This window comes from Benincasa hispida, chromosome 4 (genome assembly GCF_027475165.1).
Source record: "Benincasa hispida cultivar pf3 chromosome 4, pf3_genome.v1.1, whole genome shotgun sequence".
NCBI lineage: Eukaryota > Viridiplantae > Streptophyta > Magnoliopsida > Cucurbitales > Cucurbitaceae > Benincasa > Benincasa hispida.
Window position 1 is genome coordinate 40,918,239 of NC_143481.1, and position 72,089 is coordinate 40,990,327.

A 72,089-nucleotide genomic window follows, 5' to 3' on the forward strand; every position below is an offset into this window, starting at 1 on the left:
ACTATGATTGGAACTGACGAAATCCTCAAGCTGCGTACTAAGATCAAAGCCAATAAGGGCGGATATTAGAGCCGTTAGAGCACTGAGTTGGAAACCGACGGAATGCTCGAGTCAAAGACTGGGACTAGGATTGACGGAATCCTCAGGTCGCGTACTAAGAATGAAGCCAATAAGGGGCGAAGATCAGAGCCGTTAGAGCACTGAGTTATAGATCGACAGAATGCTCAAGTCAAAGATTGAGGTTGAGACCGACAGAATCCTCAGGCCGCATATTAAGATCGAAGCTAATAGGGGGTGGAGATTAGAGCCATTAAAGTACTGAGTTAGAAACTGACGGAATGCTCAAGTCAAAGACTGAGGCTGGGTCTAAATGAGACCTTAGGCCACGTACTAAGATCGAAGCCAATAAGGGCAAAGATCGGAGTCGTTAGAGCACCGAGTTGGAAACCGATGGAATGCCAAAGTCAAAGACGATTGGGACCGATGAAATTCTCAGACCGCATACTAAGATCGAAGCCAATAGGGGGCAAAGATCAGAGCTGTTAGAGTACTGAGTTGGAAACCAATGGAATGCTCAAGTCAAAGACTAAACCAAGTCGATGGAATCCTCAAGTTGCATACTAAGATTGAAGCCAATAAAGTGTCGAGATCCTCAAGGACCTAAAACAGCATCTTCAAGTCACGAACTAAGATCGGGCTTGTGACTCCTTGAGCCACTTCCTGTTCTATTCATAGCTGCAAAAAAAAAAAAAAAAAAAAAAAAAAAGTGGGCAAGTTAGTAAATTAAAAAAATTATATATTTAAAAAATAAAAAAGGAGGGTGATAGAAATTTTAAAGAGATTTGTTAAAATAAATCACATCAAATGGAAGTTAGAAAAAAAAAGAAGAAAGGAAAAAGAAAATTAAAAAAAAGGGGGAAAAAGAGAAAACAAAACAAAAGGGGAAAAAGAAAACAAAAAGGAAAAAAAAAAAAGAGAGAAAGAAGAGGAAAAGAAGAGAAAGGAAAGTTAATATGAGGGGATGAGGATAATGCAAAAGTTTGAGGTACTGTTTATAAAGCTTCATTAGGTTCCTAACAAATTAGGAAATCCAAATCAAATAAAGATTCAATTTAAAATATTAGATTTTTATTAGATTTCCTAATTTGATTCTATCCCAATTTTAAAATAATTTTTTAAAAATTAATAAATTTTCTATTTAATTTGATTTTATTAGAATTTGTTCTCAAAATTATTTTCAACTAACCTTTGGACATATTTTAAATTTTATTCAAAATATAATTTAAATTGTGAATAAAATCTCAAATTAAAATTTGGTCATATTCCAAATTTTATTCAAAATCAAATTATTGAACTTTGAGATTAAATTATAGATAAAATCTCAAATTAAAATTTGGGCATCTTTTAAATTTTATATCAAATCCATCCAAATTTATGTTCTTATCCCTATTTCCAAATCGAATTATGGAAAAGATCTAAAATTCATCCCATGACCATATTTCAAATTTTATTCCAAATACAAATTATCGAAGTTGAGTTTTTATCTTCAATCAAAATAAATTGAGGATAAAAAAATTCAATTAATCTCTCATTAAAATTTGGGCATATTCCAAATTTTATTTCAAATTCAAATCATCCAAATTTAACCTTCTATCCTCAAAGTCAAATTAAATTTGGGACAAAGTCTCAAGTATCTTAAATTAAAAATTTAGTCATATTCCAAATTTCATACTAAATTCAAATTTCTAAATTCTTATCTCCAAATCAAATTAAATTGGGGATAAAACTTGAAATTTTTTTTAAATTAAAAATTTGGCCATATTCTAAATTTCTTTTTTAAAATGCAAAATTTAAGTTTTTATTTCTAAATAAAATTAAATTAGGGATAGAACTTGAAATTTTTCTTAAATTAAAAATTTGGCAATAGTCTAAATTTCATTTTAAATTCAAATTTTTTTTAATAGTTTTATCTCCAAATCAAATTAAATTAGGGACAAAACTTGAATTTTTTCTTAAATTAAACTTTGGTCATATTCCAAATTTCTAAATTTAAATTTTTAAGTTTTTGTCTCCAAATCAGAATAAATTGGGGATGAAAACTTGAACCTTTTCTTAAAGTTTGGCCAGGTCCCAAACTTTATCATAAATTTTAATCAAACTTATGTATTAAATTCATAGTTTGATTATTTGAACATATCGAAGTCAAGAATGAATTTCTTGTATCTCGATTCTAACTTTATATTTGGCAAAGTCTGATGATGCCACATGTTTCCTTCCTAACTGCCAGATTGAATAAAATTAATTTGGTCTAGTTTGATAATATTATTTGGGCTAAAAGTCCAATTGAGCAAAAAAAAAAAAAAGCTTAATTTGACCGGAATGTCGAATAAGGCTCAAATCAAATTAGTTGGGCCCAAGGGTTAAGCCCATGGACTGACCAAGCTCAAGCCCATGAAATCCGGTAGAGAAGAGCCCTCCTCATTTGTGGGGGTCAGCAATTTTAGATTCCAGAGAGCCCAGAGACACTTCACCAGCAAGCAAAAGACTCCTAGATTCCTGAAGCCGCATACTCCTTGAAGACCTGTTTCCTTTGTTGGTTTTTGTTTTAGGTTTCATATTGGCTTTCCATTTATTTGTTCCCAAACAGTGTATTTGGATGAATACGGGGGTTAATTAGATTTTTTGGATAGAATTTTATTTTAATTAGGTAAAATGGGGTATTTTCAACTTATTTAGGTAAAAGGGTGTCTTTTCGTCTTTATCCGAATGCTCTCTGGATTATTTTATTATTTTTCTTTCAATTCATTAAAAAAAACGTCGGAATGCATCTGTTCAATAGACGCATTATGACCCGATTTTTATCTTCTTCCTGTTGTCTTCTTTCCCTTCATTTCCAACTTAAAACCCTAAACAAACTTCATTTCCTCATCTTCTTCCTTTATAAACAACAAACACCCGAATCTTATTTTCTTCCCTTCATTTCTTCACCTTCTTCCTTTATTTTCAAATATTGATCATCTTCTGTCTTCATTTTCAAACACCCAAGAATCAAATTTTCATCTTCATATTTTCTCCCCATATTTTCTTCCCATTTCAAATTTAACAGCCATCGCAATTTCCACCTTCATATTATTAATTTATTTCGGTGTAGTATTTTATTTGGTAAGTTTATTTTTGTTATTTAACAAAATGTTAAGTTTTTGATAATCTTTACTGATTTTTCTAATGTTTATTTTGTTTACAGTGGATATTATATTGAAGAAAAGTTCTACAAACCATCATTCAAAGTTTTTTTTTTTTTTTGGTAAGGTGCAATATTTTTCTTTTAATAAGTTGATATATTTTTTTTATAATAGGTTAATTTCTTTTGTATTGATTCTCATAATTTTTTTTATATTGGTTTAATTTCATAGATTTTCGTAAGGAAAAATTACATGTGATTAACATTGTGTTATATATGTTTGGGTTAACTATTAAAAATAGGTTATTCGGCTTCTAAATGATTCTAGATTTTTTTTATAAAAAAAATTCACTAAGTCAATGACCTAATAAATTCAAAATCAAATGTACTAACGGGTTAATTGGAAAAATAAGATACTTTACAAAGATAATTAGACAGAACAACACTTTTAAAATTATTTAGATAAATATGGTATTGTTTTTGTTCATATTAAAATGATTAGCTTTGAAGGAGAAAAATTTTACATTTGAAATCATTAATAATTTATTTTTTCTCTTATTTTGGAGAATCTCATGTAAGAGAAAAATAATAAAAATCACATTTTCCATATCTTTTAGCATCACATGTAAAATGAGATATTTTTTTACAAGAAAAAAAATCACATTTTCTCCAAACTTTTAGTAAAAATAATCTAACTCAAATTTTTAGAAATAAAAATTTATCTTTAATTCACGTTCAAAGAAAAAAATCTAATGTTATCTAAAAATAATACCTATCTATATCTATCACACGTAAAAGAAAAAAGTTTACAATTAGGAGCATAATCAAACATCTTTTTTCATTTTGCCAAAAATTTATTAGTAGTTTTAAATGTAAAATTAAGAATATGCTCCTAATGGAAAAAAATAGTGATATTACATTATTTTGTGGAGAAAAGAAAAAAAAACTAAAATAAATTAAAGAAAGACAATGAAATTTAAAAATAGGTATTTAAATAAGAATTTAAAGTTAATAGTGGTATTGGTGTAAATTACATCTCTTATTCGTTTACGTGATGAGTAATTGTTTATATCTTATAACTATTATTCAAAGTAATGTAATAAATCAAGCATTAAATTCTACACAAACCTATGCTATTAAATGAATGGTGTATTCTTTTACTTATTTATCTATTGACTTCTTGTAACTTTTTTTGTAACTGGTAACAATGAATGGTGTATTCTTTATTAATTGTCACTGTAATTATTGATTATAATCACATTTATTTTTAATAAATATTTAAGTTAAATTTAATATTTTTTTATGGGATCAGATGGACGGGGATGTTACCACAGGGCCATACAACGACTTGGTTTTGTACTTACAGTGCAACCATAGATCCGAAGCTGTTTGGGAAGACGAGCATATTGATGCTATGCATTGTCAGCAACGAGAGGCTATTACTCGAAGGCAAGACAAACCTAGACCCTCGTATATTGAATTATCTACGAGCTGCAAGATTCTACGGAGTCTCTTGTATCAAATTTATACAACTAGACTGGCATTTGATAACGACATTAGTGGAACGATGGCGGCAGGAGGCACACACTTTCCACATGTTGCATGGAGAGTGTACGATTACACTTCAAGATGCAGCTATCCAATTTGGACTCCCGATTAATGGAAGACCATTTATCTGGTCACTAAATTATGACTAGGAACAACTTTGTGCCCTTCTTTTAGGCGTAACCACGAATGACGCCGTTCTTAAGGGAGGTCGTCTTAACCTGCCATGGTTAGCTGATCAATTCAACAACTTTTCCCATCTACCAAATAATGCAGATAAAGAGGAACTGCAATGATATGCTTGAGCATATATTCTCACGTGGATTGAAGGATTGGTATTTCCCAACAAATCCAACAGTAGAGTGTACCTAATGTATCTTCCTTTCTTAGTAGATTTTTATGTTGTCGAGACTTACAGTTAGGGGGTTGGATGTCTTGCATGGTTATATAGGCAACTATGCAAAGGTGCAGTTATAGATGACAAAGACATTGCAGGCCCATTTTATTGTTGCAGATTTGGGCATGGGATCGATTTCCTCTTTTAACGCCTCGTCGACTCCATCGATATGAGAACAACTTAGGTGACAGACCACTTGCAGTATGGTAAGCATACTTACCTCATTATTGTTATGTTCATTATGAAATACTAATAGCTAAAATTCAACTTGTGATTGTTGTAGATGGAATGATAACTATTCTGTAATTAGAGCACCGACACATGTTCTAGTACAGTATAGGTACATACTAGATATGCATATGCCTAACCAAGTAATATTTTATTCATTCATATATCATATATTGATAATGTTTCAATCTTCTGATTCATTCATATTTTGACACATATGCATGCAAATTATTTGGAGTCATACAATCATCTCATCCAACTATTGCCGCCATATTGCCTCGATGGTAATGAGATATGGACATCCAGATGTCCACTCATATGCTTTTTCGTTGTGGAGTGACATCACCCAGATCGTGTGTTGCATCAATTTGGGATGTTGCAACAAATTCCTCAACCTTGGAATACAGACGCCCAACTCCATTCACACGACCTAAGGGGTAGGCGTGAACGAGACTGAATTGCATATTTGGCTCCTTAAATTTCAATCTGGGAAAATCGTCAAAGTTTGATTGTTAATGGACCTCCTATTAACAGCGGTGTAGATACTGAGCCTGGATTTATTGAATGGTATTCCACTATGAGTAGGCGATACATAACGAAAGTATGAGCATCCTATCACTTGTTGGTATGAGTTTATTGTTTACTAGGATTGTTTGATTTTATTTCTTCATTGCACACCAAAATAAATTTTAAAGTCACTAACTTGTTATTCAATTCTTTTTCAGGCCGAGCTTCCAAATTTGACATTATCGGCTAAAAGAGCCTTGCGTAGACTCACCTCTATATATCGAGTGCGATATTTCGATGGTGATGTTCTAATGGAAGAACAAGGTGATCCAGCAAGACATCAAGATGTTCCTATTCGACCTAATGTTCAGAATGAATATCCAACAACCCCACTCAAACATTTTACACATACTTCCATGATGTCCTCTCCCTCAACATTTAAATTTTTCCAACAACCCTCAGTACACTAAATATGGAAGAAGGACAAACTTCACATGTCCAACCAGATGTCCATGACCAATATGTGACATACCGACATCGTGGTGAGGGTATACACTTTACAGAGGAAAGCCAACCATCAAGTGTAAAAGGTCGTGACGATCGTGGACACTATGTGACTCAATATGATCGATCTAGGCGTAATAGAGGATCTTCTTCTAGTCGTGAATAAAGAAAATTGTACATATAATTAAATTTATTAATGAAATTCAAACACGAAAATGCACTTGCAGTCTACAACACATCCTAAAGAACCTTGAATATTATTTACAATAATTGAAAGTTAATATCTATAGTTTTGCATAAGTTTCTAACAACTTTAAACAACAACAATAATTTGAAATTAAAAATTAATATTGAGTATATCAAATCAATCATAGAAATTTCTTAATCTCAAAATATTACTATTAAAATTAAAAAAAAAACGAGATTAGTGAGTTAGTTGATTTTAGGTAACAATGATTTAGAATTAAACAAATGGAATATTATTAACGGTAAAAAAACATAAGTAATGAAATAGTTGATTTTAGGGTTGTTAAAAGAATGAAAAAAAATAAAAGCAAAAATATTTTTCTTTTTTTTATTATTATTTATGAATGCGTCTCTTGAAGAGACGTATTCTTATTCTTTTTTTTCTTTTTTTCTTTTTTAAGAATGTGTCTCTTCAAAAGACGCATTCTTATTTTATTTTTTGTTTTTTTAATTAATCTATCTCTTCAAGAGACGCATTCATGCGCGAAAAAAACAATAAAATAATCTAGAATGCGTCTCTTCAAGAGACACATTCGGATAAAGACAAAAAAATACCCACTTTTACCTAAATAAGTTGAAAACACCCCTTTTATCTAATTAAAATAAAATTCCACCCCAAAAATCTAATTAACCCTGAATACGGTGTAGGAACAACTTTTTTATTCCTACTATTTTTTTTCCCTTTTGTTTTTGTATCATTTGGTTTTCTATTTAATATTTCTTCTATTCCAAATTTTTGAATTATTAGATTGGATTCTAATTCCTACATTTACAGTATTTTGAAATTTTAATTTTAAATATGGTTAGTTATGCTGATCTGTAGGGAGGTTATATATGTCAATACTTAAAAATAATTAGTGTATATACATTTATTTTTAAATGTCTAGACATTTCTGTGATATAAACTTTGTTGACATTTTTAAAAATTCTACTTACAAATTAGACATTCATCCAGTCAACCCAATGATGTTTTTTAGTAGTCGACCTGTCAATTCCTTGGATTAAACAAGGAATGGAGTTCACAAACCCCTACTTACCTACTTTACTCCTACTTAACTACTCCACTCGTACTTCCCAACTCCTATGGGCCAAACACACTCCAAAAGATTCAAAACTATCCTCAAACTTTCAAAAACATGTCAAAAGTACCCTTATCATTAGTGTAGGATAGAAACTGTTAATGTTTAAAAAATAACATTGAACTTTCAAAAGTTTCAAAAATACCCTTCTAAAATAATAATAATAATAAAAAGTATAAGTATATGAACATACAAGTTCTAAGGTCTTCTTGGTGCTTCCATTATTCATTTTCTTCTTTGTTATAATCTATAAGATCATTTGATTTTAGGTTTTATAAATGCCTCATAAAAAAAGATGTACGGGAATAACATGCCTAAGAATAAGATTTCTGAGAATAAACAATTATTGTGTTTGATTGTACATAGAAATGTTATCCAGATTTGAAGGTAAAAAATTATATTTCTATTTATTTTATGACATTCATTCTAGTAATCTTATAAAATTTTTAATAGGTTGATTAATTAATAATGAAAGAGTCATAGTAATTTGATAATTAATTACAAGTACTATTAAAAAATAAATATGTATACTAAGTTAAAATGATTGATACTAAAATTATTTTTTTTCTACTAAGTTAAAATAAATAATACTAAAATCATTTTTATTTGAAAATAATACCAACATTAGTTAATTATTATTTTAAAATAAATATCATCAATTACATTAATTTAGTATATTTTTATCAATAAAAATAAATTAAATTAGTATATAGTTATTTATTATTACAGTCCGTTATTAAACTTTAGTTAAGTATAGTTCACTAGTATTAAGTATAAATTTTATTTGCATCAATTAAATTTAATTAACTAACGTAAATAAATATATTGAACGTTATTCAAAAATTAATGTAAGAAAAAAGGAACCAATATGATACGTGAATGAGAAATTTTAGACCAATCACAAGTTGCCACGTCATTTACTAAATTAATGATGAAATTCCAAATAATTAAATTTGGGCTCTATTAGGAGTTGACATATGTCCTGAACTGAAGTTGAAGACAAATTTCGATGACGCCACGTGGTTTTATCATGACCGTTGAATCAGATAAGATTAATTTTACCCAATTTGATATTATTATTTAGGTCAAAGTCCAACTAAGTCTAAAAATAGGCTAAATTTGACCCAAATGTCAAATCAGGCATTAATTGGGCCCAAAGATCAACCTCATGGACTAACCAAGCCCAAGTCCAACTAATTGGGCTAGACCCATGGATCAACCAAGCTCAAGTCCACCTTTGAACTCTATAAATAGATAAGCTCTCCTCATTTGGAGAGGTCAGCAATTCTATACTCCTGAAACTGATCACACCTGAAGACTAAAGTCCTTTGAAGATACAAACATTCTGAAGACTGAAGTCCTTTGAAGATGCAAGCATTCTAAAGACTGAAGTCCTTTGAAGATACAAGCATTCTGAAGACTGAAGTCCTTTGAAGATACAAGCATTTTCTACATTTAGAGAGTCCAGAGAATTCATCAACAAGCAGACGACTCCACTCTTAGAAGACGGAAGACCCTTGAAGACACAAAGAAGACTCTTCCAAGACTTCTACTTCAAGAACGTTTGATGTTTTTCTTCTTCAAGTCAAGCACATTCACCCAACTGAGAGAGAATCAGAGGATCAAGTATTAGATATCGAACCACATCGCATCAAATCAACTACAATATCAATACCAACTCAAGTTCAACTCCACGAAACAAGTTTCTCCGGAAGCCTCATGTGAACAATACGTTAATAATCAAAGTTAATAAGAGATATCAAAAAAAGTTTTAAAGTAATGATCATATGTCAATAATAAACTCAAGTTCAACTCCACGAAACAAGTTTCTCCAAAAGCCTCATGTGAACAATACGTTAATAATCAAAGTTAATAAGAGATATCAAAAAAAATTTTAAAGTAATGATCATATGTCAATAATAAAGAATTAAATTAAAATTAATCTCAATAAACAATCGTTTAATTAAAAAAAAAAAAACAATAAGTAGTCGACTATAATTATTGAAAAATGAATTTTGTATTAAATATATTTAATATATTGTTCAGCTTATTAATTAATAATTTATATAGATCAGTTATTGCATTCCATTTGCAAAAAAATTAAGTAAATAATTAATATATTATTATTGGTATATTAAAAAATAATTATATTAATTTTTTTAAATTTGAAGGAACGAAATTCACCACAAAACGTGTAATAATCGTACAATTCGAAATCAATTTATGTATAGTAAAATATTAAGAAAACATGTTAAAAAAAATGCAGGATAAACATTCAAGGAACATAAGCATATGATCTACAAAATGTTTAGAGGATAGGATACTAACCCTTCAAGTTTCACTTCTTTACGAAAATCATTTTCGATCTGAACAACACACCTCCTTACTCGAGCAATAAAAACCTTTCCAAAACACGTACACAGTTAGGATGAACACCACCATTTGGACACTACCAAACAATAATCTTGTTATCCTATGGGAACAATGAATTGGATGTATGGGCTCCTTGATTTTGTTTTTGCCCGAATAAATTTTATAGGGGGAAGGTTGATGTGAGAGAGAGAGCTTATGGTTTTTCAGGCAAAAAAAAAAAAAAGTGTGTTAGTGTTTTCCTTAAACAAAGTATAAAAAAGAGTGCGAGTGGGAGGAAGTTACATTAACTCCCTCTCGCGTTCTGTAAATGTAATTTCCCTGACATGGGGAGTTATAATTGTATTATTAAATTAATAATAATGCAATATGTATATTATATGATTAATTATATAATTAACAAACTATATAATATGCATTATATTCATATTAATGCAATTTTTTCTCAAACTTATAGTTTTAATATGAATTATATTCACAGTAAATTTTAACCTATAGTTTTTATACAAATCTCATTTATATAAATAATATTTGAATCTCATTCAAATATTTTTCTCTCACATATTATATAGTTTTAATTATGAATCATATTTCATAATTAACTATGTATTATAATGTATCAATATACATTATATCAATAGTATTAATATAATTAATTAAAATTCTCATAAATAATTTGTACAATTCAAATTATTCCAAAAATAATTATTCCTTGTGTTTTATCCTTAATGAGCTAACACCGGGACCTTATGGACCTACAGATTAGAAACTCCAATGATAAAAGATTAATTAATTAAACTCTTTAATCAAATTAATCAACATTCATTAATTGCCGATCACTCCACTAAAGATCAATATTTGCACTCTTCCCATTGTAGATATATTTTTGTATCCACGGATATAACCAATCAACAGTAAGTTGACCTTTCACAAATTGCTCATAATTACAGTTGGTCAACTTACCGTTTTACCCCTATAGTTACATCTAACTTTTTAAATGCCACAAATTTCTCTAATGAACAACTAGTCCATAGTCCAACTATAAACTAACCTCTCTCGGCTAGTAAGGGTTCATTGTTCAAGACCCAGAATCAACAATTAAAGGAGCAATTTATGTACTTTCTCTAACTACGGGAAAGAGTAAATTCCATCTTGTATAGTTGTGTTTCCATCTCTCTACTCGGACAAATCTTCAAAATTGTAGGCATATTAAGGTTTATGAAAATCCTAGACGGAAGCGAGATCGTTTCCCATTTTCAAATTTACACAGAAGAAATAAAATTCAGAACCTTATTATGCAATATACAAAGAAAATTTACAGCATGCTTCATAAATTAATATAGAGAATAAATTTTTGTTTGATTTACTAACCTCTTGAAGAACCAATTCTTCACTCCTGGATCAGTCATGAGCCCTCCTTGGAACACAAACTCCAAAGCACAATAGCATCCAAGTATAACGACGAACACCACCACAAAAGAACCTTCTGTATTCTTCTTAGGGTTGAACGATGAACCCCACCACAAAAGAACCTTCTATATTCTTCTTAGGGTTGAGAATATGTAAGAGGGGTGGGCTTTGCTTCAATTTTGGCAGAGGTTAGAAGATGAGATGAATTTTTTTTGGGAATTGTGCATTGGGGAATTCACTAACGTTCTATGAATATTATTTAAGGAAGAAGACAAAAAAGATTAACTTTCTCCAACTCCCCTCTCACGAAATATTGTAGAGAGAATTAAGGGGGAGGGAGTTACTGTTGATTTTAGTAAACTAACAACGAAAGAATTCAGGATTATTAAGCACTCTAGTTCATTAATTTTAGCAACAAATTAAGCATTTTTATACAATATGAAGAGAGTTTCAGAAATACCTTTGAAGAACTCCTTTGATCTTCAAATTCAGCTCCAATTTCCTCAGCTACTAAGTGTGGACTACCAGAAGATCTTCCCTACTATTCTCTAGGACCTTAGATTGAGTTGTGGGACTCAAAATGAATTGAGATTAGAGGGAATTTTGGAGAAGACACACTATTTTGACAGAAGTTGAAGAACTCCTTCTTCAACCAAGAAATCCAGCAAAATTAGTTTTGCATGCCACATTCAGCTCAAATTTTTGTGTGTTAATCCTTTTCGATCTGAACAACAACATCTCTTTGCTCGAACAACAAAAACCTTTCCGAAACACGTGTACAGTAGGGATGAATACCACCATTTGGATACTACCAAATAATAACCTTGTTATCCTCTAGGAACAAGGAACTGGATGTGTGAGCTCCTTGATTTTGTTTTTTTTATAGAGGGAAGGTTGTATGTGAGAGAGAGCTTATGGTTTTATCAGGCAAAAAAAAAAAAAAAAAATTATGTGGTAGTATTTTCCTAAAACAAGGTATAAGAAAAGAGTGAGGGAGAATGAGTTAACATTCTATAAATATAACTCCCTTGACATAAGGATTTATAATTGTATTATGAAATTAATAATAATACAATATATATATTATAGGAATTTCTCTATATATATATATTATATGGCTAGTTATATAATTAACAAGCCATATAATATGCATTATAATCATATTAATGCATCCCTTTTTATAACCTCTAGTTTTAATATGAATCAAATTCACATTAAATTTTAATCTATAATTTTTATACAAATCTTATTTATATAAATAATATTTGAATCTCATTCAAATATTTCCTCTCACATGTTATATAGTTTTAATTATAAATCATATTTATAACTAACTATATATTATAATATATCAATATACATTATATATTATATCAATCATATTAATATAATTAATTACTTAAATTCCCATAAATAATTTAAACAATTCAAATTATTCCAAAAACAATTATTCCTTGTTTTTATCCTTAGTGAGTTAATAAAGGGGTCGTATAGACCTACAAATTAGAAGTTCCAATGATACAAGATCAATCAATTAAACTCTTTAATTAGACTAATTGACATTCATTAACCGCCGGTCACTTCATTAAGGATCGACAGTTACACTCTTCGTACTGTAGATATATTTATGTACCCATGAATATAACCAATGAACAGTAAGTTGACTCTTCACAAATTGCTTATAACTACAGTTTGGTCAAATTATCGTTTTACCTCTATAATTACTCTAACTTTTTAAGTGTCACTGATTCCTCTAATGAATAACTAGTCCATAGTCTAACTATAAACTAACCCCTCTCGAAAAAATGAGAGGATGAGACCTTATTGTTCAAGACCTAGAATTAGCTATTAAGTGAGCAATTTCTCTACTTTTCCTAACAATAGGAAGGAGTGAATTTCATATTGTGTAGTTGTGTTCCCAACTCTCTAAACGGACAAATCCCTGAGATGATAAGCATATTGAGTCGACGAAACTGGCTACTCTCACCCATACAGATCAAAGGATTTCCCTCATAAACAGAAGTTCGCAACTCACTCAAGATTAAGGTCAAGTCACCTATGGTCATCCTATTGAAATGTTAGTTTCTTCCGTTGGGGTTGATGCCCTAAAGTCTCGTGTCCTGTAGTTTGTAAACAGTATATACGAACACCTGTGTTGTTAATATATGATATTTACTTCGCACCTTGTTTTTTGCTCGGTTATTTGTTTTATTTGCTTTACCACAAACCAATAAACATAAAATCCCTGGTTATCTGTATGTGACTCAAGCATGTAAGTGGTGACATACAAGTTGATCATGTCTTGAGTGATAACCAAAATGGTCTGTAGTAAATGGATAAAAGAGGGAAAGCTTATCCTGGTAACGCTACGGACGCGATCCGCTTTATGGAATGGTCACAAGTGTTGTGACTTGTTCCAAATGGTCTGGTCCTGATTATTCGTGTTGGGGACATGCGGACGGGGGCGTCCTATACAAAGAATTTGTATAAAACCTGACCACGAAGTGTTAACATCTCGTTATATAACATCGTTCATGACAGAGACTTCACTTCACTAGGATGACCATAGGTAACATGACCTCAATCCTGAGTGAGTTGAAAACTCCTGCCATTGAGGGCGGTCCTTTGATTTGTATGGGTGCGAGTGGCCAGGTCGCCGATTCAAACCTACCATTTTGAGGATTTGTCTGATTTGGGAGCTGGGAACTCAGCTACACAAGATGGAATTCACTCCTTCCCTGAGGCAGGGGCAAGTAGATAGATGGCTCCCTTAAGGGCTGATTTCAGAGCTTGAACGATGTGGCGCCACACACCTTCTCTTGGCTCGAGAGGTGTTCAGACATAGTTGAACTATGTTGTATTGTTCATTAGAGGAATCAGTGGTACTTAAGGAGTGAGATGTAACTATAGGGGCAAAATGGTAAATTGGCCCAGGTGTACTTACGAGCATCTGTGAAGGGTCATCGTACTCATGATTGGTTATATCCGATGGAAACAGAAATATATCTGTGGTAAGAAGAGTTCAGTCGTTGGTCTTTAGTGGAATCACTAACAGTTAACGGATGGTGGATCTCTTGGCTAAAGAGTTTGGTTAGCTATTCACGTATCGTTGGAGCTTCGAGCCACAGGTCCATTAGGTCAACATGGTAGCTTGGATAAAGTCGAGAACCAGTGTTTGGGTTAATTTGAAATGTTCAAATTGACAAGAGGAAGTTTAATTATATATGATATAATTGGACTGGTTAATTATATTTGATATAATTGGCTAAATGTATGAGATACATTATTTTGGAGGAAATTAGATATAAATATGATTTATATCGAGTAGAGAAGAAAATATTATAGTAGATATATGATATCAAACTATAGGATATAAATATAATATGATTATATTTATTAATTAAATTAATTGATTAATTATTTGATAATTAACGGATTTATCCACGTTCCGACATGGGAAGTGGGATGCAATGGTTATGGTAACCGGTGGATTAAAACAATGAAAATCGTTTTCATTTTGATCATTCGTGCATTCGTATTATCGCACGCCCAAAAGAATCTGTGAAAGCGATCGCGATAGCCTATCGATAGAAGCTCGTCTATCTAAACAATCGTTTTCCTCACGTTTTTTCTAAACGATCGCTCAGTCTTTCATACACGATCCTGTAGCTCTACTATATGATAAGCATTTCCGTTATACGATAACAGAGTTTCATCTCCCACTTACTTATCATCTACACGACGCCTTCTCCTCCGTCCTCTACCAAACTCACAAAATCCCACTCTTTAGGTTTTTGACGTCGAGGATACCTGGGTTTCTCTTGTGGTGGGGTCATCCCCGCTGCATTGTTCGTGTACATTCTAATCGTGTTGTTGCAGTCGACATACTCGTCGGGTGCTGGTAGAATGGTGGGAGGTTTTCCGCTGCTTAGGGTTCGACATTCGAAGAGAATCTTCATCTGGTATGAACTCTTTCCTTATTAATTATTGTATTCTGAGCATGTCGATAATGAGGTTTATATGCATAACTGTATGTGTTGAATGTATGTCGTTTGTGTTTCGATCACTATGAAATCGGAGCAATCTAAACCCGCTCATGGAACTCTCCGTATGAGATCCTTCAATTGGTATCAGAGACAGATTTCTGATACTCTAATTTCATCTGTTGTAACGAAATAATGTTTACATTCATGGTGGGTGCATTTTTACTCTGTTTTAAACGTTAATTCTGTTGTGGATGTGACTGATTAATGGATGTTTTCAGGATGAATTGCCTCGGTTTTTTTAATTCCTTTTACATTTGCGGTTGTTTGTAAAGGCCCCTGCGTTTTTTGGCATAAATAATCGTAATCGAGTCTGTATTAAAAAATGTTTGAAGTCTTGAGTCGTTCGTCGAAGTTCTGGGCAAAGGTTGCAGCTCTTCGAGGAAGGAGATGATCTAGGGTTGATCGCATCGTGCAGAAGAGGTTCTATGCGATCGCTGTCCATCGCATCGTGAAGATGAAGAAGTATGCGATCGCGGTTAAACGCATCGGTTAAATGATGGGGTATGCGATCAAGAGTTGGTTGTATCTGGTTGACGATCGGGCACGCGATCGCTGAGTATCGTTTAATGCGCACGCTAAACGATCGTTTAGGTCAGCAAGCTTCATCATTTAGTAACTGACTAAACGATCGCTTAGCATCACAAGGTAAATCGTTTACCAAGTTGCACACATCGGTTAGACGATGAGACACTCGTGTATCGTTTAAAGCGCGCTAGACGATCGTTTAAGTTAGCAAGCTTCATCGCTTAATAACTGACTAAATGATCCCTTAGTAACTCAAGGTAAATCGTTTACCTGTCATCGCGCTACACGATCGCTTGGACGATCAGGCTTCGCAGCCTCGTCGTCATCTACACGATGGCAGGAGTTTTCAAGACCCAATTCGCCTGTGAACCGGTTTGCTCGATGAAAAGTGTAATAGATAGGATTTTCATTCCAATTTTTTGGTTTAAAGGCTCATCCCGGTCCATTAATCTCTTTGTTTAATACATGTGACGTATGTTTTATATGTCATATGGTATACACATATTGTAAATCCCACCTTAGGTTATGCAATGACCATGCATCATCTCTTTATTGTAATTGTTATAATTTAGATAAGCATGATTTTTAATTATGTAAGTGCATGCTCATGCATCATATAATATAAGAGTTATATTTATTCATGCATAAAAAGCATTGACATGCATCATCTTTATATTATAATTGTTATAGTATAAAGGTGAATGATAACATGTTTGCTTGGTTATTACGCGTAATATAAAGTTATATAGTAATGACTGGACATTACATGAAGCATGACACATAGGTTACTTTATAAATGTTATAAATGCCTCATTATGCACAATGTTTTTTAATTGTTTCTTTTTAAGAGTTAAAGAGAAATTAGAACTAAAAGAAATAAGAAAAATATGCATGCTCACTTAGGTTTAATTCATGATTTTAAAATATTTAAAACTTAGATCACATAGACGTAAGATCACGGTTCTAATATGATTAGCAACCCTAAGGCTTTAATCTTTTAATCAGTTTAATAGGATTAAATTGGCTAATAAAAGGTTAAAGTGTAGCAAATCTATCTATAAGGGACCTTTTGTCTAAGGCGGGTTCTGTCTAGGCTGGGGTATTTAAGTTGACGGAAACGTAACACCCCTACTTGGGAACTTACCTGGAAAGATGAATTAGATAGATTTGATGCATGCATGCAAGTTAAGGACAGTCCATTAAAATGTTTAAATGTGACTACTTAAACTTGTTTATATTTCATAAACAAACGTTGTTTATGAGCAGGCTTTAAAAAGACCACTTAGACTAAAATTAGTAGCCAGATTGTCTAGGTTAATGAATCCCTAGGTAGAACATTCAGTGGGAGGTACTTGGGGCATAAGATGCTTCACTTAAACCTTTCACTTTTCTCCTAAAATCCACACCATGAGATCTATCCTCGGCCTCACGACACCTTTAGCGTGTCCCCCCAACGGATGGTGCTTGGGTAGGTCAATATCAAGGTGGATGGAGAGTATGTTCATAGTAAGTGGGAGCGGGAAGTACGACAGGATATCCCTTGGTCTCCCTTGTTAGGTTGAATAAAGTTTCTGCGCATCGCCTCGAGGCACCCTGGGAGTATCCCCCTAAAGGATGGCAATTTTGCGCGTTTCTTTATTTGATCTCCTGTAAGAGGATAAGGTAACTTAGTCTCTTGTCCTAATCCGTCTTTTCCCTACGATAAACGCATTAGGGCGGGACTCTAGCACCGACAACGAGAGGTTACACTTACACGGAATAGTTAAAAGTTAACGATTCTGGACCAAAAAATGGTGGTTGTTAGGTTCAATTCCAAGATTTGGTTCTGCCTAATGGTTGAGAATGTCTCATCCCAGTGAAGAGGCAACTGATCACCCCACCGGTGACGTTTGTTCTGACTCACTGGGGCATCATTACAAAATAGAAGTCTATAATTTAGGGTACTTGAAACTGTTTTGCAAAACAAATTGGTTTAAAAGTGGTTTAGCAAAATCTAATAAAGATTTGTTCGTATTTTCAGCAACTTTTTCAAATAGCTACAGCCACCTTATCGTTGTTAAGTGCCGAAAAATTAACTGGCGACAATTTTTCAATGTGAAAACACATGATCACGACGATCCTAATCATCGAGGATCTCATTTTGGGGTTTCGCAGTGGAGATTACGGTGTACATACTCAACTGTGTTCCCTCCAAGAGTGTTGCAAGAACACCTTTGGAGTTGTGGAACGGGCGTAAAGCTAGTTTACGTCATTTTCGCATTTGGGGTTTCCCTGCACATGTGCTTGAGGCTAATCCCAAGAAATTGGAACCACGGTCAAGGTTATGCCTCTTTGTAGGCTACCTCAAAGGTACACGAGGGGGTTATTTTTATGAACCAACGGAAAATAGGGTGTTTGTTTCAACAAACGCTACTTTCCTTGAGGAGGATCATATAAGGGAGCACAATCCACGAAGCAAAGTCGTGTTGCGTGAGCTTTCCAATGAAACTACTGAAACTTCAACAGGAGTTGTTGAAGAGCCTGCTACATCAACAAGAGTTGTTGATGGGAGTTCATCCAGTAGGTCGGTTCCACCTCAAGATTTGAGGGAACCTTGACGTAGTGGGAGGGTTGCGAACCCACCCGTTCGCTATCTGGGTTTCACGAAAATCCATGCTATGGTTGTAGATGGTGACGTTGAGGATCCATTGTCTTATAAGAAGGCAATGAAGGATGTTGACCGGGATGAATGGGTCAAGGCCATGGATCTCGAGATGGAGTCGATGTACTTCAACTCAGTATGGGATCTTGTAGATCTGCCTGATGGGGTTTGCCCTATAGGTTGTAAATGGATCTACAAGCGCAATCAGAGTGCTGATGGGAAAGTACAGACCTTCAAGGCTCGACTTGTGGCAAAGGGTTATACCCAGGTAGAAAGAGTCGACTATAAGGAGACTTTCTCGCCTGTTGCCCTGTTAAAGTCGATCCGCATCCTCCTGTCCATTGCAACTTATTATAATTATGAGATCTGAAAAATTGACGTCAAGACGGCCTTTCTGAATGGCAATCTTGAGGAGGCTATTTATATGGTGCAGCCCGAGGGATTCATAGCTTAAGGTCAAGAGCAAAAGGTTTGCAAACTGAATCAGTCCATTTATGGACTGAAACAGGCGTTTCGATCTTGGAACATACGATTTGATGTTGCGATCAAGCCGTATGGCTTTGACCAAAACATTGATAAACCTTGTGTATACAAGAAGGTCATCAACGTTTCAGTAGTCTTCTTAGTGTTGTATGTAGACGATATCCTACTCATTGAGAATGATGTAGGTCGACTGACTACGGTTAAGAACTGGCTAGCGACCCAATTTCAAATGAAATATTTGGGAGAGGCTCAGTTTGTTCTAGGTATACAGATCTTTCGGGATCGCAAGAACAAAGTGCTAGCACTGTCTCAGGCATCGTACATTGATAAGATGTTGCTCAAGTACTCGATGCAGGACTCCAAGAGGGGCCTACTGCCGTTCCGACATGGAGTCACTTTGTCTAAGGAAATATGTCCTAAGACGCCTCAAGAAGTTGAGGAGATGAGACGAGTCCCATATGCGTCTGCCGTTGGCAGTTTGATGTACTTGATGCTTTGTACTCGTCCAGACATCTGCTACGCTGTGGGCATAGTTAGTAGGTATCAGTCTAACCCAGGCCAGGGTCACTGGACCGCAGTGAAGAACATCCCCAAGTATCTTCAGAGAACGAGGGACTACATGCTCGTGTATGGTTCGAGGGATTTGATCCTTACAGGATACATGGATTCTGACTTTCAGACTGATAAGGACTCTCGCAAGTCCACATCAGGGTCAGTCTTTACTCTTAATGGAGGAGTTGTAGTGTGGCGAAGCACTAAGCAGGGGTGCATCGCCGACTCCACTATAGAGGCGGAGTACGTAGTGGCTTGCGAAGTTGCTAAGAAGGTCGTCTGGCTCAGGAAGGTCTTGACAGACCTGGAAGTTGTTCCAGATATATCTAGGCCCATTACCCTCAATTGTGATAATAGTGAGGCAGTGGCGAACTCCAAGAAGCCAAGGAGTCACCGGCGCGGTAAACACATAGAGCGGAAGTATCATCTGATCCATGAGATAGTGCATCGAGGGGACATGATCGTCACGCAGATCGCTTCAGAGCATAATGTTGCTGACCTTTTTAAGAAGGCTCTCACGGCTACAGTGTTTGAGGGTCACCTACGGAGCATGGGTCTACAGGATTGCCCGCGGCTGGACTAGGGCAAGTGGGACATTTTATTATACTAGGTTTTTATGTGCCCTAGTTTATTATTTTGTACTAAGTTTTTGTACACCCTACTTCGCTTTAGGACAAGTGGGAGATTGTTGGGGTTGATGCTCTAAAGTCTCGTGTCCTGTAGTTTGTAAATAGTATATACGAACACATGTGTTGTTAATATATGATATTTACTTCACATCTTGTTTTTTGCTCGGTTATTTGTTTTATTTGCTTTACCACAAACCAATAAACATAAAATATCTGGTTATCTGTATGTGACTCAAGCATGTATGTGGTGACATACAAGTGGATCATGTCTTGAGTAATAACCAAAATGGTCTGTAGTAAATGGATAAAGGAGGGAAAGCTTATCCTAGTAACGCTACGGACGCGACCCACTTTGTGGAATGGTCACAAGTGTTGTGACTTGTCACAGATGGTCTAGTCCTGATCATTCGTGTTGGGGACATGCGAGCGAGGGCATCCTATACAAAGAGTTTGTATAAGACCTGACCACGAAGTGTTAATATCTCATTATATAACACCGTTCATGACAGAGACTTCATTTCACTAGGATGACCATAGGTAACATGACCTCAATCCTGAGTGAGTTGAGAATTCCTGCCATTGAGGGTGGTCCTTGATCTGTATGGGTGCGAGTGGCCAGGTCGCCGATTCAAACCTACCATTTTGGGGATTTGTCTGATTTGGGAGCTGGGAACTCAGCTACACAAGATGGAATTCACTCCTTCCCCGAGGTAGAGGTAAGCAGATAGATGGCTCCCTTAAGGGCTGACTTCGGGGCTTGAACGATGTGGCGCCACATCTCTTGGCTAAAGAGTTTGGTCAGCTATTCACGTACCATTGGAGCTTTGAGCCACAGGTCCATTAGGTCACCTAGGTAGCTTGGATAAAGTCGAGAACCAGTGTTTGGGTTAATTTGAAATGTTCAAATTGACAAGAGGAAGTTCAATTATATATGATATAATTGGACTAGTTAATTATATATGATATAATTGGTTAAATTTATGAGATACATTATTTTGGAGGAAATTAGATATAAATATGATTTATATCGAGTAGAGGAGAAAATATTATAGTAGATATATGATATCAAACTATAGGATATAAATATAATATGATTATATTTATTAATTAAATTAATTAATTAATTATTTGATAATTAACGAATTTATCCATGTTTGGACGTGGGAAGTGGGCTGCGATGGTTATGGTAACCGACGGATTAAAACAATGAAAATCGTTTTCATTTTGATCATTTGTGCATTCGTATTATCGCGCGCTCAAAAGAATCCGTGAAAGCGATCGCGAGAGCCTATACGATAGAAGCTCGTCTGTCTAAACGATCGTTTGCCTCACGTTTTCTCTAAACGATCATATACGTTTTTTCTAAATGATCGTTCAATCTTCCATACACGATCGTGTAGCTCTACTATACGATAAGCATTTCCGCTATACGATAGTAGAGTTTCATCACTCACTTGTTGTCTACACGATGTCTTCTCCTTCGTCCTCTACCAAACTCACGAAAGCCCACTTATTAGGTTTTTGACGTCGAGGATACCCGGGTTTCTCTTGTGGTGGTATCATCCCCGCTGTATTGTTTGTGTACGTTCTGATCATGTTGTTGCAGTCGACATACTCGTCGGGTGCTGGTAGATCGGTGGGAGGTTTTCCGCTACTTAGGGTTCAGACATTCGAAGAGAGTCTTCATCTGATATGAACCCTTTCCTTGTTAATTATTGCATTCTGAGCATGCCGATAATGAGGTTTATATGCATAACTGTATGTGTTGAATGTATGTCGTTCGTGTTTCGGTCACTGTGAAATCGGAGTGATCTAAACCCACTTATGGAACTCTCGATATGAGATCCTTCATCTTCAAGTAACTGTGCTATACAGAGAGACCAATCATTTTGTAGTTCGGTCTTATATAAACTCTTTATACAGGATACCTGCACTCACATATCTTCACATGTACAATATAGATCATATCGTCTATAAAACTTACAACTCATGTAACAGTTACATAACACGGGTCGTATCCGCAGTGTCACCAGGATAAGACATCTAACCTTAACCATGTACTGCAGACCTTTTAGGTTATTACTTGAACATGATCCACTTGTATGTCTACCACATATTGTTCAAGTTACCTTAAACAATCTTGGATCTTAGGTTATTGGATCGAGTTAAGGCTATCTAAATGTCAAATAAAATACTTATTATTTTATTAAATAAATAATTTGTATTACATATTATAAACTACATGATCCACGAGATTTAGGACGCTAGATTAACATAATTGATATTAATTAATTATATTCAAAATGAATTTTTACATAAAATGTAATACAGAGGAAGAGTAGGAAAAGGGAAAACCCTCATCTTTAGAAGGAAAAATAAATCTCTAGTCTACGAGAAAATAAAATGAGTTGGAATAGTTTATTATCGAATAGGGTGTTGAAAATTGTGTAACAAACATGGATTTTACATGCTTGTGTCAATTCTCATCCACAAAACCCATTAACCAAACAACCCCTATATACCTTAACCGAAGGGGAAAACATTTTTTAAAATGAAATAAACGAAGGTCAAACAGTTAACAAGTTAACAAAAAGGAGAGTAAGAAGGGAGGAAAAAAAGGAAATAAAATAGAGAAGTGTTAGGTCATAGATTGAAGTAGGAGAGAAAGAAGGAACGGAAAAGGGAGGTAATGGGTGTAGACAACATTAAAAAGAATTTTTTTTGTTTAAAAAAATAAGGTTACTAATACAACTTTTTGAAAGCTTAAAAGTAACTTTGCAGCGATGTATAAACAATTTATGTTCATATACTAAAAGTAATGGTATTTTTTTAACTTTTCTTTAATTTTAAGGGTATTTTTTAAACTTTTGAAAGTTTATTAGTATTTTTGAAACAAAACAGTAATGGTTTCTATTCAACACTAATAGTAAAAATATTTTTGATTTTTTTTTAAAGTTTAAAGATACTTTTGAAACTTTTAAAAGTTCAAGAATATTTTTGTCACGAAGTGTAAAGATTAAGGACGTTTTTTTTTATAATTTAGCCTAAACTTACTAACATCCTAGCAATTGAGTTATATTCAAAACCACCACAATAACTCAATTATATGTAACCATAGTTTAAAATTTCGGTCGAAATCTTGATAGACTTGAAATTTTAGTAAGGAAAAATTCGATTTTCCCCCAATTTCTCAAAATTTCCATCAATATTTTGATATTTTCATTAAAATTTTGAGATTCTTTTATAACAATTTCTATCCAACGGAAGTTTTTTTTTCTCTTTTACCATAAAAAATTATTTTCAAGGAACCACATATTTTCATCAATATCTTTTCCATTGTATTTTTACATTATTTCACCTCAAACTTGAATTGGTACGAGTCCTCTAATATTCATCTCATTATTCTCTCAAGTTCTATCTACTTCTAGATTTTTTCTTCTTCTTTCTTTTTCATTATGTTGTGTTTTGTTTAATATTATGTTTTTTACATCCCTCTTATGTTTAATTTTATGATTTTTCTATCTTTAATATGTTATGTTATGTTAGTTTAATGCTATAATTTATCATTTAGTATCCACTTCATTTTATAATAAACAATTTACAATTATTCTATATGCAAATATTTCATATTATTTAATTTTATAATTAATCTTCAATATTTGATATTATTTTATAACTATCTTTCCATTTTTTTTAAAATTTCTGTTCTATTTACACAAATATTTTACAATATACATCAGAACGTTATCTTACTTTATCGAAATGATGATTAAAAATGATCAATTATAATATAATTTAGTCACACAATCAAATTTCATTAACTAATTATAACAACCTCCATAAAGTTTTTGGAAAATTTATCTCGATATTTCTATCGACATCTATATTTCAAACATTGCATGTATCGACGTGTTTTTTTTCTTTTTTGTAAAAGCAAATAACAAACATCCCGTTTAATAAATATTGCAATCATATCATTGTGTTAGTTCATCTTCCATTAAAAAAAAAGGACAGACATGACCACTCAACTCAATCTTCCTCTCTCTCCTAAAAAAACCCTTTAGGAGTCATCAGATGATCTGCAACGTAGTGGGGAGCTCGTCGGGGTTGAACGCCGTTCGCCGAACTGGTTCACTAGTGGTGGAAAACTGTTGTTCGCTAGGAGTCAAGTGCCACACAAGGGGTTCGTCGGAGGTCGGATCGCTAATCCGTTGGTGTTCATCGGAATCTTACGCAAGACGTCCTTCGGATCTCTAATTACAAGGGCTGCTGCTACTCGCCAGATTCGATTCACTCTAGGTGAAGAGCTGCACACTGTGAGAAGGTTTTTCAGGAGAGAGAGAGAGGAAGGTTGACTGAATGGACCTGTTTGCGCTTTTCTAATAGAACATCCACTGATATAAGGACATGATTGAAATACTTGATAAACTACGAGGGGTTAATTGATGAATTTAAAAATTTATATGGGTGTGATTGCAACAAATCTTATAGTTCAGGAGTAATTTGCGTGATTTTCTCTAAAATTTAATATTAATTATCTACCTATACTATATATAAAAAGTGGGCTATGTGAGACTAGAAGAATCTTTACATCACTATTTTATCTTTATATTTTTTTCATAATTTCTGTTTTGTCTTTTATTACAATTATTGGGATTGAGGTGGTTACATTCGAATATCTGGCGTGATTTAGACCATGAATATGAAACATTACGGTCTGACAATGATGATATGTTTGAATGGATGATCATGTCATCTTTTTCGTTATAATTACACAAGTTGAAGTGGTTACATGACAAAGTGGAAAATCTTTTCGTGTATGAGTATAATATAAACTATAGATGTGAAAAAAATCCCGATCTAAGATTGAGATATGTTTGTACAGATAGTACTTTACCCCATTACAACTACTCAAGTCAAGGTGATACACAATGAAGTGGTGTATCATTTCATGTATGGGTGTGATTTAGAGTTAAGATATAAAACCTCGCGATTTAGCCGTGAAGATATGTTTGAACGAATCATGCATTTTACCTTTTAAAATTTATTAAATTCATATTTTATCTTTATTTTCAAATAATTACAACTATTCGGATCAAGTGTTAGCTATGTAAAAGAAACCATTTGTTATATCGATTATGGAAAAATTCTTATAAATAGAAAAAACTAAAAAATATTTACACTTTATAGCAAAAAATTTTAAAAAAATGTTTGGTACTTTTAGAGATTTTTGCTATAAAATGTCAATATTTTTAAATATATTTTTTTAATATTTAAAAGGCCCTTAATTATAATCTTTTAAAATCCTTTTTTATGTACTAAAATAAAAGTATAATAAAACTATGAGTTCACGCACATCACACATATTATGGACCAGGATATTATATCTTATAAAAAAACCAACGTTATTTTTTTTTCCAAAAAATAGAAAGGGCAATTTTTTCCTTTTTAATGATTGAACTTAAAAAAAAAAAAAAAAAAAAGTTTGTTTTTAAAGATAAAAAATGAGCTAACTTATTTATAAATATAACAAAATATCATTGTCTGTCAATATTAGACAATGATAAATATTGATAGACACTAATTAACAGTGGCGGAGCCAAGATATTATACAAGAGGGGTACAAGTTCAACTAAACGTAATTTTAGATGCATCTACATAATATTCAACTCATATAATATCGTCAAAGCGATCATAACTAAATAATAAACAGACAATGGTAGATCAAGAATTACATGTTAGGGGGCATAACTTTATATAAAATTAAAATTTTAGCTCATTAACGTCTACATTTGTGCCATATATAGCTCTCGAACTTTAAAAAATATATACTAGACTGCTAACATCTCAATAAATGCATATAATATATAGTATCAGACATTTTTTCTGATAAAAAATAATGTAACTATAGGCTACAAAATTGAAATTGAGAGGTTTAATCAGAAACAAAAAAAAAAAAAGTTATCTAATAATGGTTAATTTTTAAGCATTTTAAATATTTTATGAGATTTTTATACACTAAATTTAAAATTTATATATCTATTAGACATTTTTAAGGGACTTATTAAAGTTAAATTAAAAGTTTAGATACTTACTAGTCATAATTTTAAACACTAAAAATTAAATTTGAACCTAATTTAATGTGATTTAAAAATAATGGTAAAGTAAATAACAAAGCAAAAAAAATTATGTAAAATTGGTGCTATATGTCTTAATTTTCAAAAACTAAAAATAAATAATCAAATAGTTATCAAATGAATCTAAAATTTTAAAAATATTTGTATAAAACATATATTTAAATATATATATATATATATATATATGATTGAAACTTTAAACAACAAAAATTGGTTAAAATAAAAAAGTAAATATAATTCAAGAATTAAATTATGATTGCCAATTTACAAAAACTCCTCCTAAAGCAAATTACTATTTCATGTCTTAAGAGGCATGCATTGATATATGTTCAATATATACAGAAATATCTTTTATATTTAATAAAAAAAAATGTATATTTATATGTAATACGATACGATGTGAGGGGATACGTGTTCCTTAACCCCTTCATAGATCCGTCTTTACTAATAGATATCTATTAATGTTAGTGATAGATACCGATATATATATGTATATATATTAATATCTATCACTAATAGATAGTGATATTGTGTTATATTTGATAATATTTATAGGAATTTTGTCATTTAAAATCATTAACCTTACAAAAAGTTAAAATTTCTAAAAATAGCTTTAAAAAGGAATAGAATAATAACGGAGAGAGGGGATTTTGAATGTATCACATAACTTACTTTTGTCATTTACTTAAAAAGACTTTCTAGAGATCTAACTCAACTTCTAGAGTTTATTAGTTTGTTCGATTAGGTGAACATTTAATTTATTATTTTATTATTTTTTCTGTGGTTGCATTAAAAGTTTGTATAGGAAATAATTTAATTTCCACAAATAGATTATTGGAGTTTCAATTTTAAATCTAATAACTCCACGATATATTCAATATTAGACATAAAATTAATAAAAATTTTGTTAAGTAAGATATTAAGGCCCCTGCACTTGTTAAAAAAAAACGTTGGTTTTTTAAAATTAAATATCTAAACTCGACTTTTATTTCATCCCCTAAATTTATATGTCGCGCAGTCCATTTTCTATTGATGTTTTTAAAAAAACAAAACAATGTTTTGAAAACTAATATATATATATATATATATATATATATATATATTAGATTTTTACTAAGGAAAGTGAAAACCATATTATGTATCTACAGAAAACAAACACAAATTTCGAAAATATAAAACTAAATATAAATTGATTATCAAATAGGATTTTTGTTTAATTTCGTAAAGTAAAAAATATATTAAATACAAAATTCATTGAAAATTTTGTGAGACAAAAAAAAAAAGATATTTATTAGACACTTTTTTAGATTTAGTTTAAAGACAAAATGAAAAACTCCGAAGTCTTTTAATCACTTTTCAAAACTCATTGACCTAGGCACTATTGAGAATTTATTGCGAGATATAAATCAAATGCATAATAAATTAAATCGTATCTCAAAATCCCACTTCACATGTTAGAGGCAAACAAGTAACCAATCACAAAATAACAAATAATAGAGGACAGGAAAAAAAGGAGGACATCGAAAAAATATGCTAGTTCACCCCGAACTCGAGATTACGTTCAGTCTTTTGCAATAAGTTCTATTATGATGGAGATTATAAAAACATCCAAATTCACGCTACAAATCTCTTCCCAAATAATCCAACGAACTATTTAAATGCAAATGCCACAACTCGATAATTTGAAATAAATACTAAGAGAAATCCTCAACCCAATAAAAAAAATACACACGATATTTTTTGCAAGAACAAAATAAATTAGTTCTCGGGTGTACATCAACAAAAGAAAGGACTAACGGCACACTTGGTTGTAATTTTTTTTATTTTTTTAAAGATATTATAATTAAAGTGTGGAGTAGAAAATCGAATCTCAGACTTCAAGATCGATAGTACAAGCACTTGGTTGTAATTTTTCATCTTTATAATTTTCTTCTTTTATAACAGTGTCCACCGCCTCTTGTTTTCTAATTTGGCAAATCCACCTCCAAATTAAATCCAATAAAATTCCTTTACTCACCTCCCAATTGCCAATTAAATTCTTTCAATAATATCACCAGAAACTTTCTTGTGAGTTAAGGAAATGGAATTTGGACCTTGGAGTTTTGGCTCCAATTTCCTAACAATAAGCTTGTGGATTGAATCTTTTATGATTAAATTGCTAATTAGGTAAAATTTAGTTTATATGATTTATAATTAAAATTTTACCAATAAAACACCTCTTCATGAAATTTTATTAAACAATAAGAACTAAATTTTAACTTTCTAGGGACCAAATTTGCATCCAAACTATTTTTTCAAACACAGAAATACAGAATTTGAAATGAAACAAGAAACAACTTGGAATATCCAACCTACATCATTTTGAGTCTACAAGAATTGGAAGCAATAAAACTTCTGCAATGTCTGCATCTCTTCAATTGAATTATCTATACATTTACATTCACAGTACCAGTCAGATCTGGTTCCAATAATGTGTAAATAATCATAAAACAAGTTCAATATAATCTCACATGGTACACAGGAATCAAACGACACCTGCTGATTACTTCCACCACCAAAATTGGCGAAACAGATAGATCTTCCTCATTCGAGCGTTATATGTCAAGAACGCTCGGGCTTTCACTGGATCGGCGTTCAAATATTCGAAGGCGTACATCTGTTTGGCCTCCTCCAAACCATCAACCTCCATTACGGCTTCTAAGAGTTCCTTGGCATCTATCGAGTGTTTGCTCAGTTCCATGGCATCGGCCAGACGACGAATGCTGGATGCCACAGCCAGCATTGCATCTTGGAGAGCCTCAGATGCCCGTGGTCTCTTTGGATGTTGTCTCGTCGGGTTGTTTGGTAGAGGGTCCTGACTGCCATTGGGCAGTTCTGCATATTCAGATGGTCCAGTATATGACTCTGTATCATCTGTTTCACTAAGATCTTCAGAGCTTGGGGAGTGAAATGATGCAGATTCTTCCTCAAAATTCCTGACCTGCAGTGAATGGTTTCCGTCCTTCATCTTCGCCCATCGACTCGGAGCCTGATAATTGCCACAAACAATGTTTAGTTCATCATACATCTCTATTGGCTTCCCTCTGATTCCTCTCGCATCGGGGTGTGCCTATTCCACGAATTGAATATTGTTATACATGAACAATTCCATAATAGTTGTGATGTTTAGATTTGAAGTGATGAGAGAAACATCTACTCACTGCCACATATCTCTTCCAAAGGTCTTCACTGTCACACTCAATCATCTTCGAAGTCGGATTCCACCGAAACCCGTCTCGACAAAGAATATCCTTGATTACTTTGTACCTCTTCTTAATTGTCTTTAGACGATTAATAACTTTCTGGTTGTTCAAGTTTAAGTTAAAATGACTATTGACAGCAATACATGCAGCTGTATATGCATTTTCATTAAAGCATCTGTCAATTTTATTCCCATTTCTGGCCTGAATAGCAAGAGCTTCAATAAGGCACTTGTCCATTGCAACTGACCAAACAACATTCCTTCCTTTGTGCTTTACATCCCTTCTTTGGCCTAGCAGGCCATACGATTCCATTCCTGTATAAGAAGAATGAATAAAAAGTTCAACGGTAATCATTTGCATCACCCATGGAAATGCCTTTAGTTTAAAACTTTAAATATAGATGGAGTTTGAGAACTTTATTTGAACAGAAATAGACTTCCAGAATAATACATGTCAATGTCTACTTACTTTTAGTCATCTAGAAACATGTGCTGGATATATGATTCTGATGACTGCAGAAAAGACAGAAAGGTCAGTGCGTGAGAGAGCATATGTTTCCTTTAGAAGTTAAAAAGAAAAAGGAACGATCATGGCAGTCAATCATATGACCCCTTAGACCGACCGGGATGTGTCACACTGAAGTCCGACGTGCAATTTTGTGTAACAGGTTGTTTCAGTGGAGAAGATGATGAGAAAAACTTAAAAGCACAAGACAATGATGACACTGCGACATAAGTCAGAGCACAACTATACCAAGAAATTCCTAGTTGAAATTATTTTTTTTACCCAAGAAAGCACAAAAGCAAGTGCACTACTGCTGATCATCAAACTAGAACTATAAGCCAAACAAATTCTCTCATATGAGCGGACTGCTAATAAACATTTACAAGGAAATTGAGTGTCCTGTTTCCCAACTCACAACTATAGGCTATAGCAAACAGCACTTTGCAGGGGCAAAAATTCTTATGATTGAACCAAAATCAGGCATTTCAATATTGGTACAGATATACGTTGCATACTAAGCCTTATTGAAGATGAAGGGTCGCCCTAAAGTAGACAAACATAAAGATGGGTGCTCCTATGACAGTTGAGAGAATGCATCATAAGTAACCGATCCATTTTCTACAATACCTACCTAACTTCCTCCTCTGAACAGATAAGTTTAACGTAAATGGAAATCACAAAATTGTAATGGTAAATTAAAAATTCGGAATAAAAAAAAATAGAGAAAAGGACCAATAATGCCTTTCCGTAAAGCTTTAATTATTTAGAACTCAAGGATATAGTTATACAACCTAGAGAACACATCATGTTCAAGCAAGGTCATAAAGCTTTAATTGCTGTAACTCTCAATATAAACTAAGTAACAGTACAACAATCTCGTACTCTCTTTAAACCATAATGCAACATATGCCAATCGGAGCATAGTTCAGCTTGTTTAAGCATGTACCTCAATCAAAAAGTCAAAGATTCGAATTCCTCCAACCCCACATATTGTTGAACTATAATACAACATATGAGAACAATGTTAGTACTTTTAGTTCCAATATTAAAAATAAATTTTCTTTGAACATAACATTTGCAACGGAAGTTGCTGTTGCTGTTATACTCTTTCATCACAGCAGTGTCAAATTTAGACGAACAAAAGAACTGAAATCATAACGGAACATTTCCACTTCAAAAATCTCAGTTGTAAATACAACAGCCACCAAATATCATGAAACAAAACTAACTAAAAAGTAAGAAACAGCTCAATGCTCAATGACCCCATTCAGAAAACAGACATTTCTAAGAAAGAAAACACAGAGAGTAAGAGTAAGCACAAAATTGGCATCAGTAAACTACTAGTAGAGCTTTAAAACAATTATTCTTCACCAACCCAGATTACAAGATTACATATAAACACACTCCCAATTCCTCAAACTAAGTAACACTCAACTTTCTTCATCATTCCCAACAAAATTCATATCTGAAACAGAGTTCCAGCCAAAACAGATTCTCATTACACAAACAATGATTGAAGAATAATAATACCTTAACGACCCCTCCAGCATAAGTTCAGCAGAAGAAACTAAGATCGAGGCCTAATAGAGGTAACAAAACGATCATATTAAAATTGGAAAGCTCTGAAGAAAAATCAACAAAATAAAAAAGCTACCCAAATCGGGGAATGGACTGAAGAGCAAGATTCAGATCATGGATTTGAGGAAATTTATGGGAAGAAGGGCGGCAGCAACGAAGAAAGTGAAAAGAGTAAAGAACAGTGAAGGTTGATTGGGGAAGAGTAGGGTTTTCTCGAGAAAATTTTTATTTTCCCAGTTGTACTTTCTCGAAAACCAAACGCCAACGAGAAAATAATTCCTTTTTTCCTCGGGAAAATATATATATATTTTTTTCTTTTGGGAAAATATATATTACGCACTAGTACACTGGAGTAAAGATGGTCAAATAATTGGAAAACAACCCAATCACAAACTGACACGTAAACAGTCTTCGGGCATTTAAAATAAAGTCAATCTCAACGATTATTTTTGAAAATATTATTTTCGTCTTGTAATTTTTATTTTGGGAGATTTTTAAAAATTGAAAAGTAAGAAAAATTATTTATACAAAAAATTTTAGTTTCTTTAATAGAAGCTGAAAGAAGCCGATAAAAGTCTCCTAGTGATAGAAACGGATAGACATCATTAATGTTTAACAATGTTTTTTATTGCTATTTTTTAAAAAAACATATTGACATTTTTTGTATCAGTGAAAGTTTTCCTTTTATTTTTATCTTTTTGTATTTTTAATAAATTTTAGATTTAAATACTATTTTAGTCCTAATGCTTTACTTCACTTTTGTTCTTATACTTTCAAATTATTCATTTTGGTCCATATACTTAAATTTTTTTGTTCATTTTGATCTCTATATTTTAAAAATATTTATTTTAGTCCTTATACTTTTAACTTTGCTTCATTTTAGTTCTTATACTTTTAAAAAGTTGTCATTTGGTCTCTTCATTTCACTTTTAAAGAATAAAATGGTCACTTTTTTAAAGTTCAATGAACAAAATGGATCAACGTTGAAAGTACAATGACCAAAATGAACATTTTGAAAATATAAAGTATAGAAATCAAAATAAACATTTTGAAAGTAGAAGGACCAAAATAAACAAATATCAAAAATACAAAGACCAAAATAGTATTTAAACCTAAATTTTAAATTTGATTTCTACTACTAATTTGTTATTAATTTCGATAAAAATTGATTAAATTTAAGATATATTAAAAACATGTGGATTAAACTTATACATTTGAAAATATAAGAATTAATATTAAACAAATCTGAAAATGTAGAGGTCAAAATGTATTTTAACGCAAGTATTTTTAGATTTTGTGCAAACATATGGCTTTCATAAAATTTTGCTTTGTGTCCTTTAATTCTAAGCATTTTCTCAAAGAAGATTTGAAAGGGAAAAAAAACAGAAAGTTTATGTTCTTTGGAATTTAGATCTCTCCATCGATGGCGTATGTTATTTTAACCAATTTAAGTATGTTAGTGACTATCCTCAATGATACTTGATAAAATATTAGATTTTTTTTAGTGTAACTATTGGTATGGATATCTCGTCATATCACTCTCGACCTTCTCCTCTAGTTTGGACACATTACTGTGGTTGGAGTTGACCTACAAGAGTACTCGCACCGGTGTGGTGCCGAACCAAGTACACTATAATGCCTAAGATAATATAGGGAGTATTTAGTTCGACTAGGTACAAAGAGAATTACTTCACCATTAAAGTTGTTGGTGTGGGGATAAAAACTCTATCTTCTAACTTTGGCTTGGGATGTGTGTAATATCAATAATGTTATAATAGATGTGGTCCTCGGGGTACCAAAGTGTTGGTGGCAGGGTCGGTTACATTTCTCTTTTGGTGAAACTCCCCGAGCTCAACTAGTTGACTGAAAACTCAAGGACTCAACTTTTCCATCTGGACCACACGAACTCCCATGCAAGCTTCAAAACTCCTTTGGGTTAAGTATTGCCTTGAGCAACCCTTAACAATATCCACTATTACGTTGAAAGATTGAACCTCTAACCTTAATAAAGAAAGTACATGTTCATTACTATTAAACTGAATTGTCTTTAATTCGATAAAATATCAATTATTGACAAAGCATCCATTTAAAAAGTAGTGTTATTTGACAATTATTTATAAACCAAATGTAAATGAATGTTACACATTTGTTGGTTAGATGAATAATTGTAAATAAATGTCATAATTGCCTAGTCGAATTCGTAACTCCATGACATTAGATATATTATAAATGAGTGTGATGATTGCATCCATGAATTTTTAAAAAACTTCCATTAAATTCTCTTATGACCATATATTAATGAAGTTCCCGTCTTTATTCAATATTTGTTCGATTATTCTAAATTTGAAAAAAAAATAAATTGTTAATTGTTAATTGTTATTTTTCTTATTTTTATTTTTATTTTAAATTATAAATCCCATGTAATTTTCTAAAAGGGAGCACAACAATTTTATTTTTCTTTTGATAAGAAACAATTTTATTGATAAAAACGTTGAGCATAATTACTAGATTTTTAAAAAGAAAAAAATGAGTTCGAGTACAGGAAAATCCGCACTTTTCCAAACCCAGAAAACAGACGAAATTCTAACCCAAATCAAAATTAAATAAAGGTAGTTATAATAGTTAAAATATCTAAAATCAAGATTATAGATATTCCTTTGTTTTCAACACGTTTCATTCCATTATACTAATTGCCATCACAATGGTTTGGCACACTCTCTTACCCATTAAGTTACGGAAGAGAACCAAATTTCTTTCCTAATCTTTTTCTTATAAAATATTACTCACATATTACATATTACAAACTTTTTTCACTTTCTTTTATTTTAATTTCCAAATATCTGTAGATTTTGAAATGTCTATCAACATAGACAAATAGTTTGCATCGAGTTAAAAAGAGAGACACACAAGGGGGAAAGGAAAAGGGCAAGAGACATTCTTAATTTGACTATCACTTCTTTCTACATCCAATCTACTGCCTGGTTCAATGCAACTTTAAAGAAACATTCAAGGAAAAACGTGTGCAGAGGCCAGAATTCGAAGAAACATACCATTGAATCTCAATGTTCGATAACTGACCATTGGCAAAAATGTTGTTAGTAGTAGAAGATGAAAACTTTTTGAATTATTTCTAATAATTTTTCGTAAAAATTAGAATATAAGATGATGCAAATTTGCAATGGAATGTGTTATATAAAAAATCCACAACTCGTGCAAATGTCAAAATCTAACCTACATCAAAATTAAATAAAAGTAGTCATAATAATTAAAATATTTAAGATTTTGGATTATAGACAGATTCATCATTTTATCATCCTTAAAAGTACAGAATTAGCATAACAGAAAACTAAATAGTAATCACAAGTGCTCAAAGAGATTTCATTATATCGTACATTGTCACAATGGCTTGGTTCACTCTCTTACCTATCGAGCTACAGAATAGTCTTTTCTTGATGTAACTTACACTAAGATTGTATCTAACAAACTACTTAATTAAGCGTTCAAATCTCCAAAAATATTATACATATTAAATATTACAGCCTTTTTTTTTCTCTCTTTTCTTTTCATTTCCAACATCTTCAAAATTTGAAATGCCCATCAAAATAGACAAAAAGTTAAATTGAGTTAAAAAGAAGGGCACATAAGGGGGGAAAAGAAAAGGGCAAGAAATCATCTTAATTTGACTCACTTCAATACAACTTTTACTGTCACTTTTTTTTTACCCTCTCCTTTTCGAAGATAAGAAAAAACATTCATGGAAAAAGGTGAGTGGAGGCCAGAATTTGAAGAAACAGACCAGACCATTGAATCCCAATGTTCCATGACAAACCATGACAAAAGTTCAAAGTTATTACACTGTCATCTTAAGAAAGCACTGCCATTGTGCATTACAAACCTAAACAGTTCCACATACAATGATTTGTTTTTCTGATGAACAAACAGGGAATCAAAATCCACCGGAAAAAAAAAGGACCAGAAAAACTAACCTCCCTTGGTTGACTAAGTAGCCGAGAAACCGTCTTCCTCTGATGAGAGAGAGTTTTTTAGCTCTTTCATTTAGAAGAACTGCTGAGAGATCAAGGAAGATCAGACATATGACACACTGCTGGCATGTTATTCCATGTACAAGAATCAAGACCCCATCCGGAATGTGTTGTCGAAATCCCAGTCGGTAAGTGCTCGTAGTCAGCAGCCAAATCATCACCTAGAAGCAAAGAGATGGCATCGGTCACATTCGTTGTGTCCTCCACGATTCCTGAACTTCTGTCCTGCCAATCAGCGAGCAAGGCATCTGGACGTGTGAAATCGACCCCGCTTTTGGCTGCTTTTTCTCTATCTGGAGTCCATGCATGATCGAGTGGTTCTGATTTCACATTACTTCCTGTAGAGTTACTGCATAAGTTAGACAGTCTTTGCGCCAGAGAGAATGAAACCCATGTGATAAAACAAAAAATGTATCCTCACAGGTTTCTATTCCAACAATTAAATTGGAGAGACAGATGGAGGAAGAAAAAAGGCATCAGATTCAGCGTAGACAAAGCATCAATCATACAAATATTGCATAGTTCACATTACTTCATCATAAAATAAATCTCACTATCTCGATGATATAAAAGATAATATAGTGTGAATAGAGTCACGATCAGAATATTTTAAAAATTTTGGGGACCCAAGATTTAAGTTAGAAATTCACCATTCACCGTGAGACTTCTTAGTTGTCCATCATACCAAGAGCTGCTGAAAAGATTTCAATGGCCAAGGCATATATATCCTCGACCCAAGGAGTCAAAAGTTCAAATCCCCACCCAAGTTGAAATAAGGAAGAAAAAGAAAAAAAGAGATTGAAAAAAAAAAGAAAAAAGAGATGACAATGATTTAGTAGAAACGCACACAAATGTAAGAATTCATTAAACAAAGGTTCAAGAATATTTTCAAGCATCTAAATTGAATATCACACGAATTCTTGTTGAGAACAAACTAGACTATAAAATTCATCGAATTTTACAAGTTATAATTTATATGGTTAACAACTTAACATGTCAGTAAAAGAGTTTTGAAATTTAGATTCGATAATTCTATTCACCCCCCCAACATAAAATATGTGAGTCTAAACTTCATAAACCCAAACTAAGATCCAACTCCACGCATGGATCCGGTAAGATTTGAAATTAGTAGAAAAATTTCACTGAGATTCGAGTAGAAAACTCACCAGAAAAGGCCTCAGTAAGAGTAGGATCTTCATATGAACTTCCAGTCGCACTGATTGGTGTGCATTCACTGAAAAGTGAGGAAGTGGAGTGACCCAATGGAGAAATAACCTCGGTATAGTCATCAATTTCTGTCTTACTCGCTGCCATATTGTAACTATCAGTTACATCACCTGGAGTGACACTGCATGAATTTGAATTTTTATCAGATGGGTGATTCTTTGGACAACCCATCGTCTTAGATTCATATATTAAAGCTTCGAGCAAGCCACTATGGCGTGGTGAAGGGCAATCTGATCCCAACATGAGAGTTGGTGGATATTGAATAAACGGGTCAACTGATTCAAACATTGCCGGTTGGATGGGTGTGTCCCAACTGGTTAAATCAGTTTCTGGATATTGGAGTGAAGGGAGCTCCAACTTCTCAGTCTCTTTCGAGTGCTGAGAAGCAGAGGAATTGCCATTTGTAAGGGAATGGCTACCCTCAAACGAGCCAAAAGACATGGCATTCTTTGTGGTAGGGTTAGATTCAAGAGGAAAGGGCGACCCATATGACTGAGCAACTTGACTGTAGGAATTATCCTCAAATTGGTGGAAAGGGGTTTTAACACTACCATCGGGACCAGGAAATAAGGATGCTGATTCCCTGAAACGTTTTTGACGATGCATCGTTGATTGCATGAAATTACAATACTGAGAAGAATCAAGACCTCTTTTCAGCATACAACTTGAAATATCTGGAAGCTCGGGCATATAAGATAAGGCACTCTGAGGCTTCAAGCTGTGAAAAGTGACATCTGGTATATCATAACTATTAGCCCGAAGAAGATCATGATGGTCTTTATCTACAATATTACTTCCACCTGTGTCTTGGGTCTGCTGAAACGCCTGCCATGTACGCAGACACACTTCTGGGGGATACAGAGGTAGACCAGCCCGCTGCCGCCTCTTAATTCGAGTATTCCAGTAATTCTTAATTTCATTGTCTGTACGTCCAGGTAACTAAGGAAAAGACAAAATAAATACCTTCAGTAAGGAAATGAAATTATTTTTAAAGATAAAAACTAGAAAAGCCTATTCCTATACATTCACTCTACAACAAAGAAAGGAAGGTTTGAATGGCAGAGAAGACGTATTAGCCCTTGATGGACGATGAACAGATGGCACAGATGTTAAACATACACTTGAAACCATTCGAAATAATTCTAAAGAATACCTTACTTTTAGTGTGCAAATGTGATGCAAGACAAATGTAGAACATAATCTAAGACTGAACAAAAATGAATTTCAGTATTTCTCATCAGCAAACTCAGAAGTCCCCCTTTCCTTTTTGCAATTCTAATTCAATTCAATTAAAAATGAACAAGAAACTATATAAACACACAAGACAATCAGTTCAAGTTGTACAAATCACTCTGGCAGCTACAGAAGAAAATACAGACAGTCTTGAAACCTGAAATTTATTAAGAATCTATCTAATAAAACTAAAATTTTAATCTATTCCTTTCTTGCTCCCTAGTCTTCGCTTCGAGGAGAGAGTTAAATATATTAGAAGTTTTTGTTAGTAGAGAATGTTCAAGTATCACTATTTGATCAACATACGAGAAGTCCATAATTATCCCCAGAGAAATTGTAATAACATTAAGGAATCAAACCTCCTCTAGTGGCTAGACCTTAGGTTTGGCTGGACAATCATTTGATGCCACCAATTACCAAAAGAAAACTCATGAACTGCAGTATGTTTATTAGACAGATAGATAGGTCGAAAAAGTTATATTAAAGGCTAAAGACATATGCCAAAATTTAGTCCAAATAAACTTTCTAAATAGCAGGAAAAGGGTTCCAAATATGATGATGGTTTAGGGAAGAAAATTTTCAAGCCAATTCCATGCATGGATTTATCCACTGAAATACATATCAACGATTCCCAAAAAGTAAATAATTTATCATATACTTGTAACATATAATTTTTTTTATCTTTTGAATCCAAAACTCTATGATTATTGCCTTTCATTTCTACCAGAAAAAATACCCCAATGTAAGGGCCAAATTATTCCTCCAATGGTTTAGCTATTTTCTCATCATAAGTAAATTTAAAGGAAGGAATCAATATTTGTATATGACATAACAATTGATAAAATCAGATTAGAAAAAATGCATAAAGAAATAATAATAACATAGTGATTTCTAAACTTTCAAATGAAAAAAATTATAAGTTGCATTGAAAAAACCTTTACGACAGAACAAACAAAACAATCTGTTTAACTATAGTTTTTCACACTGAAAGATCCAATTTGCTAGTCTTGTATAGCTTATCTTGTCAGCCGGAAATAAGCTTCTATGTAATACTATCATCAAATGAAATGAATTCCATAAAATTTTCAATTCTCAAAACACTATTCTTCCAGGAAAAAGCAAGGAAATCCAAGCCAGCAATAGCAAATCACCAAAAAGATTTAATTAAAATGGAAAGGAAATTGTGTGTACATACATGGGCTGCCATGCGTGCCCATTTGTTTCCCATTTTAGCGTGCAGTTCAATTATTAGATGCTCTTCTTCTGCAGTAAATGCCCCTTTTTTCAAGTTTGGTCTGAGGTGATTGGCCCATCGCAATCGGCAGCTCTTCCCACAACGAGAAAGTCCAGAATGCTTCTGAACAGCATTCCAATTCCCCTCTCCATGTTTCTTTACATAATCTATCAAAATTTCATCTTCAGCAGATGTCCATGGTCCTTTCTTAAGAACAACACAGCTAGCATTCCCTCCACTATCTTCGTCTACCAATGGTGATAATATCTGGTCTTTTGAAGGTATGTTGTCTTCAATCTCATTTTTCGGATGCCGCATCTCTTAATTTGCAATCAAATAAAGATCCTACAAACAAATTTGGAAATTTGATAAAACAAGAAAAAGTTAAGAGAGAGAGTATAGACTTAAACAAACTGAAGAAAATCTACAATGATCAAATCTGAGTACGAAAATAGAAAGGACCAGAGATAGTTCACACTTCACCAAGAAAATTAAATGAAGATTGAAAGCAATTGAAGGATAAACTATGTTTAATTACAATATCATTACTAATCAGTACAAGAATAAATAATTAACTCTTCATAAATGTTCGAAATGTATAGATCTCCCTGATCCATTAAAGGAACAATTGTAGAGAAGACATTTCGAAAGCCAATTAAATTCAGTTACTCCATCAGGAAGGAAATAAATGAACGAAGTAACTAAAATCAATTACCCTAACCTAGATGAATCATTCATAAATTCTTAAAGTTCTATAATTCAGAGAACAAAACTCAGAGTAATTGACTCATTAATTACACACAAAAAGAGTCCGCAATTATTGCAACAAAGACGGCATAATCAACGCAGAAAAAGTAAACCGTAGCCTACTAAATACAGATCCTTCCTAGCTACAATCAAAATTTTAAAAAAAAAATAAAATAAAATAAAACAGAACGAATGAATTTCCAAAAATCGCGACCTAAATCGATACCAATCCATCTCCATGAAATAACAAAAAAAGAAAATCGATATACCTGAATCAGCCCCCCTCGACAGAATAGATTCCCAAAGAAATATGCTTTAAATCGCCGACTTAAAGAAAAACACACAGAAACGATCAAACGAGAAATCAACAGCTCACTCCAGGTGCCGAATTGAGCTACCAGCAGAGAAAATGGCGACAATGGAAGATCTGAAACAGAGAGTTTTTTTTTTTTAACAAATTACATAAATCACTAAAAAAAACACCTCGCGATTCGAAATCAGTAAACAGAGAAAATGAACTGAATTTCACGAAAACCATCAAAAACAGAATCACCACATCACTCCAAAATCTAAACCCTAGCCCTCCTGCTCTCTGAAAGATCCATTAAATCAACAACACACAAAGAAATTCAACAAAAATTCATAAAATCCTCAAGAAATGCTGACCGCAATTTGTGAAAGAGGATGAAGAAGATCCTGGCATAGAGAGTGCAACACATCTGGGATAATCCCAGAGATCTCCAATAAAAAAAAAATTAAAAAAAAAAAAATTAAAAAAATAGAGTGAGAGAGAAAAAGAGAGAGTGGGTGAAAGGGGAAAGAGTAGAGAGAGAAAGAGAGAGAGAAAATGGAGTAGAGAAAAAATGGAGTTCTTGAGAGGAAGATGAAATGGCAGAAGAAGAGCAAAATTAGGCAGAGAGAAAGGAGGAGAAAGTTGAATACATTTCCATCTTCCTTCCTTCTTCAATCTTCTCTTCTTCACTGAAAATCAATTTTCTTTTTTCTTTTTTCCTTCAAATTTCTTTACTTTCCTTTCACTATATATATTCAAATTTCCAATACAATATTGCCATTTTTGGAAGCTTATAAGATTAATTGCCTTAATTGTTAGTTTATGACTAACTTAATCTTTTTTTTTTTCTAAGGACAAATATTCTGAACTTTTGATAGTATTAATTTAAACCTAAATTAATAATGGTATTTATTTAAACTTCAAATTAATAATTATGTCAATTTAAATCTGAACTTTCATAAGTGTAACAGTTAAAACTCTCATTTTCATAAATGTATTAGTTTAAATCATCCACTATGTTAATATAGAAAAATGAAATAAAATATTTACAAATAATAGCAAAATATCATTCTGTGATAAACCACGATAGACTGTTATTTGTGTCTATGCGGTCGAGATAGACTGTGATATTTTACTATTAGTTGTAAATATTTTTAACAATTTTGTCCTTTAAAATAATTTTCATATATTTTATTTGGATATATTTATGAAAGTTTAGAGTTTAAATTGATATACTTATGGAAGTTCGGAGTTTTAATATAATTATAAAAGTTTAGTGTTTAAATTAATAAAATTATTAGTTTGGCGTTTAAATTGATACTAAAGTTCAAGATTTAAATTGATACAACCCAAAGTTTTGAGCTACAAATTGATATTTGTCATTTTTTAATTTACAACCCCTTAAAAAAAACAATTTCATATTTTGCTTCTTTTTTTTTTTCCATTTTCGTGTGAATGTACAATTTTACCCTCCTTCACCAAAAATAAACATTTAAAAACTAGTGATTCAAATGTAGAGTTTATTTAATGTTTTCATTTGTCAGATTTAGAAATTAAATCTAATTTAAAGAAGTGCTCGAGACAAATAAAATATAAGAACAATTGTATTTATGACTTTTAAAGAAAAATAAAAAGAAATTAGGTGTTATTAATTTGAGGATGTTTTATGTTATGAATTTTGAGTAACCATCAATTTGCTATAGAATATAGTGTATAATGTTTCATGCTAGTGTTATACATATTTTAATTTGACACAAAAATAATAGATTTTATAACATAAAATACTAAATCTATTATTTCCTTTTTTATAATATCAAATTTAAAATTTAGATTTTATAGTGAGTCTGAAAAAATAAAATAAAATCTAGATGATATATCAAACAAGTCTTAAATTGGGCCGAACTCGTGCTAAGCCCATGAACTTTGACATAGCTCCACGAACTTTGAATTTTATAAATAGTTTATCAAATATTAATACATGTAGTATTTTATTAATATTTTAATATTTTTAATCAATATTATCAATAAAATGAAGGGAAAAAAAAATCATTTTATGCCCATCATGGAGTTGTATCACTTAAATTCTTAAACTAACAATTATTTACATTCACACTTAAAATTGAATCAATTTAGATTTTCAACTTATTTAGAAAGAATTATATAATAACCTTTCTTCTACTAATAATGTTATTTAAGTGATTTTCAACATATTCGAATATAATTAAATGAAAGTAGTGGTAAATCTCTAAAATATTCTATTCTAGTGTAAATCACTAAAATACACTTAAATAGCTCATTTTAAATTTATTCAAGAAACATTGTATTTAAAATTCATATAGTCATTAATTTACAAATTTAATTAATATAATTTTAAAGTTTAGAGATATAAAATGATTGTTTTTTTAAATAAATAAAAATATAAATTGTGTTTAATAAGCCCATGAACTTCTAAAAAGCATTGGCACAAGTTTCTCGTTTAGATTCTTTTTGCTAGTTTGGACACGTCGTTGAAGCAGGCCTACAAGAGTACTCACATTGATGTGGTGTCAAGCTGAATTACTATGATGTTTAAGTTAGTACACAAATTGTTTAGTTCAATTAAGCATAGAAAAATTGCTTACCCACTTGAGGTTGGTGGAGTGAGACTACTTACAAGGCTCGTTCTTTAACTCTTGGTGGGATATGTGTGATATAAGCAATGTTAGAGTAGGCGTGGCCCTCAAGGCTACAAATTGCCACTAGCAAGCTCGACTTGGTCATTTCCCTCTTGGTAAAATAGAACAAGTTTGATTAGTCAACTCGGGGGTTTGGCTTTCCCTTTTGGGACCTAAAGACCCTAACTAGGCTTCAAAATACCTTTCCATGTGGATTTTCCTTCTGACTCTCACGTTAGGATATGTGTAATATCATCAATGTTAGACTAGGTGTAGTTTTTAAGGTTGCAGGGTGTCATAGTAGTAAACTCAGGTTAGTATTTTCCTTTTGGTGAAATGGGATGAGTTCTATTGGATCGACCTGAAACCTAAGGGTTTGTATATTAAGAATTATTTGATATCTCTAATATATATTTTTCTAAAAAGATACTTTCGATACGTTTTATAAGCACATATAATACATAAATCCAAATGTGAACATAAATACAAAAGAAAACAACATAATTTTTAAAAACATAAATCAAAATCAAAATGGTTTTTGAATGTAACCTAAAACATTATGATTGTTTGAGTTAATATGTTATGTCTAAAAAGAAATTATTTTATACTAGTTGAGTTTTGCTTGTATTGACATATTTTATTTTCTTAGTACAATAAATGAAAATATGTGGAATTGAACCTCTGATTTCAAGAAAGGTAGTACATGTCAATTACCAATAGGCGTTGTAAACCTCTTTCTGATAATCCAATATCATGAACTAACAATTTATACTACTGATTAGCACAAGTGGCAAGTCCAGGTCGAACCACAAGGAAGCATGGAAGATTAGTTCCTCGAAAATAAAATGCAAGGAGGTAAAGATAGAAATGCAATTAAATGAAATGACCTAGCTTAAAGGAATTGGAATTGCTCACTGCAACTTTGATCATCGAATTATCTAAATGTAATTTTAGGTTCTTGATTATGCTAGTCCAATTGATTGGATATCCAACCAACGGTTCTAATTACCTAATTAGCTAAACATGCCCAAATGAGTCCATATTAAACACATTTAACTAGCCACATTAAGCTCTAGGGATTACACTAAGATGAATATTTAATTTTCATCGTCTAACTAAGCATTCAATATGGTTTTCTTTAGATTGATAAGGCAATACTCTTCGTCAAAGACAACATAAATGCAAGCCTAACTAACCTATTGTTTCTCATGGATTAATCAACAATTTCATGTCACATATTGAAAGTTAACTCTAAGCATTCAATCACAAATTTTCAAGTAGTTTGTCAGACAATCAAGAGAAAATGCAATTACTAAATAAATTAAGATAGAGAGAAACCCATAATCAAGATATAGAAATTATATTTAAACAAAACTCCAAAAAATTACATTATTCCAAAATCCCCTAAACTAGAAAATGGCTAAACTTACCTTCCTATTGAGGTGGAGAGGATAAATTCTGGCATCGATCCATTAATTACATGAGAGGAAGGAAACAAAATACAAGTGGAAAAGAGAAAAGTTGAAGAAATTCGGCTAAGGGCCGAATGGGAGGATGAAATCTGCCATAAAATTGAAGAAAAAATATTTTTACAATCATGATAGCGTTGTGGGGTTGTCCCTTTCTCGCGCTTGTCCAGATGTGGTAGGGACGTCGCAGTGTCACACGAAAGTGGTGTATTATTCCTTTGAGCATATTGTTATGCTACGTTACGCTCTCCTTAGGTGCATTAAGTTTGCTATGGTACACTCTCCTCAAGCCTAACTCTCCTCGGAGGATTGGTATGGATTGCGTTTGAAATGTATGGAAAATAAAATGCAATAAGGTAAAGATAGAAACACAATTAAATGAAATGACCTGGCTTAAGGGGATTAGAATTGTCAATGCAACTTTGATCATCAAATTTTCTAAATGTAATTTTAGGTTCTTGATTATGGTAGTCCAATTGATTGGACATTCAACCAATGATCTTAATTACCTAATTAGCTAAATATGCTCACATAGGTCCAAATTAAACACATTTAACTAGCCACATTAAGCTCTAGGGATTATACTATGATGAACATATACTTTCCACCATCTAACTAAACATTCAATACGGTATTCTATAGGTTGATATGGCAATACTCTTCGTTATAGACAACAAAAATATAAGTCTAACTAACCTTTTGCTTCTCATGAATTAATCAATAATTTCATGTCACATATTGAAAGTTAACCCTAAGCATTCAATCACAAATTTTCAAGTAGTTTGTCAGACAACCAAGAGAAGATGCAATTACTAAAGAAATTAAGATGGAGAGAAACCCATAATCAAGATATAGAAATTACATTCAAACAAAACTCCGAAAATTGCATTGTTCCAAAATCTCCTTAACTAGAAAATAGTTATAACTTACCTTCCCATAGAGGTGGAGAGAACAATTCTGGGCATCGTTCCATTAATTACATGAGAGGAAGGAAGAAAAAACAAGTGGAAGAAATTCGGCTAGGGGTCGAATGGGAGGATGAAATCTACCATAAAATCGAAGAAACAGTATTTATATAGTCGTGGTAGCGTTGCGATGTTGTCCCTTGCATGTGCTCATCCTGATGCAGTAGGAGCGTCGCAACATCACACCAAAGTGGTACCTTCTGCCTTTGGGCATAGTGTTATGCTACGCTACGCTCTCATTAGGGGCATTGAGTTTGTTATGCTACACTCTCCTCAAGCCTAACTCTCCTCAGAAGATTAGTATGGATTGAGTTTGAAATGCATAGAAAATTAAACGTAAGAAGGTAAAAATAGAAATGCAATTAAATGAAATGACCTAGCTTAAAGAAATTGGAATTGCTCAATACAATTTTGTTCATTGAGTTGTCTAAATGTAATTTTAGGTTCTTGATTATGCTAGCCCAATTGATTGAACATCCAACCAACGATCCTAATTACCTAATTGACTAAACATGCTCAAATGAGTCCATATTAAACACATTTAACTAGCCACATTAAGATCGAGGGATTATACTAGGATGGACATTTAATTTTCATCGTCTAACTAAACATTCAATACGGGTTTCTCTAGGTTGATAGGGCAATACTCCTCGTTATAGACAACAAAAATGCAAGACTAACTAACCTATTGCTTCCCATGGATTAATCAACAATTTCATGTTACATATTGAAAGTTAACCCTAAGCATTCAATCATAATTTTTCAAGCAGTTTGTCAGACAATCAAGAGAATATGAAATTACTAAAGAAATTAAGATGGAGAGAAACCCATAATCAAGAAATAGAAATTACATTCAAACAAAACTCCCAAAATTGCATTGTTCCAAAATCCCTTAAACTAGAAAATAGCTAGAACTTACCTTCCCATGGAAGTGGAGAGGATAAATTTTGGCATCATTCCATTAACTACATGAGAGGAAGGAAGGAAAATACAAGTGGAAGAAATTCGGCTAAAGCTGAATGAGAGGATGAAATATGTCATAAAATCGAAGAAACAGTATTTATACAATCGCGGTAGCATTGTGGTGTTGTCCCTTGCGCACGCTCATTCTGATGCGATAGGAATGTCGCAACGTCACACCAAAGTGGTGCCTTCTACCTTGAAGCATAGTGTTATGCTACATTACGCTCTCAGGGGCATTAAGTTTGCTACGCTACGCCCTTCTCAAGCCTAATTCTCCTCAGGGGATTGGTATGGTCTGAGTTTGAAATGCATAGAAAATAAAATTCAAGAAGGTAGAGATAGAAATGCAATTAAATGAAATAATCCAGTTTAAAGGAATTGGAATTGCTTAATGCAACTTTGATCATCAAAATGTCTAAATGTAATTTTAGGTTTTTTATTATGCTAGCCCAATTGATTGGATATCTAACTAATGGTCTTAATTACTTAATTAGCTAAACATGCTCAAATGAGTCCATATTTAACACATTTTGTTGGGGTTGATGCCCTAAATCTCGTAGGGTCCTATAGTTGGTAAACCTTGTATGAACAAACTTGTATGTGATTAATAATATATGATATTTTATTCACTTTGTCTATGAAATATGTGATAGTTTAGTTGCATTAACCACAAACCAATAATTAGCACCAAGGCTATTGTTGTAACTTAAACATGTATGTGGAGACATATAGGTGGATCATGTTTAAGTGATAACCTAAATGGTCTATAGTATATGGATAAGGCTGGGTACCTTATCATGGTGACACTATGAGTATAGCTTGCTTTGTAGGTGTTACAAATGTTGTAAAGTGCTACAAATGATCTGATCCTGATCATTCATGTATTAAACATGCGAGCAGGAATATTCTATACAAAGGATATGTATAAGACCGAACCACGAAATGCTCAGTCTCATTATATAACACTGTTCATAATAGAGACTTTCATTTTACTAGGATGATCATAGGTAACATGAACTTAATCCTGAACGAGTTATGAACTCCTGCCTATAAGGGCGGTCCTTTGATTTGTATGGGTGAGAGTGGCCATATTGCCGACTCAACAAGTCTACCATTTTGAGGATTCGTCTGATTGAAAAGCTGAGAACTCAACTACACAAAATGGAATTCACTCCTTCCCCGAAGTAGGGGTAAGTAGACAAATTGCTACCTTGAGGGCTGATTCCAGGTCTTGAACAATGTGGCGTCACACCTTCTCCTGGCCCGGGAGGAGTTTAGTCATAGTTGGACTATGATCTATTGTTTGTTAGAGTGATCAGTGGTACTTAAAGAGTTAGATGTAACTACAGGGGTAAAACGGTAATTTGGCCCAACTGTACTTACGAGCAATTTGTGAAGGGTCATTCTACTGTTGATTGGTTATATCCAATGGATACAGAAATATATATGTAGTGCGAAGAGTGCAGCTACCAGTTTTTAATGGAGTGCTCGATAGTTAATGGATGGTGGATAATGTAATTAAAGATTTTAATTAATTATTCAAGTACCGTTGAAGATTCAAACTACAGATCCAGAACGTCCCCTTGGTAGCTCAAAAGGATTTAGTTGAGAAATAGTTTTTGGGTTAATTTGAATTGTTCAAATTAGTAAGAGGGAATATATAATTAAATTCATTCAATTATATATGATATAATGGACATAATGTATTCGATACATTATTGTTTAATTAGAGGAATAAATATTTGAATGTAATTCAAATATATTTTCTAAGAATGAGATTCATAGTTGTTAAATTTAATATAAATGTAATTTATATTAAATGTCATAAAATAAAGAGAAAGAACTATAGTTTATATTGTATATGATGCAATAATAAAACTATAGGTTATAAATATAATATGATAAGTTGGTTATTATATGTATTTATATTATTAATTAATTTTGGATAATTAATACCTTTTCTCTCTAACCACCTTAGTGGGTGGTTAGTTAGTTTTTATGGCAAAATGGAATAAATAAAATATGATTTTATTTTTTCAATAGACAATCTACACGACTTGTGAGTGATCTACACGATTCACACAGAGCATATACGGTAGGCTCATTGTTAAACGATTGAAGCAATTCCTAAACGATAGTGCTTCTTTTTCAATCGTCTTCCTCTTCTAAACTCTCAAACTTCTTCCTAACCAAAATAGTCAGAGCCCACCACTCCTGGGTTATCACCCTGAGAATACCGAGGATACCAAGTGGTAATGTCTTCACACTTTTGGTTCGTTTTTGTTGCTGTTTGGAGAGTTCGTGACTGTTCGAAGAGTTCGTGATTGTTCGAGGGATTAATGCGAAGAAGTGTTCTTCTAAGGTATAATCTCTTAACTTTTTTTCTAGTTTAAAAGCATGTTGTAATTTAACTTAGAATGCATAATCTGTTTGTTTTACTATAAATTTATGTTTTCAATCAAAATGGAATTGGGACGGTCCGCTTCCGTTCATGGATCTCTTGTAATTTGAGTTCCTTCACATTTAACTAGCCACATTAAGCTTGAGGGATTATACTAGGGTGAAAATTTCCACAATCTAACTAAACATTTAATACAATTTTCTCTAGGTTTATAGAGCAATCCTCTTCATTATATGCAACAAAAATGCAAATCTAACTAACCTATTGCTTTTCATGGATTAATCAATGATTTCATGTCACATATTGAAAGTTAACCCTAAGTATTCAATCACAATTTTTCAAGTAGTTTGTCAGGCAATCAAAAGAAGATGCAATTACTAGAGAAACTAAGATGAAGAGAAATCATAATCAAGATATGGACATTACACTCAAACAAAACTCCCAAAACTACATTGTTCCAAAATCCACTAAAGTAGAAATAGCTAGAACCTACCTTTCCATGGAGGTAGAGAGGACAAATTATGGCATCGTTCCATTAATTACATGAGAGAAAGGAAGGAAAATACAAGTGGAAGAAATTTAGCTAAGGGTCGAATGGGAGAATGAAATTTGGCATCAAATCGAAGAAACAATATTTATATAGTCGCGGTAGCATTGCGACGTTATCCCTTGATGCGGTAGGAACGCCGCATGTCACACCAAAGTGGTGTCTTCTTCCTTTGAGCATAGTGTTATGCTACGCTACGCTCTCCTCAGGGATATTTTCATCGTTTTGCCTCTTTTGAAGCCCAGAATGTCAATTTAACTCCTAATTGCTCCAAATCAACCCCAAGCAGCTCGTAATGGTCGATTATACCTCCTAGGTACCCAAAACCTATAAAAGACACTAAATAAATATATTAAACACGGTAACAACCTTGAATTAAATGGAGCGAGATGGCACATTCTTGATGCTATCAAATACCCCCAACTTAATTCTTGATCATCTTCGAGCAAGATAGAATCACACATTCACACAAAACCAATGAAAGGTTAGTTCTTCTCCAAAACCATCAAATTTTGCCTTCAAAATCCTGCACCACTGCTCAAAGACCCATATCGTTGTATCCCATAAATGCATCAAAAATTACTTTGAAAGAGCCTCATGGAGAGGAGCCCATTTGGCCTCAACAAGAGAAGGAAGAGGATCTTGGTTAATATACCCTTTTGGAAAAAGATTATCTTGGCCATTAAAATATCATGCCATAGAAAATGCCCAACCGATTGAGTTGGAAGGGTTGTTGTTATTGAACACCCATGAATTTCGACGGTGCCATATTGACAACGAAATAAGGGCAAAGATCCTTAATTTCAGAGCAGATGTTCAATCACCCTATGGAAAGAAGCATAATCAGTATAATGGTAATTATAAAAGAGTGTGGGAGGAGTCCAAGAAGACCAAATGATTTTACTTCTCTTACTATTCCACATAGCGGGGATATTTGTCTCTGGATTTTGATGACATGAAGGACACATTCAGTTGGTTAAGATCTGATTGTTGGGGTTAATACCCTAAATCTCGTAGGGTCCTATAGTTTGTAAACTTTGTATGAACAAATACTTATATGATTAATAATATATATGATATTTTATTCACTTTGTCTATAATATAAGTAATATTTTAGTTACATTAACCACAAACCAATAAACTAACATCGACGGTTATCATTGTAACATGTATGTATAGACATACAGGTGGATCATGTTTAAGTAATAACCTAAATAGTTTGTAGTAGATGGATAAGGTTGAGTATCTTATCCTTGTGACACCACGAGTATGGCCCGCTTTGTAGGTGTTACAATTGTTGTAAAGTGTTACAAATGATCTGATCCTCTTCATTCATGTATTAGACATGCGAGCGGGGATATTCTATACAAGGGAATTTGAATAAGACTGGACCACAAAATGTTTAGTCTCATTATATATCGTCGTTCATAATATAGACTTACATTTCACCAGGATGACCATAGGTAATATGACCTGAATCCTAAGTAAGTTATGAACTGAGCTTATGAAGGCGATCCTTTGATTTGTATAGATGAGAGTGGCCAGATCGCCGACTTAACAAGCCTACCATTTGGGGATTTGTTTGATTAGGGAGTTAGGAACATAGCTACACAAGATGGAATTCACCATCCCTCGAAGCAGGAGTAAATAGATAAATTGCTCCCTTAAGAGCTGATTCCGGGTCTTGAACAATGTGACGCCATACCCTCTCCTAGTCCGATAGGGGTTTAGTCATAGTAGGACTATGACCTATTATTCATTAGAAGAATAAGTGGTACTTAAGAAGTTAGATGTAATTACAAGAGCAGAATGGTAATTTGGCCCAACTGTACTTACGAGCAATTTGTAAGGGTCATTGTACTATTGATTGGTTATATCCAATGGACACAGAAATATATCTGTAGTGTGAAGAGTGCAGCTATCGGTCTTTAGTGGAATGCCCGACAGTTAACGGATAATGAATAATGTAATTAAAAAGTTTAATTAATTATTCATGTATTGTTGGAGCTTCAAGCTACAGGTCCATAAGGTCCCCTTGGTAACTCAAAAGGATTTAGTTGAGAATCAATTTTTGGGTTAATTTGAATTGTTCAAATTAATAAGAGAGATTTAATTATATATGATATAATTAAATTGATTCAATTATATATGATATAATTGTCATAATGTATTTGATACATATGGTTTAATGAGAGGAAATAAATATTTGAATGAGATTCAAATATATTTTCTATGAATGTGATTCATTCTTGTTAAATTTAATATAAATATGATTTATATTAAATGTCATAAAATAGAGAAAAGAATCTATAGTTTATATTGTATATGATATAATATTAAAATTATAGGTTATATGTTATATTTGATATAACATATAGTTTAATATAAATATAATATGATAAGTTAGTTATCATATTTATTTATATTATTTTATTACTTTGAATAACAACTTCCCTCTTTTCTCTCCAACCATCTTAGTCAGTGGTTATTGTTTTTGTGGCAAGAGGACTAAAAGAAAATTAGTTTTCTCTTCTTCCTCTGTGGCTAACATTGCAATTTGCCGAATGATTGAGTTTACAGAAAAGTTCTGTGTGTTCCTCAATCTTCTTCCTCCTCCACATCCAAACTCCCTTATAACCAAAATAGTCAGAGCCTACCACTCCTGGGTTCTCACCCCGATGAATACCAAAGGCTCATTGTGGTAGTGTCCTCTCTATTTGGTTTGAGAAGTTCTTAAAGAAGGTCTTCAAGAAGTTGTTGAGTTCGTGATTGTTCGAGCGATACATGAAGAGAAAAGTTCTTCAAGGGTAATGTCTCTTGAACCATTTTTCTTGTATCAAGCATACTGTAATTTATTTTGAATGCATATCTTGTATGTTTACGGTAAATTATGTTTTCAATGATTAATGGAATTTGGACAATTCACTTCTGCTCAAAAATCTCTTCAATACGAGTTCCTTCACTGATGACTTGTAGGAATCTCAAGTGGAAAGTTTATTAAACTGACATGCCCTCCATAAGAATATATATATATTTTTTTTATTTTGGAGGAATTTGATTTATAAGTACCAACTCATAAGACTTTTGCTCTATCAAAAATTTACATGGTTATCAAAACATTAATTATACTATAGAGTTATATGAATTTAAAACTTCAATTATTTAGAGTTGATTTCAACATATTAAAGACTCTAACAGGGTAAGAATTAAATGTAACATCTTTTTTAGGGAGAATCAATCGTAGTATTTAATGTTCCTACATGAGTAGATTAGACCTTATTTAGGGTTTACTAAAAATGGAAAAAGAAGAATATAATTCAAAAATTTGTAAAGATATGTGTATAAAAAGAAATTCAAGAAAATTGAGAAAAATAAAGAATAACGCGACAAGGGAAAAATGAAGTAAAGAGAAGAGAACAATATATACAATTGAAAAACAAAAGATCTATATTAGATAACTTGATGCAAACAAAAATACTTAAAAAGGCATTTATATACTTTTGTATTTGCTTTTATATTTTTCTCAAACTATAAAGAAAAGAAAATAATAATGATGATAATAATAATAAATTCAGCACTCTAAAATTTTAATCCATAAAAAGAAGTTTACCATGATATGTGTGCATGCATGCATGTATGTATGACATTCAAATCAACGATACAAAAATTCAGACAAATCGGGCTATTCGATATCTCTAAAGTTTGTATCTCGAAACCATTCATTTCTTTTACCTTTTTAGTCGAACTATTTGAGGAATGTGTTCTTGTGGAAAATTGTTTTCCACAAAATTTCTCATTGAGACACATAATTTGGACTAGATTTGTCATATGAGTGTACGCAATTGGTTTTGATATAGAGTCTAAAGAGTAGCATGGGTGTATTGTTATTTATCATATGTGGAGAAAACGTAGTCTTTATGTTCATAGGGCTACGTTACGACCTCTCAGGGTGGTTATTCAGATTGCGCAGTCTTATGTTTTTCAAAGTGGTTTGGGGCATCTATTTAGGGGATTCATGTTGCCTCTTCCCTTTGGAAGTTGTGTGAATCTTTGTTTGCATGATGGTTGTTTTCTTTATGATTTTGTTTTGATTGTGTCTTAACCTCATATCGAGGTTCCTTAATCTTTATTACATTTCAATATATTAAAAAAAAAACATGAAACCATGATATTAAATTTTCGACCTCAATTCGACTTTTCCATCGATATTTTTCACATTTCTATTTGTTCAACGTTGACATGAGGATGAATCAAAATTTCCATTATATCGTGAAGCAAAATCTGTAAAACATAAATAAATAAAATGTCACTAATATAAATACAATATAATTAAGAATATGTGTTAACTTGTTTATAAAGTAAAATGTTTGCTTATTAGTTTAAATATTTTTTTGTCATTTTTGTTTCTATAATTATTTAGAAATATCCATCGACATCGACCTTTCATTGATATTTTCATTGACATTTTCGTAAAATTGAGATCTCAACATTATCGTTAACATCAACATTTTAAACTTTGACTAAAATAAGAATTTCATAGAAGATTTTTTTTTTTTAAAAAAAAAAAGTGTTGATGAATTTTTTAGAATAGTTGTAATGGATTGTCATATTTGCAAATACGTCACATAAGTAAATAAGTTGTACATATGACAATTTTTTTTTTAAAAAAAAATAGACATCCATCATTGATAGACTTCAACCATCAATAGATACAGTTATCATATGTATTTATCGTCAACGATAGAATTTTGAGATCTATAATTGATATACCTTAGTCAGTGATAAAAAATTTTGGATTATGCTAAATTTGCTATTATTTTATGTCATTGCCCCATTCTCTAAGCATTTGAATGTCATAATGTTTGTTTTCATTATTATTATTCTTTTTTAGGGCAAATTTTAGGCAACCAAACAAAGGGATATGGGTGACGTATAAGAGAGTTTGGTTGTATCCAATGAGTGTCAATTTCTTGCATCTCAAAGAAAACAATTAATCAAAAGATGGGGTTTTTATTTTAATTCAATTTTTTAAATTTATAAATTTATATATTTCTTTTGCAATTTTCATTATGACAAGAAACATTACGTCCATCTAAACCCAAAAACATTCAACACAGACAAAATAAATGATGTTTCTCAATTATATGTCCAAAAACATCATGGGATTGAGATCAACACCTTCCTGGGCTTTCATATCTTTTGACTGTCTTTTTCTCACTATTACAATACTAGATTTTAATGTCGATTGAAAATTGACATTATAGAGATACAATGTCGGTTAAAAACTGACATTGAAGATCGTGTTATAAAAGATCTTCAATATTGGTTTTTTACTTACTTTTTGTTAGTAATTGCCTAATATTAAATGTCCATCATCGTTTTTTATTAAAAAAATAAGATATATATATATATATATATACACACACACTTATGCACATGCAAATCAATATTTATTATTTACTAGTGCATGCACAAAATAAAATCTTAGTTGCTTTCACAAATCCACAATAAGTCACAAAAGAGGAATTGGATAATAATTAACTTCAAAACCAAGATAAAATATATTTTTCATCTAAATAAACTCCCTATGGTTTAGATAGCAAATCTGTACGTATCAACCATGAAGTATACACGTATATTCTACGTTGAACAAGTACAGTATACATGCTAAGTTGCACACAAGAATAGAAGCCGAAATAAATGAATTACAAAATGATTAAATGGAACACAAACTTATAAAATCCTTCCAAAAGCTTAGACGGATTTCTTGCTTGTTCTTGGTCTCCATTTTGCCCTAAAAAGTGGAAGGAAATACGTCGTCACGTGCGTCGTGTGGAGAGAAGTAGAAGTCAAATCTGATTTGTGTGTGAGGCTGCTAGAGCTGCTCCTCAGGTCTGGAGATAGAGTGTGGATCTGCCAAATGATCTGACGAATGAATGATGCATGATGAACGGACAACGAACTAGCGAATCGAACGGTGCACGATGGCAAATCGAACAAAGGAATGCACGATGATACACAATGAATCAAATGGAGAAACGGATAATGAATCGAATCTGACATGACGAAACAAACGGAGGAATGCATGATGATGCACGACGGACGAACAAAGCACGATGACGTTGACAGAGCTGGTGGTGAGAGTGACAAACCGAAGGAAATGGTGAGAGCATAGCAGTAAGAGGGCTTTGGGGGAGAAGACATTTGTGAGAAATGAGGGAGAATGAAAGTTTGAGAAATGAAGGAGAGGGCTTTTACTTAAGGGAAAAAATAAATATGTTTAGCTACAATGTCGGTTTTTTAAATATATCTTTAATATCGGTTTTAAACCGACATTAAAGATCTGCTTTTTTTCCCTTTAAAACCGATATTGTACATCCGTGTTTATTTTTTCCAACCAACATTAAAGGTCAAATTTTTTGTAGTGTCACTTCCATTATTTTATGCAACTTTTTTTTTTATAGTTATCTTTAGTTTACCTCATTTATAAGAACTTAAATATCTCGATCAACTCGTCTCTTCTATTTTCTGTCAAATCTTCATCGTAAAAAAAAGAAGAATATTTAGATTTGTTGCAGAACTCGAATACTCGTATATACAAACGTTTATGCTTTTATCTTCATATATTTTGAAATATTTTGATTCGGTTATCTTTTAAACATTCTTAAAACTTCTTTCAATTGTGAAAATCAACATATAAAACTATTGCACATTGGAATTCAAAGATTTGGTAACAAAAGAAAATCAAACCTTTTTTTTTTTTTTTTGTGGAATAAAGTCTATAGGGAAAAGAGAAAAAAAAATCAAAATTTAAGTGCAAAAAGATAAAAACGAAAACAAGTGTGTGAAAATCAGAAACTAAAAGTATAATCCGAACTTGGAAGAAAATAATGGAATGTATTTATGCATTTGTCTTCTTTCTTGGGTTCAAAATTCTAGAGAGAAGCTGTTTTTAAGGAGAATGAGAAGAAAGTGACAAATAGAGATAAAAGTAGAGAAAATTGCACATACAATTACGCGTAAACCAACGCGTTTGCAATATATTATTCTTTTGTAGAAATACAAAATCCCGAAATTAAAAGGAATAATAACAAATATAGACATTAGACCCAAAATATTAGCAGATATAATATAATGTAAAAAAATTATAAATATGACAAAACTATTTGATAAGACCGTATTAGTGATAGGAGCCTATCAATGATAGACCATATCATTGATAAGAATCTATCAACGATAGAAGTCTATCGCTTATAGACTTGACTATATTTGCAATTTTTTTAAATGATGTTATACACTCAGTTATTATTTTTAAAAATGCTACCAATTGCAATTACTCAAACATTTGAATTTTTCTTGCGACTTGATTGATTATATTGTATAATAAGAAAGAATCCAACACATATTTCCACAAAAATTCTAAAAAGACAATAGAAATTAAGAATAGAAAAGAGCATAAAAAGCCATCTTTAGCAATTTAATGATAATTGTACCAAAATGAGGAGAGCAAGAAGATGAATAAAAGGGAGAAAATGAAAAAGAACTAAATTAGGAATTGAAGGAATATTTATTAGTAGAATGAGGAAAGAGAAAAATAAAAAAGATAGGAATAATTCCAAGTGATGAAACCCCATACGCTTAACTTTTTTCCATTTTTTGTTGCTAATAATGCTCTTTCTCTTTTGTCTCTTCCACCCAATTTGCAATGCCTTGTAATGTCAAACAAAATGCTTTTCATTTCTTGGATTTTTAGGCTGAAATTTTGGGACTTTCATTATGCTTCTTGTATTGCCTTATATAATGTCTTATGAAAAACTCTCATTTCATTTTACCTCCACCACATCCTAACTTAGTCGTTTCGTTTGATAGTCGATTTGAGATGACTTTTTTTTAAAAAAAAATGTTTTAAAGTAACAAGTTTATTGTCGAGGTTACACCTAATCTCATGCATCCCATTTTCTATACATAATAAAAAAACTGACACGTGGTTTATATACCTAGACTACACTTAATCTCATGCATCTTTTTTTAAAAAAAAATTAATACTCATTTAAGTCTAACAATTATTTGTTTGTTTGTTTGTTTTAAATCTATAAATCACAAATTTAGTCTCTAAACTTTGTATTTGTGTCTTTTTGGTCCCTAAATTTTCAAAAATATTTAATAAGTCCCCTAAATTAATTTTGGGCCTGTTTGGTAGAGAATTCAGATTTTGTTTTATGTTTTCAAATTCACTAAAGTTCAACAAATATTTGGCAGCAACTCGAATTCTGATTCTGAAAACTATTTTTGGATTATATGATCCAGACAACGCAAATTCTAAAAACAACATTTTTATATTTTCATTATATCTAGATTTTGAATTTTAAAATTTAAAATGTAAAATTATACTAAATAAAGATTAAAAAAAATAGAAATACAATGTGTCAAGTTATAAACTCAACTCATATTTTAAAAAATATATTATGTATTATGTAATGTATTAAAAATTATAATATTACAAATTAATAATTATATAATTTTTTTTAAGCATAAATCATTTTAAAAATAAATTAATAATAATTTATTATCAACTAAATATTAGTGGGTAACTACAACTAGTTTTATGATTTATAATATATAGTATCAAACACATTTTAAACAATTATTTAAATTAGAATTCAATTTTTAATCTGCTACCAAACACATATTTGAAAACATGATATACAACTCCGTTTTCATCGAATCTATTGTTTTCAAATTTCTACTAAACAGATCTTAAACTTTCAAATTTTGTGTCCAGTAGATTTGTGAATTTAAAAAAATAAAGTTCAAAGACTAAATTTGTAATCTAAAAATTCAGAAACCAATTGGATATCAACCCCAAATGGTCATTTTTGTTTATCTGACCAAAAACTATATATAGTTGAAAATCACTTTTAGTGGATTAAAAACTTTTAGCCATTCTAAAAACCAGCCATCCAAACTCATCACAAATAACAATTTACTCATAGTTGTCTAATTGATGTTTCTTAAACCAAGTTTCTAAATCAACATGAGCCCAATTCATCAATTAAAGTACTATTTGTTTCTCTTAATTTGATTCGAATTCATAATCCCATAATTGTTGAACTAAACAGAAAGCATTCAAAAATTCAATTGTTCAATTAGGAAAAAGAAAATGTGTATTCGAAACGACCTACTACACTGTCACCATGTAGTCGAGTTAAAATTTTGTACACATACAAATGGTAAAGATATTCCATCGATCAAGATGAAATACAAACTACACAGATTGAGACCATACTAAAATAAGTAACGGTCCTATTTGGTAACTATTCTATTTTTTAAACTATGCTTATACACACTTCTTGATTGAGACTATACTAAAATAAGTAACGGTCCTATTTGGTAACTATTTTATTTTTTAAACTATGCTTATACACACTTCTTCGCCTCTAAATTTATTGCTTCGTTATCTATGTTCTACCAATGTTAAAACAAAAAAAAAGCTTTGATAACTAAAAAAAGTAGGCCTCATTTGTTAACTGTTTTTGTTTCTTTTTTTTTTTAAAAAAAAAAACTAAATTTATAGACACTACTTCCATCTTCAAATTTGTTCATTAATTATCTACTTTTTACTAGTGGTTTAAAAACCCAAAGTCAATTTTTGAAAACTAAAAAAAAAAGTAGTTTTTAAAAACTTGTTTTTGTTTTTAAGAATTGGCTAAAAATTCAACCATTGTATCTAAAAAAATGTAAATCATCGAAGAAATACGGAGAAAATATGCTTAATTTTCAAAAGCAAAAAATAAAAAACGAATTGGTTATCAAACGGAGTCATATTTTTTTAAAAAATTATTTTTATTTTTTAAATTTGGCTAAGATTTCAACTCGTTTACTTATAAAGATTTGAATATCATTATAATAAATAAAGAGAAAATAGACCTAATTTATAATAAAAAAAATAAAATGATTATAAAATGGAGCTAATTAAATGTATAAATATTAGAAGCAAACAAAATTCTGAAATTAAAATCATGCATCGTTCTTCCAACTACAGTCAGTGAACTCAAACAAAAACCAAGCAAAGAAAAAACTTCTAAAACACAGTATGAATGTTGAAGAAAGAACAAAAGTCTTTCCTCCACTTTAAAAAAGCTCTGTAGAATCGTTTTTGCCGCTGCCAAGGGAAGAAAAAAGGGTCAGAAAATGACAAATTTGACCATATTTTTGCTTTGAATATAAAGAGAAAATGTGAATAGCAATATACCCTTTTTGGCACCGATTAATATTTTTCTTCCAATGCAAACATTGAGGTTTTTTGCATCTGTCATGATAAAAATCACATGAATCTGAACTTTTTAATTCTCGAGTTCAATAATTACAAGATGGGCTCCAACCATCGATCTTTAGATGATAATTAATACCTTAAAAAGTGCATACACTTAATCTGATAAGCATGTTCGTGTCACTCCAATACTCTAATACTTATTAGACACGTATTGAATACTTATTAATTAGCACAATAAATAACAAATATTTGTTAGATATTAGGTGTACAAAATCAATATGAATCCAACCTTTGTTACACACATATTGAACACCTATTATGCATATCAAATACTTCTTTTTCCCAAGTTTAACATTTACAAAGGTGGAGATTGAACCATTGGCTTTTGAGATGGTAATTAGTGTCCTAAAAAGCACGAACACTTTAGTTTAACTAGCGGTTCGTGTCATTTGAATACTCCAGCATTTGTTGGATACGTATCGAACACTTGTTAGCATAATATATATATATATATATATATATATATACACACACACATGTTAGGCACTAGTTGTACAAAGTTAATATAGGTCCGACTCCAACCTTTGTTAGGCACACATATTGAACATTTGTTAAATATCCTAAATAGACCTACAATAATGTAGGACCAACAAAAAGTTTGAGAACAAAATACATTAAATTTTATTTTTTTCCAAACCATATAATGCATAAATGGATTAACTTTAAATTTCAATGATGTATATTTTAATAAACGTGTCCCTATTGTTTTTGGTCCAATATTTTTTCAGAAAATGACGTGTTATTTTCACTACGTCATATTCATATTCATGCTTTTTGTTCCAATCCCAAATAAAATGGAAAAAAGAACAAATCATAATTTTTATAATTTGAATTTTAAATCAATCAAAATTTTTAGGTTAAATTGTAAATTTGACCTCGAAAAACTTAGTATTTAGTCTTTATGATTTATAATTAGAATTTAGCCCATAGTTTGAGAAAACATTCATAAATAATCTATGGTAGAGACTATATTAGAATTTTATCAAACCATAGGAACTACTTATGAGATTTTATTGAACTATAGAGAACTGAATTCAAGACTAAATTCTAACTTTCTTTAAACGGACCAAATTTATAATAGGATGAGTTGATTTTTCACGCCCATTTCCTATACATCCAATGAATAATAATAATTTAGAGAAATAAGATTTATGTTAGGAAAAAAAGTGACAAAATACAGTAAGACCAGACCATGATAACATTCTGATAAACTTTGCAGACAAAGAAATGAAAATCAAGAGGCACTGGAAGCTTAAACTACATCGTGTACATAGAAGTAAAATTGTCCCACAAGTTGCTTTAATTGTAGTTTCCAAGAGAATACATTTTCATCAACTTAATTAACTTATCATCCATTACACATAACTTATAAATTATAAATAAAAATGCATGAACTCAACATAGATTGACACTTAATTTACAAGTTTATAGAGCAACCTAACAATCCCTATTCATTTTGAGTTAACTATATTGAGAATATAGTACTGATCAAGTTTTAGTATATAGCTAAAATGGTCTATAAGTATATGGATGAGATTTGGTACCTCCATCCTGATGACACTATTGGATGCGGCCTATTTTGTATATTGATACAAATGATGTGATCTCAAAATCATTCCTATGGAGACATATGAGTGGGGCATCCTGTGTAATGAATTTGCATAAGATCGAATCTCGAAATAGTCTTTTTTTTTTTTTTTTTTTTATAACGACCGTTTACTATTAAAACTGACTATTTCAAATTCAATGACCTAGGGTAACTTGATCTTAATTTTGAGCTAAATATGAACTCCTATTTATTCAGGATTATCCTTTGATCTACATAGGAAAAAGTAGTCCATAGCACTGTTCAATAAGTCCTATTTTGGGGTAAGACCGGATAGATAGCTGAGGACATAGTTTTGCAAGATGGAATTCACTCCTATCCAACTTAGAGTTAGCACATAAGTTGTATTCTCTTAAGCACTGATACCTGATCTTGAACAACGGACCCCGCCCTCTCATGATCGAGAGAGTTATGGTTTATCAAAAGTGTGCCAAATTAAGATAACGTTTGAGTTTGATAACCATTTGTTTTTGTATTTGGTTTACCGATCTTTTAAAAAAAAACAAACAAGTTTTTTTATAGAAAGGTGAAAACTATGATAAGAACATTAGGAGAAAACAAACCTATATTTCGAAAACGAAAAATTAAAAACAAAACTGCTATCAAACAAGCTTAAAATATTCAACTCAGATGAATATAGGGTTTTACAGGCTTTCTAATTAAAATTTGGGTCAATATGTCTTTTTCACCAAATTACCCTTTTCTTGCCAATTTTTCCAATCCATCTCTAAAAACAACCTGATATGCGTAAATCTGTTTTTTAAAATCAGTGAGTTATATCTTAAATCATGACCCTAATTAGGGGTGTACATGAATTAGATTAGATTGTGACATATTTTTGAATAATCTGAAAAATTCGGTTGGTCAAATAGGTAATCCAAATGACCCAAACATATTCTCCAACCCAGATTATGGGATTATTATTTGTTTTCTTCTTAATTTAAAATGCTTGAATTTATCTATAATATGTATCTAATAACTAAAATTGCATAGAACACAATTCTTACATATCAAATATCAATAATCTCTACTACAAACTTTACACAAAAACAAATACTTTTGAAAGAAAAACATGGAATTCACAAACTCATCAATTCTAAAAGAAATATGTATGTTTCTTTTATTTATAGTAATATGGATTGGATTGGGTCAATCGTTTTTTTTATTTAACCTTAGATCCGACCCAACCTAAAAAGAAAACTAACCTAACTCAATCCTTATAACTTGGGTTGAGTAGTCGGATCATTTAAACACCTCTAACCCTAATCTTCTCCATTCTTATACCTTTGGTGACCTCTTCAAAAATAAAATGATTTGGGAGAATTTTATAATTTGGGAAGGTTCTAGTTGGCGTTTTTTGAAAGGAGACGGAGTGAATTGGCTACTCTTTATCGATTTCGGCTGAAAATTGTCGAGCAAGTGTGATTTGTTGGAGGATTGAAGTGAATGGAAGTTTCTTGAGGCATCTGTAGTCTCTGTAAGTGGACTGGAGATGGTCGGCAATGGCTTCGACGGTAAAAAAAATCTTGTGGGAGAGCAGTGTAATCCGATCACGGAGAACACTTCGATTAACAATGGCGGCCGACCTGCCGCCGGTTTACTTGGACGTCAAGTAACTTAGTGGCGGAGGAGAAGTTTCTGTTTTTGACATAAATAGTAAATACATTTGACGATTTGACCTTTTAGTACAAATACAATATAACAATTGTTCATATTCATAATAAATAATTAGGTTAAAAATCACTTCTACTTCCTAAAGTTTCGTAAACTAACAATTTAATCCTTAAATTTTGATTTGTAATAATTTAGTATATGTATTTATAACAATTTAGCCCTTAAAATTTAGTAAAGTGAGAGTACATGGTCTAAATCGTTAGAAATCAAAATATAAAAATTAAATTGTTACTTTCATAACCGTTCAAAGACAAAAGTATTTTTTAACTTGATGATCGATAGTAATAATAATAAGCAAAAAGGGAAATAATAATAATATATAAATAAATCTTTGCGAAAAATAAATAAATAATAATTTTGTTGTAAAATTGAAGAGCAAACCGAAGCACAACAAGAACATGAATATTGAGAAACTATAATATAATATAATAATATATAAGCAAATAAAATAAAATAATAAAGCAACTAGAATTGAAATATAATTAAAATTATGAAATGAATTTTTTTCCTTCAATTTCTCACAAAATTCTCACCAATCCATATTCCTACAAAACCCACAAATGACCACTATTTATAGGAGTTTTGGCAAGTGTGATGTGGAATGACTTGGACACTAATAATGTGTATTCATAAGACACATGGCCTTTGAACACTAAGCATGGGCATCTATCTACAATTTATTTATAATATATATATAATACTCCCCCTTAGATGTCCATTATATATATGAAATATGTTTCATTAAAATCTTAATAGAAAAAATCTAATGGAAAAAAATCCTAGTGAAGGGAAAATAGTACATGTTTCATATAATTTATACTCCTAAAAAAATACAATATGTTTGCTCCCCCTCATAGAAATATCACTTAAGATCTCTGAGTCACCACATTCTAATATTGTGCACCAATTTTTCGAAGATTGCAATTGATAATGATTTTGTAAATAAGTCTGTCAGGTTATAATTCGAAAAAATTTGTTGTACAATGATGTCGCCATTTTCTTTAAGATCATTATAAAAGTTTCGGTGAAATATGTTTTGTTCTATCTCCTTTAATTTGGACTATGCAAACTGTGTTGTCTTCATATAATATCGTTGGAAGATATTTTTTTAGAAGACAAACCACAAGTGTTCACGAATGTGATGAGTCATTGATCTTAGTCATACACATTCTCGACTTGCCTCGTAAATTGCAAGAATTTCAGCATGATTTGGGGAAATAGCTATTATGGTTTGTTTCACTAATCGTCGTGATATAAAAATTCTTCTCCATTTACTAAGTAACCCATTTAATATCTAGCTTGTATGGGTTAGATAACTAATATAAATCGTACAACCAACTAGATCATAGTTAGATTTATTAGAATAAAATAAATCAATGTAAACTAATTCTCAAATAAAACGTACGATATGTTTAACTTTACTCCAAGATCCTCCTTTTGGAGGAATATCATATATATGTAACAAAATTAATGAAAAATACTACAAAGTGCAGTGTATAAACTAGTCAAACTATATAAGTGCACTTATTTCTCAAAATTTATGGTTTTTCAGGACCTAACATTCTTCATCATCTTTCTGAGATCAGATGATATATCTTTTTCACATCGAGTGAATGAACCACCAAACCATCATAGGAGTATTCAATGATGTACAAAATCCACAAAAGATCTTTTATGTATAAATTAATGCAATTCTATTTGCTCTATGCTCTATTTACAAACTAAGGCAAGATTTATCATCTCAATTTCTTTCTTTAGAAACTCTATTGTCTTTGAAATCTCTTCAAGAGTTTCTGCTCAAATCATCAACATATAGTAAATCCCAAGTTGCAATGTCTTTATAAAAGGATATGGAGAAATAGGGTTATTTTTGCACCCTCATACCAACAAATATTGAATAAGATGATTATATCACATTCACCATAAATATTTTATAAGAATCTCTTTGATATATATATGTGATTCTCTAGTATTTGAATTATAAGATTATGGTACCTTTAATTCTTTAGGAATTTTCATAAATAAATATCATTATTAAGAGATTCATATAAATATAATATGATTGCATTCACACTACAAGAAATCACACTTCTCTCACGCCCCAAATCATCGGAAAACGGTGGAAAATGCATCGAAAGATCCACTCCCCACGATAGATGGATCGTCGGAAGTTTAGTCGGGAAAAATCCGTTGGGAGAGGAACTCCCGACGCATAAAAGAGCGCGTTGGGAGTTGTTCCTAGAACTCCCGACGGCCTGTTTTATTCGTCGGGAGTTAAGGGAACTCCCGACGTGCTAAAATATGCGTGGGGAGTTCCTTCATTGGTTGAATATTGGCTTTGATTTTTTTTATTTTGTAATTTGTACTTTTTTTAAAATTTGATATGAATAACTTGTAAAGTATCATTAACCAACTCAAACAGATTCACATAATAAATAAAACAAACAAAACGAAGTCCATACTATAACAAATAAATAAAGTTTAAGATCCTACAATAAAACAAAGTCAATACTAAATAAAAGAAATTTGTTTTCAGAAATACATGGAAGAAATAAAATGAAAACAACGTCAATAAATACAAAAAAAGAAAACAACGTCTGAAACACAGCATCTTGAACAATCGTCCAACCTCATCTCCAACTGAATAATCTCTTAACGAAGAGTTCCATGAGCGTTGTCGGATCTCTCCAATTTCACCGTAATCGAAATACACCATATACATTCAAACGTACAGTTATGCAAATATACAGTAATTAACAGCATGCTTTTAACACTAAAATGTAAGAGAAAGAGTTCTCATACCAGTTGAAGATGCTCTTAAAGCTTTGAAACTCAATGCAGTGGAAGATTTCTACCCGATCTACTATCGCCCAACAAATGTGTCGTCTGCAGCAGCACGATCATCTACACGAACGGCAGCACCATGAACTATCACGAACGAGTGAACGCAGCGGGGATGACACCACCAAAATGGAGCCCTTGGTATTCTCGAAGTGAGAATCCAAAGAGTGGTCTTTGGTGAGTTTGGTAGAGGTAGGAGGAAGAACTGATCGTGTAGACGATAAGCAAGTGGGAGAGAAAAGGAAGCTATCGCATAGCTAGATGCTTATCTTTAGAAGAAACTACACGATCGTGTAGGTTTTATTGAACGATCGTTTAGAAAAAGGTATGCGATCGTTTAGCAAAAAATGGCACACTATGCGATCGTTTAGAAAAGCTATCCGATCGTTTATGAATTAACGTGTGATCATTTAGGCGCGAGGTATGTGATTGTTTAGGCGCTGAACGGCTATCGTATAGACTCTCAACTTATGCGACCATTTACGTTTCCACACCAACACAAAAACTTCTGAACTTTTTTCGAACCTTTCAAAATGAAACAAAAATTTCATTTTTATTCTTCGGTTACAACAATCGACGCGGTTTTCCCACTAACGCACGTCCGAGAGAGTTTTTAGGTTAATCATCATATAATTAACCAATTAAATTATTAATAAATATAATCCTATTATATTTTTACCCTATAGTTTGATATCACATATCTACTATAGTAATTTCTCCTCTACTTGATATAAATCATATTTATATCTAATTTCCTCCAAAATAATGTATCTCATACATTTAGCCAATTATATCATATATAATTAACCAGTCCAATTATATCATATATAATCGAACTTCCTCTTGTCAATTTGAACATTTCAAATTAACCCAAACACTGATTCTCGACTTTATCCAAGCTATCCAGGGGACCTAATGGACCTGTGGCTCGAAGCTCCAACGGTCCGTGAATAGCTGACTAAACTCTTTAGCCACGAGATCCACCATCGTTAACTGTCAGACATTCCACTAAAGACCAACAACTGAACTCTTCTTACCACAGATATATTTCTGTGTTCATCGGATATAACCAATCATGAGTACGATGACCCTTCACAGATGCTCGTAAGTACAGTTGGGCCAAATTACCGTTTTGCCCCTGTAGTTACATCTCACTCCTTAAGTACCACTGATTCCTCTAATGAACAATACAACATAGTCTAACTATGTGTGAATACCTCTCAGGTCAAGAGAAGGTGTGTGGTGCCACATCGTTTAAGTCCCGAAATCAGCCCTTAAGGGGGTTATCTATCTACTTATCCCTTCTTTGGGGAAAGAGTGAATTCCATCTTGTGTAGCTGAGTTCTCAACTCCCAAATCAGACGAATTCCCAAAATGGTAGGTTTGAATCGACAACTTGGCCACTCACACCCATACAAATCACAAGACCACCCTCAATAGGAAGAGTTCCCAACTCACTCAGGATTGAGGTCATGTTACCTATGGTCATCCTAGTGAAGTGAAGTCTCTGTCATGAACGGTGTTATATAACGAGACGTTAACATTTCGTGGTCAGGTCTTATACAAACTCTTTGTATAGGACGCTCTCTCTCGCATGTCCTCAACACGAATGATCAGGATCAGACCATCTGTGACAAATCACAACACTTGTGACCATTCACAAAGTGGGTCGCATCCGTAGCGTTACCAAGATAAGGTTTTCCTCCTATATCCATATACTATAGACCATTTTAGTTATCACTTAAAACATGATCCACTTGTATGTCACCACATACATGCTTAAGTTACATATAGATAACCAGGGATTTTGTGTTTATTGGTTTGTGGTAAAGAAAATAAAACATGCAACTGAGCAAAATACAAGATGTGAAGTAAAATATCATATATTATACAACACAAGCATTCATACAAACTGTTTACAAACTACAGGACACGAGACTTTAGGGCATCAACTCCAACAATCTCCCACTTGTCCTAAAGCGAAGTGTGGTATACATCAAAACTAGTACAAAACAATAAACTAAGGCATAAAAGCCCAGTAGAAGAAAATCTCCCACTTTCCCTAGTTCAACCGCGGGCGATCCTGTAGACCCATGCTCCGTAGGTGACCCTCAAACACTGTAGCCATGAGAGCCTTCATAAATGGGCCAGCAACATTATGTTCCAAGGCGATCTTCGTGACAATCACATCCCCTCGATGCACTATCTTGCGGATCAGATGATACTTCCACGCTATGTGTTTGTCAGGCTTGTGACTCCTCGGCTCCTTGTAGTTCGCCACTACCTTACTATTATTACAATATAGGGTAATGGGCCTAGACATATCTGGAACAACTTCCAGTTCTGTCAAGAACTTCCTAAGCCAAACGACCTCCTTAGCAGCTTCGCAAGCCGCTACGTACTCTGCCTCCATAGTTGAGTCGACGATGCACCCCTGTTTAGTACTTCGCCACACTACAGCTCCTCCGTTAAAAGTAAAGGTTGACCCTGCTGTGGACTTGCGAGAGTTCTTATCAGTCTGAAAGTCAGAATCTGTGTATCCGGCAAGGATCAAATCTCGAGAACCATACACGAGCATGTAGTTTCTCGTTCTCCGAAGATACTTGAGGATGTTCTTCACTGCGGTCCAGTGACCCTGGCCTGGGTTAAACTGATACCTACTGACTATTCCCACATCATAGCAGATGTCTGGACGAGTACAGAGCATCGCGTACATCAAACTGCCAACAATAGACGCATATGAGACCCGTCTCATCTTCTCAACCTCTTGAGGTGTCTTAGGACACATATCCTTAGACAAAGTGACTCCATGCCTCAACAGCAGTAGTCCCCTCTTGGAGTCCTGCATCGAGTACTTGAGAAACATCTTGTCAATGTACGATGCCTAAGATGGTGCTAGTACTTTGTTCTTACGATCCTGAAAGATTTGTATACCTAGAACAAACTGAGCCTCTCCAAAATCTTTCATTTGGAATTAGGGTTGCTAGTCAGTTCTTAACTGCAGTCAATAGACCTACATCATTCCCAATGAGTAAGATATCATCTACGTACAACACTAAGAAGACTACTGAAGCGTTGATGATCTTCTTGTAGACACAAAGTTCATCAACGTTTTGGTTAAAGTCATACAACTTGATTGCAGTATCAAACTGTATGTTCCAAGATTGAAAGGCCTGTTTCAGTCCATATATGGACCGATTCAGTTTGCAAACCTTTTGCTCTTGACCTTGGGCTATGAATCCCTCGGGTAGCGCCATGTAAATGGTCTCCTCAAGATTGCCATTCAGACAGGCCGTCTTGACATCCATTTGCCAAATCTCATAATTATAATAAGTTGTAATGGACAAGAGAATGCGGATTGACTTTAACATGGCAACAAGTGAGAAATTCTCCTCATAGTCGACTCCCTCTACTTGGGTATAACCCTTTGCCACAAGTCGAGCCTTGAAGGTCTGTAATTTCCCATCAGCACCCCGTTTGCGCTTATAGATCCATTTATAACCTATAGGTCTTACCTCATCAGGGTGATCTATAAGATCCCATACTGAGTTAAAGTACATCGACTTCATCTCGAGATCCATGGCCTTGACCCATTCATCCTAGTTAACATCTTCCATTGCCTTCCGATAAGACAATGGATCCTCAATGTCGCCATCTACTACCATAGCAAGGATTTTCGTGAAACCCAGATAGCAAACGGGCAGGTTCACAACCCTCCCACTACGTCGAAGTTCCCTCAACTCTTGAGGTGGAACTGACCTACTAGATGATCTCTCATCAACAACTCTTGCTGATGTAGCAGGCTTTTCAACAACTCTTGTTGAAATTTCAGTAGTTTCATTGGAAAGCTCACGTAACACGACTTTGCTTCGTGGACTGTGCTCCCTTATATGATCCTCTTCCAAGAAAGTAGCGTTTGTTGACACAAACACCCTATTTTCCATCAGATCATAAAAATAACCCCCTCATATACCTTTGGGGTAGCTTACAAAGAGGCATAACCTCGACCGTGGTTCCAACTTCTTGGGATTAGCCTCAAGCACATGTGCAGGGCAACCCCAAATGCGGAAGTGACGTAAACTAGCTTTACGCCCGTTCCATAACTCCAGATGTGTTCTTGCAACACTTTTGGAGGGTACACAGTTGAGTATATATACCACAGTCTCCACTACAAAACCCCAAAACGAGTTTGATAAGGAAGCGTAACTCATCATCGAGCGAACCATGTCCAACAAGGTCCTATTTCTCCTCTCCACAACACCATTTTGCTGAGGTGTACTCGACGCTGAGAGTTGGGAAACAATTCTATGTTCTATCAAATAGTCTTGGAATGTCGAGTCCAAAAACTCTCCACCTCGATCCGATTGAAGTGTTTTAATCCGTCTATCCAATGCATTTTCAACTTCAGCCTTGAACTCTTTGAACTTTTCAAAGGATTCAGACTTCTGTTGCATAAGATAAACATACTCATACCTGGAGTAATCATCAATGAAACTGATAAAATAATCATAGCCACCTTGAGCTCGCACATTCATAAGACCACAAAGGTCAGAGTGTACTAATTCAAGAGGCTCCTTGGCTCTATAACCTTTTCCAGTAAAAGGTCGTTTAGTCATCTTACCCTCAAGGCAAGACTCGCACACTGGTAAATAATTTTCTTCTAACTAACTTAGAAATCCATTCTTCACCTATCTCTCAATCCTATTGAGATTGATGTGCCCTAAATGTAAATGCTAAAGTTGGGCATTTTCTTTTGGAGAAATACGTCGACGTTTTAATTGAGTTACGACAGTTCTAAACAATTCAGTATTATGGAGGGAATTAATGGCTAACGGCCTTAGCACATATAAATTCGGTTCCAGATTTGCAGTACAAATAAAAATACCATCTTTATGGATAAACGCTTTATCCACATTAAAAGAGACAGTATATTTACATTGCAATAAACCCTTTACAGAAATAAGGTTCCTTTTTAGTTCGAGAACAATATATACATCATTCAAAATGGGAAACCTATTCTGTAAAGCTAACTGGAGCCCTCCCAATGCCACAGTTGAGACGACGTGCCTGGTGCCTACTTGCATCGTCATCTCACCAGCCTCCAACTGTCGCAAAGATCAAATCCCCTGAAAAGAAGAACAAACATGGTTAGTGGCGCCCGAATCAATTATCCAGGCAAAATCATCATTCTCCACTAAACAAGTTTAAAATACAAGTAAATCACATTTACCTTTATCGGCCTTGGCCTTAGCCTTGGTTGCTTTCTTCTCTTTCAGATATTAAGGACAGTTCCTCTTCTAGTGTCCATCCTGGTTGCAGTAGAAACACTTTCTCTTATCAACCGGTGGACGCCTCCTTAGGGCGATAGGCGGTGGGTTAGCAGACGCCTTCCCTTTTCCCTTACCACCTTTCTTCTTCTTCCCCTTTCAAGAGTCAGAAGTAGAAGGTGCAGACTTCGTTCCTGAGGTTGAACCTCTATGAAACGTCCTGGAGGATGATGCAACATTTACATTACCGTTCTTCCTTTCCTTACTTTTCAATAAAGATTGATAGGTATGCAACTCGTTAAGGGGAGTTGTAAGGTTATATTTCACTTTGTTAAGAATCACATTACTAACAAAGTGCAGGAAGCTCTCCGGCAAAGAATGCAGGATTATGCTAACCTGGTTGCCCTCATCGATGGTAGACCCATTCAACTCCGCCACATTAAAGTGGACCATCATGTTAAGCACATGTTCACGAACAGAGGTGCCTTCTTCCATTTTAGAGTTGAATATGTATTTAAGAGCCTCATGCATAAGTTGTTCAAACGATTGTCCAAACATCCCCCGCAGGGACTCCATGATCTCATGCATTGAGACCATAGGCCCATGTTTCTTGGCAAGACTTCAGAAAGACTTGCCGAGATGTAGGCTCGGGCATTCTCATTCACCCTTGTCCATCGCTCGTATGCCTCTCAAACATTTCAAGCGGCATTTGGAGTTGGAATAGGAGGACAGGCCTCCGTGATAGCGAACATGAGATCCTCGATGATTAGAATCGCTGTGATCATATGT

At 32.7% G+C, this 72,089-nt stretch overlaps 2 protein-coding genes across 8 annotated transcripts; both read right to left on the reverse strand.

The window, feature by feature from the left end:
* Positions 1–28,856: 28,856 nt before the first annotated feature.
* On the reverse strand, positions 28,857–32,108 carry LOC120075957 (Myb/SANT-like DNA-binding domain protein). Of its 5 annotated transcripts, XM_039029715.2 has the most exons (6): positions 31,881–32,045; positions 31,757–31,806; positions 31,173–31,224; positions 30,191–30,234; positions 29,681–30,036; positions 28,857–29,589 (listed from the first exon to the last, which is right to left on the reverse strand). In XM_039029715.2, the coding sequence occupies exons 4-6, from the start codon at positions 30,198–30,200 to the stop codon at positions 29,023–29,025; spliced, it is 933 nt and encodes a 310-aa protein (XP_038885643.1). In that variant the 5' UTR covers positions 30,201–30,234; positions 31,173–31,224; positions 31,757–31,806; positions 31,881–32,045; the 3' UTR covers positions 28,857–29,022. The 5 variants fall into 5 exon arrangements, with proteins under 5 accessions (XP_038885643.1, XP_038885642.1, XP_090169500.1 ...); XM_039029714.2 differs by having other exon boundaries at positions 31,757–32,106; XM_090313374.1 differs by lacking the exon at positions 31,757–31,806 and having other exon boundaries at positions 31,881–32,078.
* A 3,477-nt stretch (positions 32,109–35,585) lies between these two features.
* On the reverse strand, positions 35,586–41,352 carry LOC120075654 (transcription factor MYB33-like). 3 transcript variants are annotated; one of them, XM_039029245.2, is made up of 5 exons: positions 41,231–41,352; positions 40,558–40,715; positions 39,503–39,886; positions 37,014–38,013; positions 35,586–36,185 (listed from the first exon to the last, which is right to left on the reverse strand). In XM_039029245.2, the coding sequence occupies exons 3-5, from the start codon at positions 39,857–39,859 to the stop codon at positions 35,881–35,883; spliced, it is 1,662 nt and encodes a 553-aa protein (XP_038885173.1). In that variant the 5' UTR covers positions 39,860–39,886; positions 40,558–40,715; positions 41,231–41,352; the 3' UTR covers positions 35,586–35,880. The 3 variants fall into 3 exon arrangements, with proteins under 3 accessions (XP_038885173.1, XP_038885172.1, XP_090168649.1); XM_039029244.2 differs by having other exon boundaries at positions 40,955–41,302; XM_090312523.1 differs by having other exon boundaries at positions 40,558–41,303.
* Positions 41,353–72,089: the final 30,737 nt, after the last annotated feature.

Bases quoted from the DNA above. Each gene is read 5' to 3' on its own strand.
- LOC120075957 (XM_039029716.2), bottom strand. The intron at 29,590-29,680 runs GTGAGTAGATGT...TTCGTGGAATAG, and splicing joins TTTGGAAGAGATATGTGGCA to GCACACCCCGATGCGAGAGG.
- LOC120075654 (XM_039029245.2), bottom strand. From the start codon at position 39,859: ATGCGGCATCCGAAAAATGAGATTGAAGACAACATACCTTCAAAAGAC. The intron at 38,014-39,502 runs GTATGTACACAC...TCTTTTCCTTAG, and splicing joins GGGCACGCATGGCAGCCCAT to TTACCTGGACGTACAGACAA. The intron at 36,186-37,013 runs GTGAGTTTTCTA...GTAACTCTACAG, and splicing joins TCTTACTGAGGCCTTTTCTG to GAAGTAATGTGAAATCAGAA.